This window comes from Bradysia coprophila, chromosome X, assembly GCF_014529535.1.
Source record: "Bradysia coprophila strain Holo2 chromosome X, BU_Bcop_v1, whole genome shotgun sequence".
Classification (NCBI taxonomy): Eukaryota; Metazoa; Arthropoda; class Insecta; order Diptera; family Sciaridae; genus Bradysia; species Bradysia coprophila.
The window spans coordinates 7,837,507-7,909,595 of record NC_050737.1 but is presented as its reverse complement, the minus strand read 5'-3'; the positions used below and the strand labels follow the sequence as shown (position 1 = coordinate 7,909,595).

Genomic DNA, 72,089 nt, shown 5'->3' with positions numbered 1-72,089 from the left:
CTATTACTTCATTTTTGCTTGAAATATTGCCTAATGTTTGTTAGACGTTTACTTTACTTTGTTTAATTTAGAATAACCTGACGGACTGGACAGGTTAACTTAATTCTGTAATTACTATTTTTCAGATCAAAAATTATCGAATTATGTTCAGGACAAACAGACTTTAGGAAAGGATGTAAATTATGCAATTAACTTGTACGATAACACCACTCGCCTTTGGCTTATTTCACAGGGACTGTTCTCGAGATGAAACCAAACATTTTCCAATTACAACACACAGTACGACTTCTAGTTGTTGGTAAAGTGTGTGTATGGACCATACACTGTATGGTGTGAACTTTGCATTGAAGCAATAAATTTACAAATACAACGGAGGACAATATTTACTGATTAAGATTTAATTGAAAATAATCGTTGAATAAATTACTCAGTTACTCTGTAGTCTGTAATACTGCTAGATAGACTCATACAGTCTCTCTCTCTCTCTATATATATAAGGCCTTACAGTGTCCTTTCACAGAGTAATGTGAAAAATGTATTTTTAATTTTATCAAGAGATCCAAGCTTGATCACCATTTCTGTTATAAAAAATATTTTTGGACGTTCGGTTTATCTTCGATGATATGAACAATTTACATGTTCAACCGTCGACGCGGAACAAGGAATTTATTCAATTTGAATGCTCACGACATTCAAAATCAAAGTTATATGGGCAAATGCTGTGTGCAGAATCACAGATGAACGAAGCAACGAAGAAATCTTAACGCCATAAATCATTTCCTGTTATTTTACGATAAAACGGAATTAATGCCAACTCGGTCGTCGATCGATATTATAACAATTTAACACATTCAAGCATTCCCCTCAACATTCCATACAACTGTAAGGATAATGCGAAAAATAAAATTAAAAAACATGGCTGCATACTTAGAGGGGATGTGTATTTATAACGACATGCGTAAATATACATGGTTCTTTACGTTGGGTTTTTTTGCCTTCTTTGTTGATCTAACGTATTATATATACAATATATATGAAGGGTTTTGCTCTCCTCATTAAATGCGGTTCATTTTAGCATTATTTATGTTATGCACAGATTTCGAATATTTAATTCAAAAATTTCTGCCAAAACAATCAGAATGGGAAATTAATTGTACGATTGCAATTGTCATAACGACTAATAAAAAAAATAATAAACTGAAAAAACGATGCCTCGCTGCCATGAATTGACGCATAGACACGTTTAACATTGCGCAGCTTCCTTCATATTGGATTTATTTTACAATTGAATTCAGTGCATCACATGAATCACCATGGCAATGTTCTGTGCACATAAAATCACACACAAGATTATCTATGTACATCTGTTTAGTATCCTTAATTAGTTTCAAGTGAGAGATAGTGAGTGCAATTTTCGTGTGCGTATTTTTTTGGTTGAACCAGAAAATTTTGGTATTTAAAATATTGTGAAAATCGAAAATATGGAAGTTCAAGTGAACAAATTTTGATTATTTAAACGAATTTAAGCTTTGTTGCAAAATAAATATTTTTTTGCGTGAAATTTCGTTCATTCTATAAAATGAACTTTTTGATAGACGAAATTTTTTTTTTTTAAATAGTATACCTCGTCTTCGAGGAGGCACCAATAAATTTCATCTTAAAGTTTCTGCAGTCATTAACAAGTGATCTCCTGAGATTCAGTTCACGAGATTAATTAACTGTGACTTTAGCGACGGTAATCTTTTGGTCGGCATCCAGTACCCAGTAGATTTAATCTGTGAGCTTTGAAATAAACTATTATTTTGCCGGACTCATTCCATGATTCCATTTCACAAATTTTGATATTGAATAAATTCAGTCATTGTTCGGGTCATTGACCCCGATGCAATCAATGTCTTCTTCTGCTGTGGTGATTTGATGAAAACCACAAACGTTTTATGTTAAAACTTCTCTATACATGAGGTTGTTGAGGATGATGAATGTCAATTTATCTAAAACTAATTTAATTCATTTAATCATTTAATTTTTAATCATCAGCAGTCTGTTCACCTGTGACACCTATAATATCTGCTACTTCTTTTGTTGAGTGTCTATGAAATTTTTAAGAAAAAATCTTTTACTTCATTAGTTTTAATATAGATTCTACTCTATTTAGGGCAGCCCAAGCCGAGCCACTTCACCTACTATTGTTTCCGTAGTCGATAACAGATGAAGCCATTTTATTCCGTCCTCCATTCCTTCAAATTTACTAATTTTTCAATTCATCCTTGTCCTTCGTGAACTAATTTGTAATTTATAGTATTCATATCGATAGGTAATGTTTCGCATCAAACCTATCGTCTTAGTAAATTCGGTGGAGCAATACAGATTTCTGGAAAATTGTGTTTAATGCATAGAGCTGAGATTACTTCATTAGAATTGGGGATACAGTTTTATAGAGATCGCCAGTTTAAAATTTTGGCTGCTCACCAAAACCAAGGATCCAGATTTGACTTAAAAGCATGACAACTTCCCTCATAAATATCAAGTTATACCTCTACCAAGCGTCTTTCGTACACAGGCGCATTATCGCACTAGATGTCAGATTGAGCTTGAAAACTCGCCAGTGCTTTTTTGTTAACAAAAAGTAATTACTTCATATAAACCTTGAAATATTCGATTACTATATAATCATTAACGTCTGCTACTTCTTTTGTTAGATACTTGTTAGTCTTAGATACTCTTAAATACTTAGAGGTGAGCGCCGCAGAGTTTTTAGCGAGAGAGTCTTATTTGTGGAGCTAGAAAATACTTTTCGCATTCCATAAGAAATTTTAATTCATATTCCAATTGAACCATGGAGAGGATTACGTTCCGTTATAGCGAAAGAAATATTTATTTTTTTGGCAGCGATTTTTTAAACTGCTGAATTTGAAGTTTTTATGGGTCAGAAATTAAAAATTTAAGAAAGATTTATTTTTGACCAAATTTTGTCATCTATACAAGCTTTGTATTTTGAAGTCTCTTTATCTCGAATGTTTACATCACTTTTGTCCCATAAGTATAGATTTTATGTGCTGAAGGTTCCCTAAAAGTTCTTTGATAGGTAATCTACTATTTCGAGCCAATTTCATTGGCTGTCACGTTTCGGTGCGACAACAGTAAACGTATTCATGATTTATATCTAAACAGGTGAACTTCAGGTTGACCAGTCAGGGTTGATCCTGAATTTGATCTATTTAGATATTAAAGTTTACTGTTAGTTGCGAATGAACAACAATCATATCGAGTTCGATCTAATTCCACTGTATAAAATGATACCGTTAATTTTTCATGACCTGAATTTGATCTGTTACGAGCCTAATTTATAGACAGTTTTCACAAGTTGATACTCAAATTATCCTGTTGCCTGTTACATCGTAGTTCTCATAAATTTGATTTAAATCAGTACTATCCATCGCAATTGGGTGGAAAGCGTTACAGTAGTATGGTGTATTTGGCAGACATATTGATAAACAAAAACAAATTTCAATCCATTTATCGTATCATAGTCATTCGGTGCTTCATAGATTGTGGAAATTGTTATCTTCACTACCACAAATATCAACGATGGAAAGAAATCATTTGTCCGTGAAAATATTGCTCGTGTCAGTGACAGAAATGACCGAGTTGCCGACAGCGTCAATCATTGAGAGTCCTGTGAAATAGTCCTCAAGTCCACAATCTATTGCATTTCATGTATTCTTTGGAGTACTAGACTCACATATTGTTCAATAATCTTGTAAGAATTCTGCTAATATAAAGTTATTTAATTTAAGCCGTGAATAAATAATTTGTAAAAAAAAAATCGTCAAACAAATGGGGTTGACAGCGTTTTTACTCGCTGCATCCCATTTCCGTACACTAGCGTTAAAACTTTTTTAATGCAGTCTTTGCCAATTATACTTACTAAGTACTGGTTCGTAGATCGTTATTTTCCCTTGTGTGATTGCATCCCTCGTGTTCGGCTCGAGCTGCAAACACCACTCTTGTCAAAATAAAAATCTCCAAACCAATGCGGAATGTACTATTCCGCAACGAATGAAGGTTTTTTCCATGGAGAAATCAATTGGGTTCTTTCTTAACTGTGCGGGTACCATTTAATTGACATGGTCGATTCCCACTCAATCAGTGCTAATTCATTCGCTGAAAATCTGATTGCTATTCAGATTCAGTGTAAGAAAAAGTAAATAAATTTCCCGATTTTCAAAAGCAAAAAACATGCAAAACAAAATGCAAAACTCAAATTAAATATTTTTGCGAATTCCCTTTTTTTTGTCAGAATCAAATCATTTGCATTTACACTGATACGATGCGATTGGAAGAGGAGAAAATTTTAGTTTGTATATGCTTACAGCATAGGGTATATTTTGCTGCGACGCTTATATAGTCAATTCCTTCCCTTGCACACTCATACTTCTCTTGTTCCTATTAGTTTAGAGATGCGTCGAGAACCGCACCCCATCACACAGAATCATGGCGTTGTTTGGTTGGACCCATAGCCAGACAAGTTGTATATTTTCCGTTCGAAATTGGATAAAGTTTTTTGCTGGCTACAAATTTCAGTCGATTTGATTAAATAAACGGGAAAGTTGTAAATTAATAATTTATTGTGTAGCACAATGTGATTGTTGTGTTTTAGCGTTTTGATGAGTGTGATATTATATTCGAGGAAGATTGAAATTCAATTTGCAAGTTTTTTTTTGTTTGTGAAAAATTGATTTAAGTGGAACCGTTTCCGAATTTCAAATACATTTTTTCGATTTAATTTTGTGTCATATTTCGAATCACTTTTAAATATCATGAAATGCAAAAATCCTCCCGCATACCGTAGTAAAAAAAGAAAAATATTTGGCAAACGAAAAAAAAATTCCAGTCTCATAGTCATCCTCATCTCAAGATCAATATAACGCCATTTAATTTTCTGAAATTGTCACGACATGTATCGCTTAAAATATGTCTTCATACACTTTGTGCGAATCATTTTTTGGTGTGTGTATGTTTGAGTGCAGTGTATTGTGAGTGTTGAGATTTTTTCTTTGATTTTCTCGTTGGGGTGTTTGATATATTTGGTTGTGTATCCGCAAAAAAATGGAATTATTTTCACTGTGTGCTGTCTGCTAGTTTTATTTCATTTTATTTTGTAAGTTTAGTTTATAAAACAGTCACGTGCTTGTGATAGTAAGAACGAAACACTTTTGTGTGAAGTTGGAAGTGCGAAATATTTTTATTTTCTTACAATGAAAATCAGTTTTTCGTTTTTTTTTTTGTGAAGAATCGGAATCAGAAGAACATAAATTTCATTTCTTTTTTGCGCTAAATTTGCAATGAAAAAAAATTACGGAAACGCTAAGGGAAATGATTTTCTTCTGGCTTTCCGTCTATGACAGTAACATAGAAATTCATTTCCGCGTACCATCGCGAAGAAGATTTAGTGCTTTACGAGTCGCATTAAAAAATGTTCAACTTTTTTGCATTAATTTCGACGCCAATCCCAATTTTATATTTTTTTTTGTAGCAGTAGCAGAGTCAACTTCATATCAAAATGATTTGCATTTGAATTTTCTTATTAAATTTCCATCCATGCATCAGTTGCATCACTGGCACCCTGTACACTTATCGACTCTTTTACTTCTTTTGATCAATGTATTTTGAACAGACTTTATGTCAAACTGTGATACACTAATGACGGATCTAGATGAATAGTATTTTGCGTTATTGATCATTCAAAAATGTCCCGAGTGGCTTTTCAATAAGTTAAGCCAAGTCAAAGGCTCAATTCCCATCCATTACTCATGCATAATGAGTTTCGTTCCAATTGACTCACTTTGTCTAACGAAATATATTCGGTTTGAAAGATATAAAGTAATTAACTAGACAGCCTGATTAATTTCAAATTGAAAAGGTGCCGATGGCATTGACATATGATAACATCACAGGTATAAATATAGAAAAAGCAACAACTTTTCATCGGATTATTTCAATAAATTGACCTACAATCTATTACTTCATTCGATTTAGCAAATATTTTCGTATAAAAGACCGTATTAGCCAAAAATTTATTTTCTGAACATATCTGTATTTTCATCTAGACCTACAATCTACATTCCAGCAATGAACTGCAGAGAATTCATTTTCGGATGAATTGTCGTGTGGCCAGCAGAAAATGTACTAGATTTCTGGCAGTTTATTGCTGTAATCCCTAGCCGACTTGGATGGCCATATATCATAAAGAAATGATAAGTTGGTATGCCTGTGGTGAGATATTGTGTACGGTATGGGAGAGAATTATATACGAATTCTCTCAAGAGATGTGCCAATTTTTTCGACATGCTACTTCTATCTCGTCACAGGCGTACCAACTTTTCATTTCGTTGATCACCGCCTTTATTCAATTAGGTTCCAAACAAATTTTTTTTTATTTTTCTTCGATGCAGAACATTATTATATGCCAAAAAAATGTTTACTTTTTTTTATAAAGCATTTTGAAAACCCAAAAAATAACGAAAAAAAACGAATTGACGAAACGAAATACACTCCGGAGTGTATTCCGATTCGAATTTTCATGATTTTTTGCGTGTTCAAAGTGTTCTATAAAAAAAATTAAACATTTTTTTGGCATATAATACGAAGCAAAGTATCTTATAATAATGTTTTGCACCGAAGAAAAAAAAAAAAATTTGTTTGGAACCTAATTGCATGGCATTAGTAAAAAATGGGAAAAACTGAGAGCTTTAAAATTAGTTGCTTTCTCATGTGTTATATCAAAAATCAAAGGAAAGAAACATATGAAATACAACAAAATGGTCAAAACTCTTGAAATTCACCCTCACTAAGAACTATTATCGATAACGAATTCAGTAATAAAAAAGAAAAAAAAAGTTCAATGAAATGAAACAATAGCTTATTACCATTAGTTGAAAATATTTAGATCAAATAAAGTAACTGATCCAAAAGTAAAACTGCTGAAAGGCTAAAACTGACATCTCCCGTCTCGCGTCCGTTTTTTTCCTTGTAGAAATTCAAAATATCCAACCTCCAACTTCATTGCTTTTTTCTCTCCATTTTAACGTAAATCTAACTGCTTAATGCAGTAATAATTTCACCATAAGTTCAAGCCATAAAATGATAACGCTGGATAAATATTATGAAAGCAGCTGCAAAAACCTGCAAAAACAACTTACAAGAAAAATAAAAACTTAAGGAAACCGCTTCGTTTATCATTTATTATTCATTGAGTTTTAATGTATACAGACTTCCGTTTAAGTACAACAACAATAAACGTTATGCTTTTAAATTGTGAGTTAATATCGGTAGCAACCACAAAACAATAACATAAAACCGGATACATAAACAAACACACAAAAAAACTTTCAAACACTAAAACTCCTTTCGAAACTTTCACTCAAAGAACGGATCTATTTTCACAGCAGAGGAGAATATCCTATGCAACAGAGATAAAAAATCGTTACGCAGTGCAGCTTAGTTCGATATGGTATGTTATCAACCACCAAAGTTTTTCGTAAATGTGCAATGAAACATGAACGTTGGCTGCGGGCTTAAAGGATTTAAAAGTTTTGTGGACATACGACTCGTACGATACGAGTGCTTTAACACTTTGATAAAACTTGAACCGAAGAGACACTTTGAAATAAAAATCGCTCCTCCTGTCGTGACCTACCCTGTAGTTCCGGGCTTTTGTTATTTATGAATCAGAAGCTCGTCTCTACAGGTATCTCACAGGGTAGAAGTTATCAGCAATTTTTTCTTGTTACAAAAACTATACACTGGATTGGAGCAAAGTCCTGAATTAATGATAGCATGGTTGAGGTGGTGCATTTAAGCGCATGAAATAAATAAAATAAATTGAACTGCAATGATTAATTTTAAATTACAAATTGTTTTAGATCAATCTTGGCACAAGATTATTGGAGTTTTACAACCTAACAACAGAACCTCATCGGGGCACCAGAGTTTTAAAGTTATTTGCAAGTTACAACTAAAGCGACTGAGATTCATTTGAGCTTAAACGCATAGGATGAGTTTCTTTCTCTTAAAAATGTTTGGTTATTTAACATATATCTTTGGTTCGCAGTTCGCATTATCAACACTTGAAGCAACAACAACGAGCTGGGTTTACATGTTATTTTAATTTAAAAGATGTTTGAGACTATTAAAATTATGAACATTATAAAGTTTCGATAGTAATTTTGAGTAATTTATTATTGTTGGTTAGAACAAGATGAAAAAAGATGAGTTGATGAACGTAAGAATTTCTAAAACGAACTTACAGTGACTGAAACCAGCCAATGCAAGAAATTTCAGTTTTCCTACTCCTATACGTGAAGGCGAGCGTATGTGCCAAGCACAACCGCATTCAATTAGTGTGCTTTGTAAAACGTCAAAGCGGTTGTCCTTGCGTAGGACAACCCTTAAACAAATCAATGCCACTTGACAATTCCACGCCGTAAATGCGCCTTCTATTTCAAAATATACCGCATAACAAGTCATTTTACCGCTTAGTTTTTGAAATTTATTACATGACGTCAGCATTATTTTGTGCAACTGTCAGTTGAAAACGTTTAAATTGTTGACACAATTGGTGGCGTGAATTCAGTGACTGTTTTTCAATGTTAGTCAATGTACACTAAACTCACTTCTACATGTTGTCAACAAACGAAGCGTAAAGAGTGTCGTTTCACTAACACGTACGTGTGGAATGGAAGAAACGTAAAGACAAACGCTCGGTGGTGGAACGTGTGGAACAAATAAAACGAAAGAAACAAAACGAAAGAAACAAAACGAAAGAAACAAAACGAAACCCACCAAAATTGTATTCTTATGATGAGATCAGTTTACTATACGTCTATTGGCAATTAAATATTTCACTCTAGTTAGAGTCGTTGCTCGTTGCATCCAGAAAGGCACCCTGAATACTGAAAATATAGTAATTGTTTTCTAATCATTTAAAACCGGGAAGTAATGACTCGCTTCCTTGAGGAAAACTACTTTGTTACTATACATTCTAGCCGAAGAAAAAATACACAAAAGATTTTGTTAAGCTTGCAGAAACATATTTAAGTAAAATATCAACGATTTTGACAGACCCGTCGTAAAATTAAAGGCAAGTAACGTTGGAGCAACCAAAAAAAGGCCGAATAAGCAGTGCCATTTTGCTCAGTCCATTACCCTCAAATAAAACCGAAACACAAGAGTTTAAAGTAAGAGTCGAACGAGTAGGATATCTGCGTCAGCTCTACGTATTTATAAAATGAAATAATTTTAATCCCTAAACTTGAAACAATTAATCACCTTTAGATGATAAATAGTTGTTAATGACAATTTTCGTTGCTACAAACATTGGCAGACAATAGATTTGAGACCATGAGATCCTAGACTAGATATTCTAGTTTATTAGCTGCGATTTAGCCTTTGCAATAATATTATTCGTAGGACAAAGATTAATCTTGCAGAAACATTAATTGTCAAATTTCACAACGATTATTCAAAAGGCAAAATTAATAAACTGACACGTCAGAAAATATGATGAGTCACTGTTTTCGATTGTTCTAACGCGTTAAATGTACATTTTTATTGGTACTGTCCAATGAAAATATTTTTAGATTTGCTTGTGGCCCACTGTTGCGTCATCGCTTAGTTTACAGAGATTACAGAGATAGTGAGGAGACAAACCTTTTCATTCGAAACTCGACCCGGCGAATAAGGTAGAAGTTGACACAGAAGTTGACTATCTGAGATAAGGAATTCGGCTTGACCGATCAAAGTTGTGGAAGAAATAGGGAATTAGTCAACTATCTTATGTATAAAGACTGAAGAAGATTTAATTCCGATTCGATGTTTTGTTGTCTTGCGGCCAGAAAATGCAAAAATAATATGGATTTTGTTCACACGGTGATGAGTCGTTTTCTGGCCGCAAGACAACAAAAGTTCTTACGTCCTGTTTCGAGAAACCAGAAAAGTGTCATTAATAGAAGTAGATAAAATGAAATTATACTTCAGAGACCAAAATTGAATGTTTTAGCAATTCTGTTGCTTGCATACTTACATCAAACGAAATAACAGATTCTACATGACTATGAAAAATAAATACTGTAATTACCTAATAGCATTTGGCAAACTCTAAAAAATATCATCTAAACTGGCTCAAGGAATTGAAAACAACTAAAAGGTCCATAAGCAGTGTTGTTATTTCCATATGGACACTTTGGACAAGTGTAAGGGCAAAAATAACAGAAGACTGGCATTATTGGCAAAAAATGTAATAATTTTCCGATCAGTTGATTATAGTCCAAGCCATATTTGTCTTCAATTTCATTAAAACACTCTTTCTAGTATGTCTTTCTAAGTATGTCATCCAGGTGTGAGTCAATGCTGTCCTATTATCCTTTCTCATTACGTATACGTAAAAGGATATCGATATAACGAACCGAAATTATTACTATTCGTTATTTGAAAGAGATGGCGCCGCAAAAGAAGCTTTGGATATAGAGCCATCTCTGATTTCAGTATGATGATGTAAAGATTGTTTATTAGTTTAAAGTTTACTGGGAACTATGTCAAATGCAAAACAAAGAGAAGAAATATATTGGAAAATGATTTTGGGAAAAAATAAAAAAATGACGAACATGTTCTGATGTTCCAGTTATATTTAGATTATCAGCAGAACGAGTAAAAACAATTGATGAGTAAGTAAGATGAGGTGGCTCTACTAATTGAATTAAAAAAATTATTGGTAGACGAATCATGAATTAAAATATTATTTCAATAGTGGAACGAATTTTCCTTGCTTAGAATATTTGCTATGATATTGTGAGCAATCATGGTCGATTTTTGTCTGAATCAATAATTTTCTTATACGTTCGGTGGCAGTATAGGTGTCAGATAGTAAATTAATGTACTTTCTAGGCAAATTTTATTATATAACGTTGCTGGCTAAATTTCTTTCAAATTTTAAGCGCTGTAAAAGGTGTGAAAGCTGCATATTCGTACATGTATGCTCTCGCAATGGAATTAGCGATTTTTATTTAAAGAACATTTTAGTAAACTGTAACTTACGAGAAAAAAATAATATTTCTTTTAGTAGAAGATAGTGAAATTATTTTACTTATCTGGCTAAAGAACTAATTACGATAAGTTCAACTCATTTTAGTGCACCATATACATCTACTACCCAAAAATAACAAAAATCTCAGCATTCATTAAGACTCATATATTTATGTCTGTACCGTCGAAAGTACCTATACGTTGTGCGTAGAGTATTTTCGAAATTTTCCCCAGAAAGCTGAAATACAACATTAATTTTTAATATTTCAGCGACGCTTTATACTTTTAATAATTTCAATCCTTGTCGTTTGTTTGTTCAGATCCAGCTAAAATTATTTTATTTGATTAATTTCAAGGTCAAGGAAAATCTTAGGTTTCGATTTTAAAACTCTGCAGATCTGTTCGGCTTATTTATGCAATTTATTTACCATTCACAAATCGCAAGTACATCACCAGTATAGTTATCGCTTCTAGTACTTCTCAAGATGTAAACATTAAAATATTAATACAAAATCTGTTACTTCACTTGGTTTCACATACAGTAGATGTATAAGAACATATCACCCAGATATCACTGGCTATTCTTTTAATTGTAGTTGTCGATAACAGATGACAAACAGCTGAATTCAGTTCTTGCTTTGAACTCGGTTGGAGAGGTTTTCAAAGCTTAACGTCAGTGTTTGACGAAATAGGAAGGCCTAAAAATATCCCTTTTCTGCTATCCACTTTCAAACCTTTCGATGTAAATGCACCTTGCTTCTGCTTCTGCTTCTAGAGTTAAACTATCATCTGAAAATTTTCAGAATTGATTCTACAGACTACTTTGATTGATGATGAAATTAATTTTTAGAATAGATTTCAGGAAATTTGACCGCAACAACAATCGATGACATGCGGATCATAAGGTTTTTTTATTGTAAACGTTATGCTAATACAAATGAAGTAGAAGATTTGGCATTAAACACTAGACGACACTTCGAACAAGAGGAATAACAGATTTAATGATTATACAGCGAAACTTTTCCCGTTTCTGAAACATTAGAAATTTTAGTCCAAATAAATATTTAAAACAAAGATGAAAATATCAAAGTAAATTTAAAATACGGAGTGCAAATAGTCTTCTTTTACACTTACACTATTTGCCATTTAAGTGTAATTAGTGTTTTAATACAAAATATTTATCAATTCACACGAAAAATGCTGACCACACCACAATCATCAGACTTGACAAACAAAAATCGCAATATTGTCATCTCTAAAATAATTTCTCCAAACTTCAAAACTCACTCACTCTGTGCCGTAATCTGGCAATGATTTTATTAATGATACCAATTCATTACACCTTTACCAATTGCAAAGATATACATTTTTGTCCCCACAACAAATACTTGCACAAATGGAATGAATATTTGATTTAATAAATGCCCGGCTGAGTGCTTAATAATTAAAGGGATTTGCACTAATCTTACACACTGGACATGGGATAGGTGTTGATAACTATGTGGAAATAGTACTTAATAATGTGCTTTGTTTTGTTGGATACGATGTTGATGTGTTGTATGAGAAGACATTTTATGTGGAAAATTAAGTACATCACGAACATAGTACTGACATGGTGTATGTACTTGCATTTGTTTATTGACGTTATATAAGCTTTGGACATACGAACGATGTAGGTGATTAGAACAAAATGTCGATTATAAATACATCATTATGACTACCAACCAATACGAGTTGGAAAGTTTCGACCATTCGAGTTTACACATTCGACGCAGCTTTCTGTGGAAAATCGAATTTGATTATTTAATAATGAGCAGACTCATTCCACATTTTTAAAAGTTTTCGTCATGGTAATGTGAACGTCAGCAATTTAGCTTCGTTCGATGAATTTTATGTCGTCAGGCTTTTCAAAGAAAATGACCGATGACGTGAATGAAAATCGATCAAAGGAATCCAGAATAGAAAAAGCAGATCGTTGCACGCACTCACTCGGCAAGATCATAACCGCAGGGACAACGAAAATAAATAACTATTTCTGGCTATTGTTAAAATGTTAAAATAGATCAGGATAATTAAAAGATTCGATTGATTTTAGATTTTTAGCTTAGACAGAGACGAAAGACTCAATTTGTTCAATTTGCATCGCGGCGAACTTTTTCAGAAATCGAGTCTGTTTATTTGGATGAATTCGACATGACGAGTTTTCACTTAAGTCGCGTGGTAACAACCAACCACTCTGACCACTCTCTTCCAACCCAAGTCTGAATATATTGAGGTTGAGCCGATCGCCGTTTTTTCACAGCAACGCAAGAAATCATTCTTTTCATTTCAAAATATGAAATATCAATCGAACTGAAGTTGCTTCATTTTGTAGTAAAGTAAGCGGAAAACTCGCGAAAAATGAAAAGTGCTTCCTCTTAGTGATTTTAAAACATTGAGCTGACCTGTCTGAATATCAATGGGACGATAACAGCTTCCACCCTTTCACAAAATTCCTCATAAGAACTTTGACGAGACACCATCAGTTCTCGTAGTTCTTTGACGATCAATTTTTTGAGTTCAAAAGCTTCGGGTCAGGCCATAACAATCCACTCGTCAAAATAAAAATGTGGAACCTCGTGCGTACAGTATTTTAGTATAGGATAGGATACAGTGCTTTACGTGAAGAGGCAATGTAAATGCATATTTCATATGAGCGAGGCCCCATTTACATTGCCGTACCACTATAATACCTTCGGAGAAAACATTCATCTAAAAATGGCATTATCGTCTTACCGGTAATATGCAACAAATTCAATTCCACTTGTAGATTGAGAAAAATTCAGTAAACCAGGTACGTTCTCTGAATCGCCAAATGAATGATGAGATGGGCAAATGCCACTAAAAGAATGTTTCAAAATGTGTCCTAGTTTGTATGATACATGTTTCTGGTGGTTTGTCCGGTTCACCCTGGCAATTTTGAAAGGACGAGAAACGAAGATCGACATAAAAAAATCCACTTGTTGGGCTAGCGCAAAGTCAAAATTTTCTAACAAGAAACGATGATTATTTATAACGTTAACGTTGTTTCTCCTTCTCTACGTCTACATTACAAGCAAACGTCAGAATGATATGAAACGACGGAGCTTCCAAAACCAAGACCCAGCTTCTAAAAACGAAAGAAATCAGCCGTCGATTTTCATTCAAAAAAGTTTATTTTCTTGAGAGAGAGAGAGAGAAACATCCAATAACAGTATGTTTGTAATCCAAAATTCATAAAAAAGACATTTGAGGTATTTAAATTGAACAAAACGAGAGACTTCTAAGACCACGCATTGGACATTTATGACACAAAAAACTATCGACTTTGAGCATTCATTCAATGAATTTACGAAAAATGTTTTGTCTCAAAACAAGCAGCTGAATAACGATGTAAGTTTCTGCCGAAAATCTTGCTCAAACAGGTCAACGTTGTGATTCAGACCGTGCTTGTGCACAATGTTCTCCAAGTAGAGATACTTTGAAATTGGTGACGTACTGGATCGTTGCAGAGCCGCAACATACGCTTGCATTACGTACTCCAATGAATATGTCCACTTGTTTCGTCCGAATTTCTTCAAAAGCGTCACACATTTCTCTTCAACCGCTTTTCGGATCGGCTCTTCCGGATAGCTACGATTCGGACTGAAATTCGCTCGAAGATACAAGTAATCGCCGTTGAAACCGAACGCCGGATCGATATGAAAATCGGTGTTGTCGGTCACACCAGATTCGCACCGAAAGCAATCACATTCGAAACCAAAATCGTTCATGCCTCGTCGATCGTCCCACGTTAGACCCAACAAATTTGGAAAATACGAACAGAACAATTGTTCACCATTTTTGACCGGTCGAATAATTTTGCCGATGATGCAACCATTGTCACAGTAGAATGCAATGTTCGGAGCACAGGAATGATTGAAATATGTCTTCAAAATTCCGATTGATTCGTCTTCGTAGACGTAGTCAAGAGCGTTCAGGCCCGCCGGGAGCACGTTTCCAACCAAACGTTCGCTGGTGATCTTGTTCGATTTGACCACAGCTAAGTGATGCATTATCAAATGCATATAAAAGCGCCGATGCTTTTCTTCAGAGAAGTGGGAAGCCAATTCGGTGTTGCCAGCCAAGTATCTGTAGAAAAAATGAATGTGATGCGGCCGAGCATCGGTCAGTTCTTCTTTATGAATTTTGAGGAAGGACCGGTACGTGGATTTGTCATCGACTGTCAACGGTATTTCCATTGGATCGGCGGCTATAGCTTCCTCCACAAAACACATCAAATCGTCAGTATTCGAGAACAATTTCATTGCCATCAAAATTGACCGGATTACTGATATTAGGATGCCGAGTACAAAATCATCTCCATTATTCGGATGTGAGCGGATGCCACACTCAAGTCGATGTAGGTCAGCACAATTACATCCATCATAGCAAAGCATTGCAAATGTGCATGTTGAGCACGGTGCCAAATTTGTATTCGATTTCAAGCAAACGGTACATGTTTCATATTTCCGTACGAACGATTCGCCAACATACATTCGCTCGAGTAGTACTGTTTCACCAACATCAACGTCTTTGGTTGCGAAGACACCACGACCATGCTTAGAACTGTTGACAATAACCAAATGTTCCACCAGTCCTGGATAATTTTGATGTGATTCGTAGCTCAATTTCGCTTCTCCATCAATAGCTTGAAGACCATCGTCGATTGATTTCACACAATCCGCTGCACGTTTGTTCAGTTTCGGTTCCAAATATTCCGGATAGTTGGCCTTCCTCGCCAGATCTATGTCGACTAGACATTTATCGTACATTTTCATGTAAAGATAACAACTCGATCGGTTTGCATAGGCCAGTGCAATTTGTTCAGAACCCTTTTCAGCATAACACAGACTCCGATTGTATTTGTCCATTGCCTGATCCCATTTCTTATTGGTGAACAATGCGTTACCTTCCCGTCGCAATTTCAACGATAAATCGTTATCTTTGGATGCAACGAAATTTTTTTCGACCGAATTCTGCATTCTTTCATCATACAATGAAATGGCCCTTTCAAATTCTTTGATTTCTTTTGGCGATGATGGCGTACATAGATCGATGTAAGTTGCATTTGAAGCGTCTGATTCTTTTTGCCACAACATTTTTCTACAAGTATTCTTAAAAGGCGGGAAACGTTGTAATATTCGCTACGAAAGACTGACACTTCACAATTAAATCACTTACTGGACAACAACTATTTTTCTAAAACCTGCATTCACAAAGAACAGTAGAAAACACACAAATGCACACACACTGACACAATGAACTGGCTAGTATTCGATTGACCAGAAATTTTTCGATTTCGAGTCAAGTTTTCAATTTGTCGCAATTTTGATTCAATTATTCGGTACCAGAGACTAGTTTAGTAAAAAAAACTTCTCTTACAATAGTGCTTTATTCAGTACTGGCGGTTCCTACCCTCCGTCCAAGATTAATCACTCATTGCACATGCATTGGACTGGACAGGGATGTGTTAGCTCAAATATCAAATGTTGAACGAAGGCTTTTTGTATTAATCCTCCTCAAACAGACAATAGTTATTTACGTATTTACGAAGTGAGGGCGACAAACGAACGAGACCGTAGGTATGCAACGTTTCATGCCGAGGACCTAAATTATGAGAAAAATTATGAAATTTATGCCCAAGAAATGTAAAATGAAAAGAGTTATCGATATGCTTTCCTGAGAGACGCAGGAACGTTTGGGATGTTTTATTCTAAAATATTTTCAAATTTTGAAAAAATGTGATAGAAATGGTAGCTCAGATAAAAATTCTATGGATTGATTGATTGTACGTTTTCTCCGAAACAAAATACTTCGACTTTCAGTGGGACGATAAATAAATTGAACCTAACCGATCTAAAAATACATTTCTATGAAGAAGTAAGGTCAAATTAAAACAGTTGTCTTGACAGTCTTACCAAAAGTTATTAATATTTTTCTCGTTATAATTGAGTGGTTTGTCATCGCAACGAAATTTGTTTGAACGATGATGTTCACATGATCATCGTAGTTTTTGTCAACATCATATTTACATACAAAAAAAAATCGAAAAGTAAACAAGATTCATGAGCAGAGGAGGAGATAAATAAATATGTCTCAAACTTACAAGTTCTACTATCCTAATTCTTGTTATTTAGACATGCCCCAATTTTCCTAAAAGTTAAAACTATAAAACGTGGAGAAACGACTTGAATGTCTAAAGAAGTGAAAGCTTTTAAATAGCGAGAAAGGTAGGAAATGAGCAAACCACTTTAATTAGGTTGTAAGGTTTTGCTCGCCATCAAAGCACCTAGTGATACCATCAAATCACCTAGCATAAGAGTAGAATATTGCTTATGTCAATTAATAATGTTTACACCAGCGGCATGGCCTTAAAAATGGTGTAAAAAGGAAAAAATACATTGCAAGTGCGCTGTCGTAACTTATTACTCTATTTGACATAATCAATAACATGCTACTACTACTACTACTAAGCTTATTGTTTGGTTACAAACCCATTTCTCTGGGATATTAAGGAAAAATGAGGACTTTCAACTGTGATGGTGAAAATCTAGCCCACACAAATATTAGTGAAAGGCTTTAGCGAACCGAACTAGCTGCTGGTGAAAAATTGCTGATTGAGCTTAGATTAATGCTTTCTTTCCATTCAGTCGAAAGGACTTTCGGGATGGAAATCATTTTCAGACAACTGTTTTATAATTAAATATAGAGATGAGCGAGGAGTTCTTATTCGAAAATCGAAATCGAAATAGAAAATGAAGCTAAACTGGAACAACACCAGTATACCACAAAAAATTAGATCTAAAATTTCGCAGCAAATGTAATCGATCTGAATGCAGTATACCATCGCATTTTACCGTTTCACCTAATTTACACATCTCCGCATCAGCAACATCTGTAAAATGAACTTTTTTCGCCTTCGACTGGATTTTTGGATATATATTTGCAAAATGGTTTTTATTCAGATCGAAATTCCATTCCACACATTTTCAGATGCATGCTGTTTTTGGCATGATTTGCTCATAAATAAAAAGAATTTGAATTTCATAGAAACCATGCTGCACCTCAACTCTTTTATTTGTCTATTTTACTTTTTGCACATGCGATTCGTGCGACATAAAGGACATAAAGCAATAAAATTCGCATTGAAAAAGCAACATTATAAATATATAGGCAAACAATATGTAGGGCAACCGGTAGGATTTCATGCAAATGAAAGAAAAACCCTTTCAGAAATGAGTTTACTGAAATTTCAGTGTATCGTTTTCATTAATTTCTGCCGAGTCATTCAACAGTGATAATGTATTATGTGTGTATGGTATGGATGGATGTTTTTAAATCTTAGGTAGCCGAAAATTCTTTGTTTGAGATTTTTTCAAGATAATTTTACGAAACATTTTTGGTGTGCGTTGGATATTATACCAGAGGAATTGAGCTGGATATTCGTAAAGAATTTGAGTTATTTGCGTAAATATGTATGATGTGTCAAAGATTTACTATAAAACCAAATTGGAAAGGGTTGACCGACCAAGCAAATTCTTTTGCTGGATAAATTGACAAACGTTGGGAAAACACTGACATCATACCTAAGTCTGTAAACTTTGGAAATGTCACTCAGATACGCGGGTGACACACTACAGTTGGAGATAAAATGGCGGATTTCATACAAAAAATCACCTCTTGTGATGATTCTCGTCGCTGTGATGATACGGTGAATTTTTTATTTGTGGAATTTATCTAAAAAAAATGGCGATCTGAGTCAATGAAACCAGATATGGTCTGTTCATACAAACCGGAGGACATAGCGATTTCATGTAAACAAACTCACCTCTCATGAGAGGTGAGTTTGTTTATGTTAAATCGCTCTGTCCACCGCTCCATACAAAGTTTGACATTCGACCATACCTTGTGTTGACGTTCATTGATCTGTGTGACTTCTGCAAAGTTTACAGCCTTGGTTAAAAAAGAGAGTGGTTAAAAACTGTCGCGAGTCATTATTGAAGAAGTGCGTGAATCTAGATTCTTATGCTTAGTTTCCTCTTACCAAAAAAAGTACTCCGTGTGAGAGACAAAATTGAATTTTTTCAATTTTTCTTTGTTTATTTGACAGCTTGCTCTCTCACGGCGCTCTAACGGCTCTCTCACGGAGTACTTTTTTTAAGTGGAATGGGCACTTTACGGAAATTACTTAGCTGTGTGAAGATGTCAAGATGTTAACTAAAGCAAAAGTTGTAAATTTGACTACAGATAGAGGTTGCCATTCAGACGATGAAATGAACAAAGTGGCTCCCCAAACAACAACACTGTCTTACAGTGTGGACTATTATTGTCGGGCCGATGATTTTCCCTGCTTCTCATGAAAAGGATGATTTGAAAAATTTCATTCGATACAAAAATTCAGAATTTTTAGATTGATAAAAGGAAATGAAAAGCATCCATGGATAATGTTACTTGATTATATGAAAATTTCATGAAATCCACATCCTCTATACATAGTGTTATATACAGTAATGTTTGTCTGTGTGCTGTGTAAAGTCTGTATATATTACGGTGAAATTCCGTTGGGAAAATATTTTCATCTTCAATAATATTTGTCCAAAACATTTCCCACCATGAATTACAGCAATCACCGAGAAATCATATAAAAAGAATAATATTGAATAGAAGAAATGGTCGATAAGTGTTCAGCGAAATATATTATTTCTGTATGAAAAGAAACCCTAAGTAAAAAAAAAATATCTCCCTCGTCTTTTCATCTTAATAACAATTTTCGATTTTTTTTTATACACCACTGTCTGCCATTTGATTAATGATATTCGGGTATTATACAACGTAGAACTAATCTACTTATCTCATTCGTTCTTACATTGAGTATTTGAGCCTAAATTCGTTGTTATGTTCATCGTATAACCAAAAATCTATTCTCTTATTTTATATTTTGCGTTTGTTAGCCCGAAATTGTTTTTTTTAATATATAAAATTGTACCGATGTTTAAATTTTGGGTATTTTTACTTTAAATGGAAATATATAAAACTCTGGCGTGTGTAGCTGCTACACAGACATATATTTATGTGAGTACATAAGTACGTATTTAAATACATCCCATCGAAGTGTTTCTTATACATTCTTTATACATACAGAAAGAAAAGAAAAGAAAAAAACATTTTTTTAATGGAAACAATAAAGAATTCATAACAAAACGAAACAAAAAGATCGAGCTTTACCGACTAAATTGAAATAAACAATTAGGAGATTGTTGCCTAGAGGTTAGAACGAATACGTACGGAACTTAGGATAATTACGTGTGAGAGACACACAAAACAAATCAAACTAAGTGTTCGAGAAAAATTACACTGATTTACTACAACGGGAATGTTATTTTGTTTCAAAATATGCATGTTTTGTGTCCCGCCTTCGAAATTTGAGACCATTGAGTACAAAAAAAGCAGCATATGGTACACGGACGGAAAATGGAGATCTCGTAACGCGGTAGGTATGTTTCGTGCTGTAAACTAGGATACGAGTTGCACATTTTGTCGTTTCTAGTTACGATGAGCACTCAGATTGTACAAAATGGCACCAAAATAACAATTTCGAAAGCTTTTATTGCAAAAATTATTCATTCAGAAAATGAGCGAAATAGAGATGGACATACCAAATTTTTGTGCCAATAGCCTAAAGTTTGCTCATCGTAGAAGAAAAACCACACCAGATGACAAGAATAATAGTATATTTCAACATACCCCAATACACACAAGATGTGTGTGCACGCGCGGGCGAAGCCCAAGCGAAAACACACATCGAGTGTGTATTGGGGTATTTTGAAAGATGTTTTTCTGTAATAGTGAGAGTGTGTTGGTGCATTCCTTCCCAACCGTTACTTTCCTTCTCGACCGTTTGCTTTCCCTACCGACCGATTCATATCATAGCTCACCAATACACTCTCACGTATACAGAAAAATACATATTGCCCAGCACTTTGTTTACAAAAATTGTCTTGTATAGTAAAATGAAAGTTAAAAAAATGAAGTACAAGATTTGAAATCAATCTCTTTTTTAAATACCGGTAAACGATATTACCGAAATTTTCGAGAAAATTTACTGGTAAATTACCGGTAATCTATATTGCATACAAAATAGCCAATTCACGCCGTAAATGTGCCTAAAATTTGAATTTTAAGTGAACGATTCGATGAAAAAGTGAACCGAAAAATACATTTCAACGCTTTATGGTTTACAACGTCATTATATGGAAATGACGCTACGTTGGAAAGGCGTGAATTAAGTTCAATTTTATAATGAAAAAACTCAAAATATTAGCTGTGTTTAAAGTTTAATCAGCTTCATGACAAACTGAACGTATGTTCATCAGTTCTTTTATTGTACCTCAAGCTTTTTTACTTAAATTTTACGGAGAAGATTTTTCTTAAATCTAGAAGTTAAAACTGGTTTCCATTTAAAAATGTTTGCCGTAAGAGAGTACCGTGAAGGATTTCTATTGGTTGAACTTCGTCTCTCTCGTTAAGATGCATTCTTACGATGAAAACTTGAACGACTCAATTTCCGAGTTTCTTCACAAACTCGTAATGTCACATCAAAAATGTCATACGAAATACAAGTGACAAACCACAATTCGATATTTAAACGGTTGATATTCAGTTTGATTCTATGTTGCAATTTGCCTTCTCGGGTTCCATTTCATTGGTGAATCTGGGCAGGCTAGATATCCATCTTAGAATTTGTAAGTTCTCAATATTTTGTAATAAAAGTTAAAGACGATAATGTTGACGGATTTACTCTATCGATATCACGCATAATTATTTCTTTTGAGCAAATTTTGCAATTTCAATTCGCTTATTTTCGAAACTATGATTAAGTTTCCATTCCACTCAACAAAAAGTACTCCGTGAGAGAGCCGTGAGAGAGCGAGCTGTCAAATAAACGAAGACAAAGTTTAAAAAATTCTATTTTGTCACTCACACGTAGTACTTTTTTGGTAAAAGGAAACTAGGCATTATGTCCTGAGGTAAAAACGGTTATCAAAATTTTTTTTACCGGTTTTTGATTACCGGTTGCATTCACTACCCACAAATGATACAAAATTTTTAACTTCGTTTTTCTCAACATACATTTTCTGTACTGTAAGATCACATTAACTTGGGATCATCGTAGTTACTTTTGTCGTTGCTGTCGAGAACAGATGATTTACCGCTTCTAAAAAGTGTATAGTCGAAATATTTAGAGGTCATAGCTTACAGAAAATATAGTAAAATTTAGTGATTCTCTGGCAGAATACAACCATTGATGCATATAAAAACGATGTACACATAAAATATTAACCACTTAATATATCACCCCTGTCTATCCTGTCTTCAGATAAATTCCGAGCGAGAAAAAAAAAGTTATCTTGCTGAAGGGCAGACGGTCGCAGGTGTACCTTAAGCCAGACATTCAGAATAGATGGACTGACACATTTGAGTGGATGTTGAGAAAGTTTTGCGAATACGAAAACTTATTCCTCTTCTTCTTATTCTTCTTCCACGTCTTCCTCTTCACATTGATAAGAAAACTTTAAAATTGATTGAATACACAACGAGATTCGAATTGCTATTACCAAGTTTGATGATATAATTTCGTCGTCATTCATCATTCACCTACTAACCGTATACCTTAGTAAATTAAAAACATTGTTTCGATTGTATAGAAAATACAGCTCAATATAAGTGGATCGATTGATATACGCTTTTAATGCTTTCAGATGCCGAGACAAAATTCTTTCATGTATAAAGGCGGTTCCGATATATCGATAAAACGAGTATTCGAAATGTTTAGTGTAATAATTAAAAAGAAATTCATGTCGATGTCGATAGCAGGAACCACCCTGTAGTTCCCGTTCGACGAAGGAAGAAAAATATTGATAACTCATTTAATAAAAAAGTGTTCGAATCTTTCAATTTTTTAGTTTTCACTTCAATAAATTCCGTTTGATTCAGCGTAATGAAATGAATCAATCGACCGGTCGATTCTAACAATTCGATAACGTCTCTCTACGTCAAATGATCACCGTCTTATTGGGGGTGAACTAATACAGACAATTGATAAATGGTGTTAATGTCGTATTATTTATGTGAATGTCTGAATGGAAATAATTTTTAGATATTTTTTCTTCCTTTATCAAGAAATTTGTATTTGCTCTTAACGAAACTATATATTTTACCATCATAGAGCAACTACTAAATTATTTATGTGATGGGGGTGAAATGAATATTGAAAGACTTTTTCTCACGAAGAAAACTTTGAAAATCGAATTTTCCGGGGGGCTGTTCACATAAGACGCAGGAAAGCATAGCTATCTCGCTACTCTTGGAAGTTTCTTGGCAATTACTAAAGATACGTCGCATTTAGCTTGCATTTAAATATAGAATTTGTTCAATGAATCATAAATGCATGTTTAAAATTATAAGAACTTTAAAAAGACCTTAAATACAGAGTCTGTTACTTCAATTGTTTAAAATTGGCTTTGTAATCTTTTACTTCAATAGTTTACCCACACGTTTTGCTATATGAAAGGGAATTCTACTTGGAGTTGTTAACTCTATCGTCGTTGTAGACAACAGATGAACAGATATGATGGTTAATTTAAACGTTGATGGTAATTTATCTCAGGGACCATAGAAAACACTGTACGAAATACGAATTAAAAATAGTAGACACAAACATGGCGCTGATGTGACAGAAAATAGTATACTTTTAACAGGCAACGTCTTATGGGAACATTCCCTTACTTGGTTAAAGTTCCCTTATATTTAAGTACGTTGTATGTGACTCTTGAGACACATGCTTTTAATTTATGTTTCGTATAGTAATCATGACAGCAACACTTTCCTCACTATCTCGAAGCCTTTGTTACGATAAAGAAAACTTTTTACATGAGAACCAGTAAGTTAATTTATTAAATTTATTTTGTCGTACGGTTCTGTCCTGTCTGTACATAAGCCATGTCTTTAATAAAAACTGTCCTAACGATCTTCTTCTTAAAGTAGTGACAAAAAAACGTGATCCAAATGATGCTTAGAGAATGTAACGAATAGATTTTCCAGTATGTTCAATAAAAAATTCATTAAACTCCCGCTAGGACACCTACTTTTTCATCTTTGTATAACACGCTCCATGGAGCGTCTACATGTCTCCACTCTCCACAGAGACACTGTGTAAACGAAATTTATGAACATATCGATTAAGTTACAAATACATGGTCAAGTAAAAGAATTATGTAAAAAAAACGACAAGTTGTTGTTTTAGCTATGGACATAGGGGTTCGATGTGTTGCTATACAAGCAAAGTCGAAAACAAAACTTCAATTTATTTTATTTCCTGTCATTACTGGAAAACAGTTTTATAATTCACTGTCGTTGACTGTATATGGATAAATATCAGAATTTGAAATGCGTAAGTTCATTTGATTGAATAGCTGAATTATTCCGCTAGGCTGTACGTTCTTTTGGAAAGCCATACCAAAAATTACGTAACCGAAAATCTGTGGAATGATGATTTAACTTGTTGGATGGATATGTTACTTTCCTTTGTTACTTTCACATCAGATGATTATCCTAAATATAAATTTTGCTAATGTGTAATAATGGCTTGTGGTTCCCTTAATGTATTACAGTGGCTGTTCGAATGAAATACCCAGTTTTATAATCACAGAACCAAATCGGCGCCATTGCTTTCAAATCAAAAGAACGTTTTTTTTCTCTGCTGTACAGCAAAAAAAAACTTCAATTCAAAAAGTATACACTTTGTATATCCACAATAATCAATCCATCCCTTTCAACCGAAAATCCCACCCATGTACATATATAAAGATCTTGAATTCATTTATTTACAGAGTATAGTAGGTACTTGCCAACCCTCATCACATATAATATATAACATTCATACAGGGGTTCGTTATACTCGCACATACATTTTCCCTTTCCAAAATGCTTTCTTACTGTTTTATAGCAGCTTATATCACATCATACTCACGTATAATGTGTGGATTTGAACTTTTCGAGACCGATATTGGTTCCAATTCAAATACTTTCAAGTAACATTCACATTCACCCTCTTGTTACATTTCGTTTTGTTGTTTATTTTTGATGGCAACTTCCTTTGTAACTTTATGTACGTGGATTTTGTTGTTGTTGTTCTGTATATATAGAGATTTTTGTGATCGTTATTTATATTTCATTTTATGCAGTGTGAGAAGAGAGAGAGCTAACCACGCTTAGGGTAAACGAGTGTGTGCGAGTAAATATAATTTTAAAATAGTCGGAATCAACGATGAATTATAAATATTTATTAGAAATTAAGCAATTGCGAAATGTTTGGCCGGGGAACGATTTTTGTCAAATGTTTAGGCAATTTAGTATAAGAATGGACTCATTATTTCATCAAATTTTCACTATTTTTCATTGCTGATTGGAAAAAATTGGAATTGTTTTAAATAGCCAAATGTTTTTTTTAAAGTAGGAGATTTAATGTTTTTATTACCTTTTACTTTAGACTAAAATATTACGGTTAGTTGAGAGCCTCCTATTTTTCCACATAATTTTTTTAAACTTCTCAGTAGAATTATTTTGGCGAAAATATCTGGAACCTTTGTCGATACATGGTAAAACTTTTATCGTCTAAAATTCAATGACTTGCGGTATTTTCACAAATTCTACTCCCGCTTATGTTTGAAGGTTTTTTTCTAATGGCTTTATTTCACTTCATGTACATGACCCAAATGAAATCTTGAGGTCAATTTTACTTGTTTTTTTCATGTGTACCTAAAATTTATGTCTTGGCGGCAGGCATGTTCAAAAACCTCGTAAAATCCAGATATTATAACACAACAAACGTTGATCCAATTAATGCACGACGATTTGAATCTTCAACGATTATACCGTGATCTGGTTTCTTCGGACCGTGAAATAAAATCTTGGCCATTTTGAAGGATTAACGCTTATACTGCTAACTTGCCCGCGATCAGATCCTATATTAAACTGAAAAAAGGCATAGATGTCTTGCTGTCGAGCTGGTGAAAGAAATGAATCATTAAATCTGCTACTTCTTTTGTTTCAAATGAAACTAGAGTTTGAGTAGTCCTATCTCACATTTCAGAGCACACTGGTCACTTTTGTCGTATCTGTTATTAACCACAAAGTGAATTCATCTCTGTTCAATAGATGTCTGATGTCTCACACATAGATTCAACATCGCTTGGTAGAATAAGCGTTCGTTCCAAACGTGCTCCTAATGAACAATCATATTTGTTTTTATTCCCATATCATTCAAATACAAATAGAAATGATGGATTTGGTCTAATTATCGTATCATTACCTATCTCATTTTCTTCATGCAAATAATTGCCAATCGAATGCATTCGTAAGGCGATATTATGCTACAAACATCAAAAGAAATGTCCATAAACTGTTACAGTAGTCCTAAAATTAGCATATGAGTGACATTTCTTTGAGATTTTCATAAAAAAAAAAATTATTTAAATGATTGGACAATGGGAAGCTGAAGAAAAAAATATCCCTTTCACAATAGTGCAAAAATATTTACAACATCAACTCACAGAAGCCATGGGCAATAAAATTTGCAAAATACAGAACAACAACACAACAAAGTTAATTTGTTTCGGTAATTTACAAACAGGATTAGAACTGAAATAACGCCTTTAAAATTAACTTATAGATGTACTCTAGGGATTTTCTTGAAATCGTCTGTAATCCTTTTATGTTATTGCCATTTAAAAAAGGTTTATTTAACTTAAACCCCTACTGTACTGTCGTCGTTTTATTTTTTATGTTTTTTTTTCGCCTTCTGTAAGTCAACCATCCAATATAATGGTTCAACAATTTTCCTTTTGCATTATTTTGCAATTTAAGAGAGTTATTTCGGTTTTGATATTTATTTACAATGAAGTCACGAGGGAATTGACGGTTTTCAGAAGTAAATTGTATTCAATTTTAAAATGACTACCGAACTGCTCGATCATTTTGAGCGGATATTTTACAAAGACGGTATGATGCTGTTTTGAATGATTCGGTTGTTTCCTTTTTATGTTGTAGCAAATATTTTACCTTTTAATTAAATAGAAAAATATTTGTGACGGCAAAGTGCAGTGCACACAATTTTATAGACTTTCTTTGTATGCCATTAGCCGAAGTCATACCTTCTTGTAGCAATACACCGTGACGCAAATCCCCAACGATTAAGAATTTGAATAAAATGTACCGTAGACTCAGAAACACAACAAATTTTCAACTCCTGTGTTTAATATTGGTGGATCTTTAAGGAGGTAAATAGGCAGACACCAGTCCTCTCTAACAGTTCTTAGTCCTGCGAAAGTAAGGCTCACTCTCAACAATGCACTTACCTAAAGTCACCTCATTATAACTCCTATAAATTAAATAAAAAGGTTCATCTGGAACCACTCGCTCTACAAACTCGATGACACCAATCAAAATTGAACCGACGACAAACACCAACCAAACAAACACTGATTTGAATCCTTAATAATCATATATTTTCAATCTCTCAGTTCAATTCTTAATAACTACTCGTACTTAATCGTATACTTATATACACAAATCTGTGTCAATAATACCATAATTGTCATCTGGGTTTTTATTTTTCTTCTTCTATAATTATAGTATTCGGTGTAAGATTCTATACAGTAGAACACAAAGAGTGAGTATCACCTTAATGAGTATATCAATAATATTACACACTGGGAAATATCAAAAACTCAATTCTTCAATTAGAAGTCACATATTTAGCACACTGAAGAAATGAAACTGACGTTAGTTTTGACGGTTAGTTTTAAAGGGATTTTAAGATTCGAAGGCAAGGCCTGTAATGACACGCAAATTAAAAATATTTTTGACTATAAAACATTTCGTGCCAAGACCGTCGAAAATAGGCTTTCGAGTTTTTCAGAGTTAGTGTACCTGATGTATGAAAAATAAGTGTTACCACTAACCAAGAACGCTTTTCTGAAGTTTCTTCAACTTATTTGAAGCAATGACAAATTAAAGCACAATTCACGCCGTAAGTGCGGTCGAAATTAAAAAAATTTCTGACGCGGGTCTTCCTAACGCAGCGTCATTTTCATACAAGGAAGCGTTGAAATGTATTTTTCTGTTCAGTTTTTCATTGACTCGTTCACATGAAATTCAAATTTTAGACAGAGTTACGGCGTGAAAAAAGAAAAAATTGGAATCTCATTTCCAAAAGCCGAATCCTTCAAATGAAAATCATCAGCAACTGAAACATTAAACTTTTACCACGTACAATGTCAACAAGATTGCGATACAATTTTGATGGATTATTTTGTAAGTGTATCTAGCTCCGTCGAAGGTATGTTTCAGGACATTTTCAACTTCACAAAGAAAGCTTTGTACATGCACGTAATTTTGAAAACCGACACACTCTCTGTTTGTGGCTTTCTGTTTTTTTTTTTGGGAATTTTGTATGTTTTTGATAATGGGGAAATCAAAAATTAAAGAAAATTTATCGGTTTTCAAAATTCCGTGCGTGTAGCTGTAGCAAACAGTCTCAAACCTATATTTATATGCACTGTTGCGGTAGGTCCATCACTTTAAAATTAATGTTTTTGTTCCAAAAATTTCATAACATTTAGGAGCTGATTTGGCAATGACAACGACGTTTGTAATGTCCATAAACAAATGTTTTGAGTTATTAAAAACAAAAAATAATCAGAATTCTTGGTTTAGTCAATAGTAGCTGTGGAATGAGTCCCTACGCGCAGGGCCTGTTTTCAAGAATAAAAATTCATGAAAATTCTTGAAATCTGTGAAAAATTTCGAAAATAGGCCATACTTACACGTATTCGTAAATTAAATGTTATCTTTGAACTGTTGGACTTACATTGTACCAATGATATTTTTTATGAAAACAATGACAAAGACTATTCACACCAAAGGCCGTTTGTGCAAATCACAAAACACTTTTTACTTTCAAACAAATCCATCTTAACCAATCAAACAGCGATATACGGTGGTGTATCTGATGGATATGGTACACTCTCTTTGCAACTACTGTTCAATTTAATGGGATAGAGGGAATCCACTTTTTTGTGTTATTTTGTGGATTTTCATTATAAACTAAAATTGTAATTGTTCTAACATTATAAATCACATTATCTTAACTTAGCTGGGTTTTGTTGTTGTTGTTGGTTTTTTTATAGAAATATTTTTAGTTCAATATTTTATGGCCATAGAAATATAATTATATTATATACAATGCTATTTTTATTTAATGTAATTCATTATTATAATTGGTATACAATTATTTTATAGTAATAATTTTTTTTTGTTCTTTTTTCTTTTCTTCATTCAACTAACACTATAATGAGGTAATTAAATCAGATGAAATGGTATTTACAAATCATTTATAGAAACATTTTTATTAATAAGTTTTTTTTTCCTTTTTCTTTTAGTTTGGTTGTTCCCACTATAAATGAAAAGTCCTAAATTATTTCTCTGTATATCCGAATTTGGTTGCAAGTAATCATTCGATTTTGTACAAATTATGTGATCTCTAAAATTATATTTAAATAAATTATCATTTCGGTTTCTTCTTCTTTCATTCATTTTATTTAAAACGTTAATTTTTTTGCCATTTATGTAATTGGAATCGAAAAAAAGATTGCTGTTGAAATGTCGATATGAAACAAAAATGAAATTCCCTTCCAAAAAAAAAAATCATAATAAATAAGAATTACATTAACAGTGCTATCCAGCTGTTTGGCATAGCAATTTATTATTTATCGGCATTTTTATTCGATTGTTAGACGATTGCTATAATAATAATAATCGACAATTTAATTGGACTGGTGGCAAAAATATATTCAATTCAAACATTTTGCATTTCAGATCGTTCCTTAGGCTTCAGTTTTTTTATCTCTCATAATTATTATTACCTCGAAAACGTTCGCAATGACCTGATACATCATGCCATTTTATCATGAACGATTGGCGAATGGTGAACCATTAAAAGAAAACATTAATCGCTTCAACCGATGGAAAAATTTGAATGCCGTAAGTATCATCGATGATAAGGATCGAAAACATTTTTTTTTTAAATTACCCACTTTTGGATAATTTAGAAAATGGTCTCGCAGTTTTTAGGAATTGGTAGGTATATGAAGTTGAACGTATGCATTAGCAATACAATATTATACGAGTTACGATTAACCGATTTCGTTGTATACATCAATTGAACGGCTTATTGGGCAATTTCCTGTCGAAATTCGGGGCATATTGTAACCGAGAATACACAGATCAAAAGAAGTTAAATATGATAAATCCTTGAGTTACCCTATGGCGATATATATATTCGTGGTCTGTAGAATCTTAATCAAAAGCATCTGACATCATGCGATGGATGACCTTTTTTTATTTATTCTTTTTCGGTGAAAAAAATAATTATTGCTTTTTATTCGATCGCTTAAATATTTTCAAATTTTTGTACCCAAACTAGAGTGGAAACAACCATAGAGGTCGTACTGTAATTTTGATGATCTATTACAGAACGTTTTTCCTGAAAAATTAAGGACAAAAGAACACGTTAGAGGACAATTCAATTTTATTTCCAGCTCGCCACTAATTATCCTTCCTGAAAATCGAATAGTTCAATCAGTTGAATAAAAAGTCCTTCCGCTGAATGACATGAAATTCAAGTCCCTACTGAAAGTAAATTGATACGACGTTAAAAAGCTGAAGAATTAAATTCTCAAACCAAATCTTGGACATGAACTACACTAGTACTAACTCTGCAAGTGAGAAAGGTTGAAAGAAATCGAGAAAATTAGGAACGACGTTTGCTCAAAAATAATCCTCGCCGTCGAAACATGAAACTCATGTAATAAAAACCTGGTGAAGATTCTTTTGAAAAACAGCCTACCGAAATCGGACGCATTTCCCTGTGAACTTTTTTATATGTATACCTAGAAACGACATCGACCCTAGAAGCCAGAACCACATTCAAAAAAATTAATCGAAGCTAGTGTGGCTAGTGAAAGGTGATCAAAAACCGAACACTTGCACATTTCTTACCAAAATTTATCCAGTTACGCGAGTCGTACAGGGTCGTGTGGGGTGTCATTAGAAAGGTACATGTACTATTGAGCCGAATACTGTTCTTTCAAATGACACCCCAGACGACCATGTACATTTTGTAAGAGAAATTTCTGTAAGAACAGTGTAAGTCTTCGGTTGACAACTTCAACTGCACATATTTCAGTGTGGATGAATTTATAACCCATTAAGTCGCCATTCGGCTCAATAGGACATGTAATTACCTTTCTAATGACACCCCACACGACCCTGTACGGCTCGCGTAACTGGAGAAATAGTAAGAAAAGTGCAAGTGTTTGGTTTCTGATCACCTTTCACCAGCTGCATAAGCTTCGAAGAATTTTTTTGAACGTGGTTTCGGCTTCTAGGCTGTTTTTCAAAAGAATCCCTCGGTATTATTCTAGTGAAAACATTTTTTCATAATTTCATAAAACTTTCCACATTTTTTCGATTTTTCCTAAATTTTTCCAAAAATATTCTTATGGAAAATTAGAATTAAGGAAAGAATCTAAAAATTTAGGAAAATATGAAAAGTTATTTCTCAAAAGAAACTGTATGAAAATGTTCTCCGTTTAATGGTTGCGACAATCAAAATCAAAATGTTTAATATAACCGAATCGGTCCGACCAAAAATCAAATTCTAGCTGAATATTATTCGTACGCACAAAAATAAAACAAAATCAAAGAGATAATTAAACAAGTAATTTGATTTAGAAAAAAAAATGTTTTCAACGCGCCACCCACCGCCAATAATTAATGTCGATAACAAAGTGTGTATCGATTACATCATAATTTATCATTCTGGTCGCACTATGATCAGGCGACAAACAAAACAAAAAATAATTTCTTGATTTAATCTAATCTTTTTTTTTGTGCAATCGAAATGTTTTCAACATACTGCTCGAATGAAGGAAATCGAAAAATGTTATTAGCAACTTACCCAAAAAAAGAAACAAAAAAAAAACAATTCAAATGCTCCAAGTGAAATATGTTTGCTGAAAGACAACAGTCGCATTATACCAGCAAATTTAATCGTGTGATCAGTTCTTCAGCATTGTGATGAGGTAATCAAAATGAAATTGTTTGCCGATGGTTTTGATTTAAAGAAATAAAAATTAAATTAAATTTTGATTCCAATCCAACGATTAAATTTTCCGCTCAAAGTATCGACATATTTGCCGCTGACAACAAAAACATATATATACCGCGCGCCCTATTATAACTCTTCCAAATACAGCAATATGGCACATTCATTCAAATTTGTCTTACAAAAAATTTGTCGAAATTCTTTTTCTAATTTTAAAAATAAATTTAACTTTTACACAATCTATAGTTTACTAACGCAAGATGACACAAAGAAAATTCGGTGTCCTTCCTTGGATATATCCAATCAAATTTCAATATTTTAATTTATAAACTCGTTCGAAATCATCAAAAAATAGTTTTGCGTTCCAGTAGTTGAATTTGTCTAATTTCAATTTTTTTTTTCTTATTTTGTTTGTTCTCCTACATTTTCACGCGCACGATTTTTTTTTTTTTGTTATTTATACAACACACACAAGATTTGAAAATATGCCTTCAAAGCATTTAGTCCAATTGAATTTCGATTGATTCATTTTTTCGAATCAAAGCAAAATATTAGATTTCTTCAAAGATTTCAATTCTTTTACAGAGCTGTCAATCCATAATCCGGTTTTATGTTCATTACAATGGAATTTACATTTTGTTGTTGTTGCTGATGATGCTGGTGTATAGTGGACCCCATGGATAAACCCATCATATCACTATTGTTATTACTTACACTACTAGGTTGCTGCTGTTGATGATTCATCAAATTTTGACCCATCATTTCAGCAACTTCTGATGCTGGTACATACGGTGGATTTGTCGTTATATCGCCTAAACTCTCAAGACTGTCGGAGCACATACGCTGGAAGAATTGTAATGAAATTTTTGTTATTACTTTGTTGTTGTTGTTTTTGTTATGTTTGTTTTTTGTTGTTTTACATTTTTAATTCGATTTTTTTTTCTTGAATATAAGATTAATTGAGTCAATCGCACGACTACCACTGAGAAATAGCTTATTCATCTGACCTCCTCCCCGTGCTCAGACGGTAGCATCCATTTTTTACGACAAAAAAAAATGTTTTTTTTTTAAATATTCGGTTTGTTCATGCAATGGTCGGTCACCCCCATGTATTGCGGAATTCGTACACTACAATTTTTGTAACAGTTTTTTGATTGTTATCAAGGAATCGCACCGCATGAAAGATTTATCTCTACAGCATCGGTTTAATACGTGAGAGATTATGAAAATGCAAAAGTTAAAAACTGATACGACTTTAAGATTTAGGGAGATCGATTTTCAATTTTTGAAAATATCTTAAAGAGGAGGAGTCTACAAAAAAAAACTATGTCTCCCAAGGATTACGAAACACGGCCGAAATCGGTTAAAAAAGTAATTTTTCTGTTGACACAAAATCGAAGAACTAAAATCTTTGAGTTTTGGGTAATATCAGAAATTTTCTTTGACGCTCCACTTCTGGCTCCATCTCCTTTAATCTAATAACTAGTACACACTTAACCTGATAAAAATACATTTTGGATGGAAATGATCGAAAAAATAAATTTTGTTGGTCTTCCAAGTTCCCCAAGTCGAAGAAATGGCTAAGTTTGCAACTTTAAAATTCTGAATTCGATGGATAGAACGTTGAAATTTTAACTGAACTGACTTTACATTAGTCCCGTTCATTTTACAGGAAGAGTCTAAAATTCATCTGGAAAGGAGTGTATCTGGTCCGGAAGGCTAAAATATAGGACCCGTATTTTTTAGAATTTTAAAAAATGGTTCAGATGTGGGGACCTAGACATTTGTTTAAATGTACGGAATCGTTGGTTAGAAGAGAGAAGAATGATATTGTATATCTTTTTACTATACAAAGTTCTACACATACTTGAAGTGCTGAGTTCAGAGAAAATAGGTTTTTGAATCAACAATGTAACGAATTCAAGCCGTCAAACTCTAAATTATAAAGTTTAAAACTTAGCCAACTTTTCGACTTCAGCAACTTGACCAGCAAAATTAATTTATTCGATCACCTTCATCCAAATTGTATTTACATGCGACGACGGACCGAAAATGAGGGCTCTTTTAATGTTTTCGTCCCTTTGTTGCGTGAAAAGCTGTACGTATACCTGTTTAGGAGGGTTGATCTGAGGCACTTTCGCTAGTAACTCGCGCAATTGGCTGATATCAATCGTCCAAATTAAGTTATTAGAGTAAGAGTTGTAGCCAGAAAAAATCTAAAAAATTCTAATTTGGATCGTGATGACCAAAAGCTCGAAGATTGCTTGCTGAATTTCATATGCTACTGACAGTGACAAACAAACTAAACAAGGATCCCTGGCTAGTGGTCTCTTATACAACAAAACCTATGTTAAAGCATATGAAGTAAAAGATTTTGTATCGAATTCAGGTCGATACTTTAAACAAAAGGTGTGACAGATTTAATATGCCCCTTGTCGTTTTAAAACGTTCATATCCTCTTGCTTTCGAGGTAATCTGATCTACATTTTCCATTGTATACTCACTTTTCCAATATATTTTCCATCAACAACGCTTCTCTAACGAAAAACTGACAGAAACAACAGAGCTGAACTGGCTACCGAAGAGAGCATCTATAAAGACATATTAGTCTAAACATCTTTGTCTAAAAGCATACAACTTTTGTGAGCTAGGCGCCAATATAGGAATTTTATACGTAAAACCGAAAGGAGCAATCCATCTGGCCAGTCCAGCTGCAAATACCGTATTAGGCTTAGCGTAGATCGAATCAAGCTTTTGAAGGGAAAAAACCTCAATACGCTCACCTCTAGTGCTAGTGTACTACACAGGACATTACGTCCACATGACTTTGAATTTTTCTTCTTATCGTTAACCATCAATTGGTGTCGTGTATGATTTAAGATTAATAAGCGAATAAATCACTCATTTATCCATGAATGAAATCTACAATCAGTCTTATATCTCTGCTTCTTTCCACACAAAAACAGAACCGAAAGACCGTCGCGCAAGTACATTTTTTCACGACCACTCAATGAACATCGACTTTACCTACTAGTACTACAAAGTGATTCAGGCGATATGCAAATGAGAGCGTGACATTAGCACACAACGAATATTTTAATATATTCCACCTCAAAGTGAAACAACAAACCATTTGGTTAAATAAAAAAAAAAAAATTGTGTTTCGTGCAACAAATGTAAAAGTCATTAATTTCATTACAGTAAAATGTCTCGGGGAACATTTTTCTATCCTTTAGACTACTGATCCTGGGAATAGAAATACCCACGTAATTTGGTATTTATAGACTGTTACCAATAAATCGCGTTGTGATTGTCGATCTGTTTAGAGACCATATCATAGAGCATTTATTAATGCTAATATTTTGGCTATGCAGCTTTATACATAGCGAAATGTATGTCGAAACTAATGAAGTAAAAGATTCAAATGAATTTTGTAAAAATTACATAGTTTCAGGTATTGCAGCTCTGCTGAAAAAGAAATCAAACTTTTTTGCTTTTATTGACCCAATTGACCCTCAAAGTGTCAACTGAGAAATAGGACAAACGCTATTAGTAAGCGAACAGTAATCACCTAACCAGCTGAATGAATTTTGCGTAGTTAATTTATCAAACTTTTATTGTGTGGCGCTTTTTTATTGATTCACAACCATACGGCCTATAAGTAATACCAAAACCTTGTTACGTGTGTCTTTTAGAAAATGTAATTTCGTGCTCAATTCAATGAATGAAAATGTGTTTTTTTTCATACACTCACCTCGTTTTGTACGGACTCCTTTTTACTATTATTGTTATTTCTCTTTGGTTTTTTCCCACCCGAGCCACCGTTTGAATCACCATTTTTCTTTCTCGTATTTTTCGTATTTGGTAATTTATTATCTTTTTTGAACTTCATTCGACGATTTTGAAACCATATTTTAATTTGTCTTTCCGACAGCGTAAGCGTATGTGCAATTTCTATTCGTCTTCGTCTCGTTAAATATTTGTTATAGTGGAATTCCTTTTCTAATTCTAGGATTTGGTGACGAGTATACGCTGTACGCTGTCGTTTCGGTTCCATGCCAGGTTGGTATTGGCCTTTTACTGTAAAATGAAGAAAAAATTAAAATTAAAACTCATTGGAAATTGTACAAGTTCATAAAAATACTTCAAACTAATACTCTGAAGGGTGGAAAAAGGGATGGAGAAATTGATTCCATTCTTGATATAGTACACTCATGGAAATGGAATGCCTAAAGTTATCAAAGAAAAAGACCAAAACGAAATCAGAATATCGTGGTAAACGTCTCGACAGTATACTAAAAACCACTGATAGACACCATTCCAACTCTAGGATATGGAGAGGAGCAGATAGTTGAGAGAACTATTTGACATTATAAATGATGATCTAAATTTTTGTACATTTGTACAAAAATGAGCCAGTGATGAAAAAAAGCTTTCTCCGTTCAAAACCATTTATTATCAGAGAAATGTGCCACACGTCATTTTGAGTTCAGTATAAAGCCTCGGTCGTGCCATATTATTATTCTACATCTGATACCGACGAACATTTGCTCTACGATTTTCATTATTGTGTCCTAAAAGGGATCTGAAGAGCGTGGGCCTAGTGTATATCTTGGTAGTCACACGTCATAGAAATCCAAAATGAAGGTACATCGACGTACGTGATGATAAGCACTATGAGTTAACCAGTTGAAACAAATATTTTTAAAATTTCACTGACTGCATTGATCTTAACAGTGAATTTTTGTATTGAAAAGCCTGCGCGCCAGACAACCCAAATTTTCGAATTTTCTAACACCAACGTACTGCTATATGTAACGGTCGAGATATACTTTAGGCCTACCTTCGTTAGGTCCCTTGTAGGTCTCAGTAAAAGTCGTAGAATAAAATGTTTTTTGTCGAGTAATGCAATTTGGCACAGTTAATACTTTGGCACATATAAAACCGACCCGATTTTTTTAGTCAGAACATGTATATTTATTGAACATAACAGGGTGCCAACTGTATATCTATCAATGACGAAATTTGTGAACTTTTCCCTCGTAACTTAAATTTTCAAGTTTTCTAAAAGTATAGCAAGAATAACATCTACTTATAAACAGGACCATACCAGATGCCCGACCCCATAAAATATTCACATTTTTCCAAAGTATTTGGCAAAAAATGAATTCTTTAACATTGAATCAACTCTTTACCCTTGTTTTTTAGCCGTTAAAACCCGTAAGCGCAATGGTGTGAAGATAACGATAAAAAGAATCCACTAAATCAATACACGGTATACAGAAACGATATGCAACGCAACGCTTTTTTGATTAAAATTAATTACAATGAAAAACCCTCTGAAAATCATCTTAACTCAAATGTATTATTTATGTTGTTGCCTGTAGAGAAAGATATGTGTATACACAAAAATGCACGGCATAACAATATTCAAACTTCAAATATTTGACCTTTCTGTCTCGAAACAAACAACACTAGTCTACGAAATTGTCATGGCTTGGGTTGTGTTGTATGTATATAAATGTTTGAAAAGAAAAACAAAACTCAATTAATTATGTCTGCGAGTCGAAAAATAAATTCGAAAGAAAAACTTTTTGGCAGATGCTTGTCCATGACGAGATAGGAATCGTGAAGTGTATTTACAAAAGAAAAGTAGATTTTAACCAAACGAACTGAAATGAAACAGTTGAAGATTATTAATTGACTTTTCTTTACGGAAAGTATGTACAGTTTGTACATGATACAACACAGTGTATCTATCTATACGTATCTAAAATGTACACCACTCGCTACTATCGCTGATGAATCGTTCCGATGTTTTATTATTCATAATATTTGAATTGCGATAAAATGAGGCCCGTTCGAATAATAATGGTATGCATGAACGAAAGAAAAAGGGTTGTCATTACCGGGGGTATAAGATTGAAGAAAATATTTTCAAAATGTAATTGGGAAAAATTGAAAAAGTAAAGCAATTTGTCACTTTGCATTTAAATACTCAAAATATTTTCCTTTTCTGGTTATTCGGTCCTTAGTCAACGGTCATAGTAGAATAAAAATATTGTAACAAATATTTCATACAGCATTCCAGTTGAAGCTGAACTGCGAGTAAGAATCACCGCTAAATAGATGAACACCTTCAGCTTAATCGATCGAAAATTCAAAAACTTTATACCTAATTAGAAACATGAATATTTCGTGTACAACACCGCAGTCACGACATGATAATGTGATAAGTAATAAGCGAAGAACAAACGAGACTGGGGCAATTTTAATTTATTATTTCTTGTTCGAGTTTTACTTCTTCATAGTGTGTACACATCAATCTATCTACAATTTATGTAAAGGTATAAAGAGGTACATTGCGCACTGATTTTAAGCATACCGAAAAAAATACATTCCCTATTAGAAGGGTGATAAATAGCTTTTTGTGAAACTTCTGTCTACTAAATCTCATGATAAATAAAACAGTTTTCAAATAAACATTAATTTATGTCATTCAGTTATCTTATTCGCCTTTATACAATTTTCACGTTTTTTTATATTACTTTTTGAATAACACCGACATTGAGGGATGCTGACTACAGTAGATATTACAATATGTAATCAATTTCGGGACGTATATTTTACTGTCAACTTCGCTAGGTGTATAAATGCGGGAAAATATTACGGCTGAACGATCGACTATTCACCAACTCTATTAAACATTTTTTGATAAATTTTCAATTTATATCGTCAGCGTTTTATACACACCAAACCATAATTTCAATTCAATTGAGATATCTTGCGGATTTAATTTTATGCCAAACAATTGAGCAGACTGGAAATTTATTTTTAATTTTTTTTATATCATTCGAATGGTGGATTTAAATGGTAAACTTGTTGTAGAGCACTCCTTTATGTTTCGCAGAAAATTTAATACGGTGAAACATAATGAAATTCATTCTTAAGATCCAACCACAATCGTCTGCGTTTTGACAAGCAGGTCGCTTTTGTTTGTGGTATGTTTGTGGAATTATAAGATCCGACAATTTTAATCCAATTGTTCTTATCTATGCCGCAGACGTTACCACATGTCAGTTGAGTGAGACATTACGTCGATATCACATGTGGAGTGAGTAACATGAGTTCGATCGAAATTTACGTCAGCTGTTTTACCAGCACACTGTTGATAGTTGTTTATAAGGTTGTACCACTTTGGGTCTCACAAGAATTTACAGGCCCTCTTCCACTTCTATCACCTTTCTTTTTCATATTTTCTAAAAACTATTTCATGACCACTAAAACAATGGTTCCAGCAATACTCTTTCAAGCAAACAAACTACTTTTGTTAAGGTGGTGAAAAAATCAAGTAGTCTTTGGAATTTACACGCACATTACAGCGTAGTCATTCAAAATATGGAATAGTGTAATGATAAGGTGTGAATTTGACACATAGAGCTGAGAGTTTCTTTGCTAGAGAGAGTATTGGTTCTAGCAATTATTCACTTAAGCGACCCAGACTCTCAAAAAAGTTAGGTATGTGGACGTTCGCCATGCCTCTCTTCCTCTATTCTTAGTATCAAAAATCTTTTGAAGAATTTTGTCATGTACCTGAAAGAAAATTTTCAGAAATAATGTGAAAATTGGCAACCAGGGGCGAATTCGAGTTTTTGAACACATTGTTTGCGCAAAGGCAAAATTCAAGCTTAGGTACAAGATTTTTCGCAGCTAGTTCCCTTGACTGAAAGTCAGGGTCTTACGCCAGAAAATACCGAAAAATGTCTGTAACCATACATGTACACTTTGATTGAAAATGTATGAAATGTTATGAAAAACGTTAATGTCTGTAACCGTTTTTTTCTTGTGGGCAGGATAACTCGAGTAATTCTTAACCAATTTCAACAATTTTTTTTTTAATCGATGTGGAATTAAATTCTCGAGGCTAAGTTCGAAGATGAGCCATGTGGGATTAAGAATCTGGAAGTTATTCCAGAAAAACCTGATTTTACACTGTTGATAACTTCTCTATTAAATACGATACGATTACTTTGATGAAATTTGATTTTTTTTGGATGTGTGTGTAAATCATGTGAATTTGTTTTCGCCAACGATTGATATTAGAATTTATGGTAGACTATCAACTTGATAGTTGACTATCAACTTGTGAAATGTTATGAAAAACGTTAAATGTCTGTAACCGTTTTTTCTTGTGGGCAGGATAACTCGAGTAATTCTTAACCAATTTCAACAAATTTTTTTTTTATCGATGTGGAATTAAATTGTCGAGGCTAAGTTCGAAGATGAGCCATGTGGGATTAAGAATCTGGAAGTTATTCCAGGAAAACCTGATTTTACACTGTTGATAATTTCTCTATTAAATACGATACGATTGCTTTGGTGAAATTTGATTTTTTTAGGGTGTGTGTAAATCATTTGAATTTGTTTTCGCCAACGAATTATATTAGAATTGATGGTATACAATCAACTTGATAATTGACTATCAAATTTGACAGTTGACTATCAACTTGCTTGATAGTTGACTATCAAATTCGACAGTTGACTATCAAATTTGATAGTTGGCTATTTGAATATCAATTATGAATTTATGTATAAAAAGAACGCATTAGCTATGTCTTTTGTCACTCCAGAATCATCTTATAAAGAGTACACATCGATCTAATGATCTATGATCTAATACCATAAAATGTTTGTCGCCTAACAATGTACAATTGTCAAAAATTAAAAAGTATCACATTTTTGTTTTATGTGTGTTTTACCTATTGAAAACGAAAATGTGATACTTTTTAATTTTTGATAATTGTATGAAATGTGAAGAAAAACGTAATTGTTTGTAACCTATTTTTTTTTTGTCACCACGATAACTTGAGTAATTCATAACCGATTTTGATGATTTTTTTTTAATCGACGAGGAATGGGATTCCTGAGGCTAAGTTCGACGATAAGCTATGTGTGATCAACGCTTCGGAAGTTATGCCAAAAAATAGAAATGTAATAAATGAACAATATAGTTGATTTTCGATAATTGGTATTTGATAATTGCTATTTTATATTTTATTAATTAACAAGCAGCATATACCTAAAATTACATATACACTACAGTGAGTATATAGTATTACAAAAGTCAAGCAATTCTAACATTAGACAACTTCGACGAGTTACGGTATCGTAATGCAATATTAGACAGCTCGGACGAGCGATAAGTTTGATATTAGATCAAACCTAATATTGGACAACTCTGACGAGTGTGAAGTTTGCGGCCCGAGCGAAGCGAGGGTCGTAATTCACACGAGTTGCAGTATCGTATTGCAATATTAGACAGCTCGGACGAACGTTAAGTTTGCGGCCAAAGCAAACCAAACATTAGACAACTACGACGACTGAAGTTTGCGGAGCGAAGCCTGGGTTGTAATTCACACGAGTTGCGGTATCGTATTGCAATATTAGACAGCTCGGACGAGCGAGAAGTTTGCGATTAGACTAAAACTTATTATTAGACAACTCTGACGAGTGTGAAGTTTGCGGCCCGAGCGAAGCGAGTGTCGTAATTCACAAGAGTTGCAGTGTCGTATTGCAATATTAGACAGCTCGGACGAGCGATAAGTTTGCGGCCAAAGCAAACCAAACATTAGACAACTACGACGACTAAAGTTTGTGGAGCGAAGCGAGGGTTGTAATTCACACGAGCTGCGGTTATTCCCTTGACTGAAAGTCAGGGTCTTACACCAGAAAATACCGAAATATGTGGGTAACAAAAAAGTTTACTGTGCTTGAAAATGTATGAAATGGCATGAAAAACGTTTAATCTGGGTAACAAAAAATCGTTCAAGGCACGATTTTTTTTTAAATATGTGGAAGTAAAATACCAACGCTAAGTTCGAAGATGGGCTATGTGGGACGAAGGATCTGGAAGCTATGCCATAAAAACAGGATTTTACACTGTTGATTATAGCCTCAATCGAAAAAGATTACTTTGATGAAATTTGAATTTGTTGCGTAGTGTGTGTAAATCGTATAAGTATGTTTTCGATGATGTGCATGAAACAAATAGGAAGAAAAATTTCGTCAGTACATGCCCAGCCTCTAACCGGTAAACATCTCTTGTTAGTGAACTGCTAACAACTTGATAGTTGACTAACAAATTTGATAGTTGACTAACAAATCTGATAGTTGACTAACAAATCTGATAGTTGACTAACAAATCTGATAGTTGACTAACAAAAATCCGTCTACTAAATACCAAAGAATAGTATGTTACATACCAAGGATCGAAAAGGTGTGTTTTAGACCCAGGTGGTGAAAACGTCCAGGGATGGAGCGACGCGAAGCGGAGCGGAGACCAAGGACGTTTTCACCACCGTGGTCTAAAACACACCTTTTCGATCCGTGGTACGTATACTATTTTTCTTCCTGGAGTACCAAAGTCACATTCCGAACAAAACATAACAACAGATTTGCACGCCATATTCAGCTGCGATCTCTATACCACATGCGAGATCGTATGCGATATCACAAAATCTCATGCGATATCACAATATCACATGCGAGATGGCATTCGATATAACAAAATATAATGCGAGATCGCATGCGATATCACAAAATCTGATGCGAGATCGCATTTAATATCACATGTGTAGCATTTTCATTTGTTATAGTACATGACACATCTGGGAAAGAATAAAGATAGGATCGAAAATGACATAAGCGGGAATGAAAATTGAGAGAAAAAAGTGTCGGAGAATGTTGCTCTTTCGGTACTAAATTTGGTGAGTGAATGTGACGGTTTTGGTACTTCAGGAAGAAAAGATGTTTTTACTGTCTTACGGCAGAAAAATGCCTGCTTTCAAATGAAATGTGGTACATGTCGCGAGAAGGCGTTTTGTTCGTTCCTAGGGAATTCATCCTTCTACGAAATGTAATGAGAAGGCGTTTTGTTCGTTCCCAGGGAATTCATCCTTCTACGAAATGGGTTTTTTTTAAATTTTTTACCAAAGTGAAAAGGCCTCTCATCGTTCCATATTCGTTAAACTTCGCATCTACTCTGATTCAATTCGACAAAATGGCAATCAAACAGAATAATACATAGCTCATACGAGTTTGATTGGTTGATTGAAAATCTTGCTGCAAATTTATAAGAAACATAAGAACTCAAAGATCATTCGGTCTTACGTTCAAAGATTTTTTGAAGAATTTTGTTGTAATGTATAGAGTAATCGATATATTAATGTTCTAAATTTGACAATTTTTTTAGGAATACAGCATATGTAAAAATAAATTAGGATCAAATGTAGGCATTTGTATCAGTGATGCTTCGGAAGTTCAACAATGAAAATGATCAAAAAGATATTGAAAAAAATTATCAGTCAAGGGACCTGACCCGCCCAAAAGGTGGGACCTAGTGTTAAAATATCGCGACTTCGTCGGTTATTTCCCTTGTCGGTTATGAAAAATGTTGTTTTTTAACTTATGCTAAAAGTTTTTTTTTTAGCGAATTCGATTCCAGCACTGGCCTCCAGCTCGAGCTGGAAACCTCTCATTCGCTAAAAAAGCATTTTAGCATGCGTTAGGAAAATAACTATTATGTACAGGAGTACGATTCTCATTTTTATAAACGTCACTTTTACGCACTAGTGTGTAAATATATTTATATAGGAAAACCCATTTACGCACTACTTTACGCCCTACTGCGGATAGAAAGTCTTAACGATGAAACTACACCATTTTCCTTTTAAAGTTCCACTTGATATAAAAAATTATTCAAAGTACACCTCTTGCACTGCACCAAATTTTTGTCAGTAATTTTTAAGCTCACATTAGCCACTGACCACATTAAAAAAAATAATTAAATGAAATAAACATCAATGACTTGATCTCTGATAACATTTAAAAATGAAAACGAAATTGGGTCATGCATTTCTTTTTATAATTCAGCCGTATCCGTATACGATCCATAAAAAATTGTTTATGTCAAACCGACTTTTATACTTTCAGACACGCAATAATTTATTTTTATACTCGCAGCGCTTTGAAATGCAAGCGTGATGATGTTGGGATTAAGTAGGATGTAACAACTAAAAAATTATTGCAATGCGTGTTTGTTATAACATTTGGATGTAGTATATTGGTAACATTTCAGGATATTGGAAAGTTAGCAGAAATCCATCGAAAGTCATCCGTTATCGACAATGATTACAAGAATAAAAAATGTAATCAAGCTAGTTTGTCTTATATTGTGAAACATATGTTAAAACAAGTGAAGTAAAAATTTTGTACCATCAACTAGAGAATAATTGTAAGAAGTAAAAGATTCAGTGACTATACTAGAAGTTTGTTCAGTAAAAACTATTTTGTTTCAACTACTGCTAATTACAACTTCGTATGCTGCAACTTAATTAGTGTACTGTAATTAGGCTTTAGGCTGCAATTATGGACTAAATTTCTGTTAACTGTTCGTGTACAATACGTATCATGTAAGACTTTGAGGCTTTACTAAAAATAAGATCGTATGAAATGTGCGAAGCGTTAACAAATAAATATATTTGGAGATCTGAATGACTTGTATATTGTTCAAACATAAAATTATTGTATGAATTTGCTACCACATATAGATTTAGTACAACAATCAAGTCATAATTATGTCTCGTCATAAAAAAGCTTTCCGTTGAAATTCATTGATCGAGATGTTTATATTCATTAGCAGATAACAACACAGTCTATTTTATAAAATAGTGAAATTATCCGTCACAATGTATCGTTCGAATTTGAATGATTAATTACAAAATACTTACAGTAAAAAAAAGAAAACAAAAACAAAATGATAAGATGAAAAGGATTTAAAATGAAAAGGAAATGGGGTACACCAAGCACCAAGCAAAACAAAGTTGAAAGTCTTTGTTGATAGGTCATACGTTTTATCGATAGTCAATCAATTAATCAAATAAATTTGACAATGAATTTCGAATAAGGAAAAACCGATGAAATTGAAACTGATGTGAGTAAAACGTGAAATTTTATGTTACGAACGTTCTTAGAAACATCAAGTCTATTGTGATGTGGTAATGTGGTAATTAAATCTTCTACTTCGTCTGTTCAAAGTGTCGTTTTGTGATTGATATAATAGTTATTTTCCTAGCGCATGCTAAAATGCTTTTTTAGCGAATGAGAGGTTTCTAGGTCGAGCCGGAGGCGAGTGCTGGAATCAAATTCGCTAAAAAAGCCTTGTAGCATAAGTTAGGAAGTCGCGATATTTCAACACTAGTTAGGAAAAATATTTTGTGCAGCCGAGAATTGAAATCCGACAGATTTCTATACCGATAACTAGATTGAAAAGTCGAAAATTTCAACACCAGATAATGGGATATTTCAACACTCAAAGCAGTGTTGTTATGGAATTTGTATGAGTTATTGAAGCATTCGTTTTAGAAAATGCAAAGCAAGGTGATCGATCAAATTTGAAGAGTGATTGTTTACAATGAAAATTATGATTTTTTGGGCATTTGTCTATTTCAATTCTCAGAAACGAAATGTCCCACATAAACGGAAACACAAATGACTTTCCTTTGGCAAAGCTGCATTGTCTTAAAGAGAAATGGTTTGTGTTTCCGTTTGTGTTGGACATTCCGTTTCTGTTAGAACAATCAGACGTTCCCTAATAATTCACCTTTTCTAATCGGTATTACGTCGGTTTTAACTATCTTAAAACTAACAATAAACCAGTTTGCTGAAGCTGGAGTTAAACATCTGGCGAAAGCAACTTGAATCAAAATATTTCCATATAGTAAAACTAGGTCCCACCTGTTGGGTGGGTCCGATCCCTTGACTGTTTGTCTGAGCTTCTCAATAGTATTTGTATTGGCAATGATTTATTGATTTATTTCAATGAAATGTAATTTTGTATGTTGATGGCCAAAAAACGCATTTAGAAGAAGAACTACTAGAACGGTCTAATAAATCTCTCATTGATGATTTAATTCTGTTTAGTTTCACTGAAAATCTTCGAAACTTTGTATATAAAATGCCCCGGTAAAAAATAACGTATGTTTTCAATAAAATTTAAACTCGTGTGAATTGCGGCCCTTGCTTCATCTTTCGAGAACTACTCCTAGATGCTTGAGCCGATACTGCCCATTTTCGAATTTGACCTGAGGATTTCAATACTTCGTCGATTAAAAAAAAAATTTTTTGAAAATCGGTTGAACTTTGCTCCAGTTATCGTGTTATTTGCATTTTTAATCATAGTGAACGTGTTACGTACGGTGTATTTTCTTTTGTAAAACCCATGACTTACAGTCAAGGGAATAATATTGCTTGTATTTAATATGTATTAAAATTTTACAATAAATGCTGCTCAATATTACGATTTAAACACATTGTTTAACATTCACTTGCTTTGTTCAGTTGGATTTGAAAAATTTCTGTTAATCAAATTAAACATAAATTAAGAAAATGTGGAACACAACATTCGATGAAAAAAATAAAGTCTGGAAAGGTAATGACCTACCATCATGTGATCCAAATTTGTCGATAGCAAGCGTCATATTGAATTCATTGAAATCCGGAGGATCAGAAATCGCTCAGGTATTTTTTTCTTATTTTCGTTCAGTATACAAAGTGAAAACAAACTTTAGTGATCGAATGTAAGTTCGAAATTTTGGCAGCTGCCGAAAATGTGGGTAAAAACGTATACAGTCGCGATGAATATAAGTATGTGTGAGGCTTTCGGTTGCATGAACTATCTTTTCGACATTATTGATCGATAAAATATCATAAAATGGTGTTACCAGGCCCGCTAATTTGTTATTTTCTTCGGCTGTTCATCGACAAAGTTCTAAAAAAGTCGGTGCATTTGGAGGCATGTCGTAAAACAATTTTTTGCTTAAAATAATATTTTATATATCTCTGTGTGGTAAGACTGACATTATGCATCAGCTGGGAGAGGAAGTTCGGGTTTATCTTTGCATCGACACATAAAAAATGATATGCACCTGTGTCCAATATACTTATTACAATCACCAACTCGTCAAGATAAATATTTCAATAAGCAATAACTCGTCAAATCTTCCATTCCCCATTACAAGCGACCTCATTTCACTTCGAGTTGCCAACCAGGATTTCTTTAACAGGTCTGTTTGTAGGTTGCGTCTCCGTATTTGTAATAAACTTTGTTTTGATGTTATGGATTTGTTGAGTAAACATTATGTCGATTTAAATGTGTTGTTTTGACGAATTTTAACACCTGTGTCATTTCAAAGATTTACCAACTGTCAATAGTTGGTACTTGGTATAGTTGTTGTGTCCTATCCCCATAGGAATCAAGATAAATTTTGATATTCTCGACGTTAGAAAAAGTTATTTTGCCATTGTCATCTAGTCTGGCTCTCATAACTTTCCCTTCCTCTCTCGAACATTTCAACAAAAATTGATGAATGCTTTCCATTCGATCAAAGCTGTGCGTTTTGTTTCTTCTCCGTTCACGTAAATGTTGGGATCCAAGACATCCCAGAAAATCCCAACATTTGATCGAAACTTGCATCTGGATTCCAGGCATTATTAATTTCCTTTAATTTTTTTATTTGAAATGAAATACAATTTTTCGAAATAATTTAAGATTGGAAATACCTTGTTAATGAAATCTGTAATCTAGAGTACAACTATTAACTTTCAGATCAATGGGACATCTGGAATTTCCGTAACATTTGATGACATTCGAATTCGGACAATTCGAGCAGCCAAGAATTTGCAAAAACGAGGGCTTTCCGCCAAGCAAATATATGGATTCGTTACAAAAAATCACGATGATCTAGCATCACTTGTTTTTGCCTCTTTTTCGCTTGGCTGTACGATCTATCCAATTCATCCAGATTTCACGAAATATGAAATCGTTCAGAAATACCAAAAGATCAGACCGAAAGTGATTTTTTGTGATATAGGGGCTTATGACATTGTCGTTCAAAGCTTAACAGAATTGAAGCATACAGCAACAATTTTCACATTTGACGGGGAAAAAGATGGCTCGGAAAATGTCGAAAATTTATTCGAAGTAGTAGACGATGATACGGATATAACGTAAGATATCAGCGAAGAAGAATCACGAGTCGGAGATTTTTCCTCGTTGTAACTCAAATGATTTTTTTATATCTTTAGACCAGTCGCGGTTGATGGTGTCAACGAACTAGCGGCAATTTATTGTTCTTCTGGGACCACCGGGCCCTCAAAAGGTCAAATAATTTTATTTTCAATTCAGATAAGTTAGTTAGTTATAGTAGAAATAAGCTATGAAAACAGCGAAATGGCCAGTTGATGCAAAAAAATGTAACCTAAATGTTGAATATCACTGTAAATTTCAGGTATTTGCATGTCCCATTCTATGCTCATCAACACCATCGCCGCCAGTTATGATTGGAAGCTGGGAACAAAACGTGTTAGCTTAAACGTTTATCCGTTGCAATGGTTCAGATCGTTGCATTTTCTATTAGCTGGAACTATTTATCATGCAATCAGAGTGATTATATCAGAGGAATATTCTCCGCAACGCACTTTTCACTTAATTGGAAAATACAATGTGTCTCGTTTTATGTCCTCTCCAATCATGTTAAAGACTATGATTCATTCCGATTCAATCAAGGCAGCTAACTTCTCAAGTCTCGAAAATATAATTCTTGGCGGATACAGGCTTCCGTATGAAATAGGCAAAATAATGGATGGCTTCTTGCCCAATGGGACGGTAAACAATCGATATGGGTTGACTGAACTGGGTGGAACAGTTTCGATTGAAGTTCCCAAGTTCAGTAAAGGCTCGGCAGGTAAACTGAAAAGTGGCAATGTTGCGAAAATTGTTGATGAAAACGGAAAGAGACTAGGGGTTAATGAGCAAGGTGAAATATGCGTAAAATCGATGTCAATGACATCTGGATATTATCAAGAAGAATTGTTAACAGCCAAATCATTTGACGAAGAAGGATTCTTTCTTACCGGAGATATCGGTTATTTTGATGAAGAAGGCGATTTACTCATTGTTGATCGAAAGAAGGACACCTTTAAGTACAATGGCTATGTAGTTTCACCATCAGAGATTGAGAGTGTTCTGCTTCAGTCGCCACAGATCTCAATGGCATGTGTATTTAGTACATTCGATATAAATGGGAAAGAAGTACCAGCAGTTGCAATAATTCGAGCCACAAACACAAATATCACAGCTGAAGAAATTAGCCAATTGCTAAGTGGTAATAGAAGTGAACCATTTCGTTGATAAAATGATGAATTCGTTTTTGTTTTATATTTTAGTTCATTTTTACGATCGAAACATATTAGCCGGTGGCATTTATTTTGTCGATTCAATTCCAAAGACACCGTCTGGTAAAAATCTACGGCGTAAGATGAGAGAAATAGTTCTTCAACTGAGTACCGAACAATAGTTTTTGAACATATCTTTGTGTAATGACAAACTGTAATTTTCGTACAAATGCTGAGTAAATAAACCATTCCATCCAAAGTTACCGTTTAATTTCATCTTCATCCCAAAAGTACGTGTGAGTGAAACGACTCACTTTGCAAAGAGCGCAACGAAATCATAGCCTGTTTTAGTGAATTTTAAGAGTTTTCAGGAATTTTGGGAATTGAAACTAGACATTCTAAAAATTTTCCAAAATTGGAAATGTAATTCTTGAAATCATCAAAATTTTTAAATTTAAGTTTAAGAATGGAAAATAATCGATGTGCACAAGAGTGAAGTATATGCTAAAACAAATGAAGTAAAAGATTTAGTATCAAGAACTATAGACAACACTTTGAACAAAAGGTGTACCAGATTTTAATATATAGTCTTAAAATCTGGTACTTCTTTTGTTCAAAGTGTTGTCTGTAGTAATAACTTTTTGTCAGTTATTTAGCCAAATGGAAAGTGAATTAGATTTTTCACGATTTGTTTGTGAGATTAGGTTGGCTATGATGATGTAAATAACGAAAACTTGAAAATTGTCTTCAATTAAACGTATATTTCGGATGTTGTTGTGTCATCCATCTTCAGCTAGAACAACATTAAAATTATCTTTAGGCTAAAACTAGATAACATAAAAATCGCGCAAAACAAATTACCATAAATTGGAAGTGATTCCAATCACATTAACATTCTAATTTGAAAACTTGGAACTAATTTCTCGTGAAATACTAACACGATCGTCAAAATTGAAACTTGTTTCGATGACAGAAACGACATGACGTAAACTGAACGACTAACCAACATGAAGTTGTTTGAACGAATTCATCACATTAGTGTAGGTCGCATGTAGCATGTTCAACGATTTGAAATTTTGAGCCGAATCGCCGTAAAGCCAAATGTAGCATGCTTCTAGCGTTTTTCGCTTGTACCAATCTGATTCGACGTCCAATATCTTCAATTCTTTCTCATCAAAATCTGGTTCGTGAGTCGCGTTGTCTAGACAATGTCGGACTAGAGCAGTTTTCGAGCCAGGGTTGAACCTTGATCTAAAATCATAGTCATGCTCCTTCGTTCGAGTACATAGGCATCTTTTCGTCTCACCTATGTAAAACGTGGAACACTTTTTGCATTTGATTCTGTATACGATTCCTTTCCGAATCATCTTCGGAGTTTTCGTTTTCATGTTCGAATAAATGTTCCGTAGTCTCGTTATCGTTTTCGGTGCTGATCTTAACCGAGTATTGACCTTCTTCAGTTGTCGTTGAATTTTATGTGTCAATTCAGGAACGTACGGAACAGATCTGTAAATAGGTGGTTCAGGCGGTTGAACTGTCGGAATAGTTGATGAGACATTAATAATCGTTAAGATCAGCACCGAAAACGATAACGAGACTACGGAACATTTATTCGAACATGAAAACGAAAACTCCGAAGATGATTCGGAAAGGAATCGTATACAGAATCAAATGCAAAAAGTGTTCCACGTTTTACATAGGTGAGACGAAAAGATGCCTATGTACTCGAACGAAGGAGCATGACTATGATTTTAGATCAAGGTTCAACCCTGGCTCGAAAACTGCTCTAGTCCGACATTGTCTAGACAACGCGACTCACGAACCAGATTTTGATGAGAAAGAATTGAAGATATTGGACGTCGAATCAGATTGGTACAAGCGAAAAACGCTAGAAGCATGCTACATTTGGCTTTACGGCGATTCGGCTCAAAATTTCAAATCGTTGAACATGCTACATGCGACCTACACTAATGTGATGAATTCGTTCAAACAACTTCATGTTGGTTAGTCGTTCAGTTTACGTCATGTCGTTTCTGTCATCGAAACAAGTTTCAATTTTGACGATCGTGTTAGTATTTCACGAGAAATTAGTTCCAAGTTTTCAAATTAGAATGTTAATGTGATTGGAATCACTTCCAATTTATGGTAATTTGTTTTGCGCGATTTTTATGTTATCTAGTTTTAGCCTAAAGATAATTTTAATGTTGTTCTAGCTGAAGATGGATGACACAACAACATCCGAAATATACGTTTAATTGAAGACAATTTTCAAGTTTTCGTTATTTACATCATCATAGCCAACCTAATCTCACAAACAAATCGTGAAAAATCTAGTTGTCTGTAGTGCTTGATACGATAAACTTTCCAATTCTTTCCCCGAGGTACATGCTCACTATGTTTCAAGCGATATGAAAGTTCTCTATCTAATATCTCATTTCATGGTTGTAGCTTTCTTTCATAAATATTCGTAAAGAACGTAACTTGCTATAAATCAGTTCCACTGAGTTTGAAAATATTTTATTTTTCTTAAGAGGTAATCGATATTTTCGTCTTAAAAAAGTTTCGCTGGAAGGCAACGAAAAATCAGGTGAGACCATAAGGGTCAGGCGTCTATGAACAGACATGCTATTAAATGCAGATTCTAACTAAGTCGATAACCTAATCAACGACACTTTTAAATGTATTGTAGCTCACAAGAAGTACCTAAGCTAATTAGGTCGGGCGCAACAAAATTATAGGAATGTGTTTATTTCATACTAGAAGCTAATTCGTTAAATATGAGTTGAAGTATGTTGAAGTAGGTGACAAAATAATATTATTGAAAAATATTGGCCAAAACCAAGATCCATGAATAATTTCAGTTGTTCAGAAATGTATTTTATTCAGTGTATCGTCAAACATTGTAACCTTTTCTATGATTTATTTACACACATTAATCAATACCCCTTAAAAACGTATACATCACCAGGGAATCGATAGAACTCGAAATGGAATATAAATCGATTTTAAGTTAAATTATCGCCACCACAATATGTCATGAACGATGTAAACAAACTATATTGTCTGAAACCTAACAAATCGGTATGTTCTTTAATGACGTCTAATGTAATGAAAATAATGTTAGAAATCAATCAATGTTAGACAGACACTTGTTTGGTTAATTTTTTCTCTTTTTTTTTGAAGAATCGAAACGAAATGTTTATTCGAACATTATGGGACTCTCGTCTTGCAAGGTCGATTGGGTATTATTTTTAAATACGTTTTACATTTATACACCTCTTCGACAAAACCGAACGAAAGATGAAAAAAAGCCTTGTCGGTTTCAAATCTTTTATGTGAAAAAATTTAAATTTGTATTGTTGTGACAATGTGCACTGATGAATGTGAAGAGGTATTTTTCATTTGATTTGTTCATGTGACTGATGGTATATATTTCTCAAGCGTCCATAACGCCATGCAATTTATTTTAGTTTTTGTGTTTAAAGGAATCTTTTGCCAAATTGACCGACAACGCAATATTTATCGTAGATTTAAAATAAATCGAGTGAAATTAATTTCATTGGTTGGGAAAACTATTGAAATCTAATATTTCTAGAACGTACTCAGAACCTTGATAGAAACCGCAAGGCATCTGCTATCAATGACGACGACAAGAATAAACAATGGACTCTGGCTGTTGTTTCCTTACACATAGTTATGACATAAACATTGAAATGATAGATTTTGTATCTAAAACTACAAAATAATTAACAGAAATGAAGTAACAGATTTATTGATTTTGTTCTGATATGCCTGCCGCTTCTAGGAGATGATTATATAAAAATCATAATTTGTGAGACACACCACCTAAACGGTTCCTAAGAAATAGATAGGACTCACTTCGGAGTCAGTAAATCTTGTTTGTAACCATATAACATAAAAATCATAAACCAACACAAACTGACCTAAATTGAGACACTTTTGATTTACCGAGATCTACTGAGATTTACTGGAGATTTACTGGAGATTTACCAAAGATCTACCCCTTGGAAAAAGGTTATATCTTGGTAGAACATTTATAGCTTAGCGTACTCTAAGTAAAAGTAAACTAAGTAAAAGACTCTATGCGATTTCTTAAACAAGAGAAATTCGCCAATGCTCATAATGTTCAAATCAAATAAATTGCGCTGAGGCATTTTTTGGACGGAATAACAAAACGAAAATCTATATCGGCGTTTCGGCATTTACTTGTAAATATCTGTCGCTTCGTTTTTAATCATAGGATTGATTCGGATCTAGTTGATCGACCCACTGTTTTTTATGAGTATAAACGTGAAACATCAAATTATTAGCTTTTACTATAATTACGTACTTTGTCATGCAATTTAGTGGGCTTCTGACAGTATGTGTAATACGCATACATGTGTCTGTATTCAATGTGGAAGAGGTTAATAGAAACGAACTGAACGGTATAAATATAAAGGCGAAATAATATATACATATATAAGCGTATACGCCGCTTCACCCAGCCATCCAGTGTGAATATAAATATTTTTTGTGTTTAATTGGAATGATGAATATTATTTTTCCTTTGTTTCATGTTATGGTATCTCTTCTATATACGCATATCATTTTCATATCTGTATTTACAAACGAAAAAGAAACATGACATGCGTAACTTGAAGCTAAAATTAAAAAAAAAAAAAAAACAAAAAAAAATTACACAAAGTTTAAAAATCCAATCCATTTATATTCGTTGTTACATAACATCAACTTCCCACATTTATTTAACAACCTTCTTCCATTTACTTATCATGAAACGAAATAAAAACACTAAACACATTCCATTCATTAATATTCCTTGTCACTTCATTTCGATTTTTGTTTAACCGACACTTAAAAAATATTGGTAGTCGCAGCCAATATCACCACTTTTGATCAGAAATATCCATGTATATTCAAATTATAATTCGAATAACAACAACCTCACAAACAATGAGTGTGGTCCATTAAATGAGTGGCTGCAATATTTTATTGTGCTATGTTATATTATGGGCTATAATTGAGGTTGATTATTTTTCAGACAGTTTATTATTTATATGTTTGAAAGAAGGAAAAAAAAACAATAATTTGTAATACGGTAGGGCGACGCAATTTTTATTCAATTTAAAACTTTTTTTTTTAAATTTTTCAGTAAGTAGCTAGTAAGCACTTACGAACACAATTTGACGGTGCCGTTAAATGATCACGTATCGGTAGCATGAAACGAAATATTATTTCGATTCATTTACGAATGATCGTCTTTTGATTGTAATCACTAAACAGAGCAGTTTTCAATTCATTTATTGTATGGACACATATTCTGTATTTCTCGTGATATATACAGAACGAGCGGAATTACCCAAACATACCTGCAACAAAGTAATAATACAAAAAAATCATGACGTCACTCGAATTTAGATAATTATACTCTTCACTGCACTAATCCGACCGTTGTTATCATGAATCAAAAACCGAAATTGTCATCAATGTAAATAACATTGCTCTTCATTTAGGTGGTCGGTATAGTCGGAACAACAATCATTAGGGGTAAACCATTATGGTTCATCAAGTTCGTAAGTAAGTCAATTTCGTAAACTTTTGACATTTCTCCCATAGATTTAATGTCAAAAGTTTGCGGAATTAATTTACTTAAGAACCATAATGATTTGCACCTATTTATACAGTAAGGAATAGTAAGGAAGAGGTACACTGAGTTCAGCAAGCGGAATCCACGCGTTCAGTTCAGTGTCAGCTTATACAAGAGAGCTTGGTGCAAAAAAAAAGTGGAATTCGATAAAAAACGAAAAACGTTCAATGGCATATTTGATACAACACGTAGGTATAGCTATCCAAAAGGGAAATGCTGCATCTATCATGGGAACGGTACCTCCGACGAAAAACGTAAGTGAAATATTCTAATTGTAAACTAAATGTAGTTGAGTACTAATTTCAATAAAAAGTCAGATCGCTCCCCCAATCATTTGTTATCGACACCACCGATACTAATGAGGCGATGAGTTTAACCTCTTGTTCGTTACAACAAATCAAGCAAATGGTTTTGAGAACCGATAGCCCAATGAACTAGTATACGTTTATAAACATTAGACAACCGAAGTAATAGATTTGATGAGGTTTTTTGTTAGGAGTTTACAACCCTAAAATAATAGTTTGTGGCAGATAGGCGTCTGTTGGAGATTTCCAAATTATTTAATATTTACGCATTTAACCTTTGAAACATTTTGTGTTTCCAATAATATCAAATTTTACCAAATCAACTATTAAAACTGCTTAGGAGAAAGTTATGTACCAAATACAAGACATTGCGTTAAACAAGAGAAGTAACAGATTTAACGATTACATTTCGATGCGTTTACATATTGTAAATGTTGCACAAAGACTGTACATGAAGATACTCCAAGATATCCTCCAAAGAATGTAGACCATTCAAAGAAAATTGAGGATTTAAATAATTTTCTGAAAATATGAGGATACATTTCCAAATTTATAAGGCAACGGAAATAATAACAAAATTCTACATTCTCTGTGGGTATGAGCTCGATTCAGTAAATTTTAGAATAACACTTCTCGATAATAACATTTTAAAAATTAATAAAGAATTCACTTACCAACTCCAGCCACATGTATCTTTTTCATCCACGGATAAATGGTTCGTTCACCTTCTATCGTTGTTTCCATATCTTCATCCAAATCCGAATCCGACTCACAATCATCATCATTGCAATTGGATCCTAATTCATCGATTGCCGGCGATCGATCCATCATAAGTCTATCCTCTTCCAACATATCGTCCTGCAGATGAAACAAAAAAATTTGTAATTCTTAATTTGAATGTTGATTTCATCGAATAATTTAATTTACATTATCTGAGCAGGCGTCATCGTATCTTAATTTCATTCCTAATTCTTGCAGTTGTTGACCAGCCGGAACAGCTTCTTCTATCCGTCTTTCCAGCTTTAATCCTGAAGAAAAATGTTTTCGTTATTTAAACCAAATTAAACCAAATGTTACGGAAATGAAACTATTTTTCATTTTATTGTTGTTTCATTGTTGATGAACTTATTGCGCACGCAAAACAAATTTCCGCATATTTATGTTACAAAGACAAAGAGTGTATGTAAAGCCAAGACTATAATATTTAAGGGTTGAAAATAGTGGTAATAGGTGGCAGGAAATAAATAATTATCAAGAAAAACTCTTTCACAGCAAAATATATATATTTAGAACGAAATAAGCCTTTTGTAATTGCCATTTACTGAAAATATATAAAATATTTGAATGGTGTGGATACTGTTTGCAGTTAGAAAATCATTACTAAAGGAATGACGATGATTGTTTTTCACATTAAATACCGTAAAATCTGATGATCGGTGTTTTAAGGATGGCGTCAAAATAAGAATTGTTCGTTGAGTGATAGATTTCCAAGACATATGGTTACTCTGAAAATTAGACTGCAATAAAGAACACTACGATTTGCGGACGAATTATGAAAAATCACGATCTATTTGTAGGACACTTTCCAACTTTCCAATAGTCACCCGCCAGACACGTCGACATAAAATATATGTGAATAGCATGGATAGTGTCACACCCGTGCCAATAGTGCAGTTGATAAGGACCAAAAGATCGTCGAACGTTTACACTTTGGGTAAAGAAATAAATCAATTCGTTTCTCCAATAGGAACATTTTTTCAGCACGCTAAGGAGGGAGTTTTTCTTGTTAATACTATAGGGAAAAAAGCTCCATCCCTAGCATTTATGAAAAACGTTTATTTGGGAGATATGAACCGATTTGTCTCTACCCAAAGTCCTTATCAAATGCACTACAATGACATCGCAAAACGTCGTTTTTGTTTGTCTGTTTCCTCATCCGTATGAAAATAACGTTAGGTTTCTGGTTTTTCAAGCGACATGCATATTGATAATACATTAGAACCGAATACCATCAAGAAACTTAGGAGGAAATTTTCCATACTCCAACACAACATTTCACATTGCATAATGTGTGGTTGTTTACTGAACGCAAGTGCTAAGCACAAGAACAAAAACCACGAAGACACGTTAGTAAACCACCCTACTTGGAAAACATACTTTTGCTTCTATCTTTTATAGCAAGAACGATTACGCTTCTGTATAACATTCAAGGCAAATTATTCTCAGATCTCAAGGAATATTAGGAAGCATCATTCAATGAAAATTCAATATAAATATTTGACTTTTAGAACCAATAAGCTCAAAAACTCTTTTTCTTCGAAAGTTCCAAAATTAATGCTAAATTGATCTTTATTAGATAAAAGGATGCGTGAGTGTAGAGATAAACATTTAATGAACGAAAAAAGCCCACACTGAAAATCGTATTAATAAATCATAACCAATTGTTGTTGTTGGTTTTTTAAATGTATGGTGATAAATTACAATCAATGTAGTTACTTCTCTCCATGCAATTGTGGAGACAACAAAATGCAATACGAAACGATTTTAAGCAACGTTGAGTCGATTGACTAGATCATTGGATTATACCATTTAATTGAAGATGTTGTAGGGCCATTTGATCATATGATCATTAGATGTTAAAATTGCCTGATCTTTGACTACTAAATAGTTTAGTGTTTTGGGTTTGGGTGGCTTAATTGCATTCATTTTATTAGAAACAAGAAATTTCTTACTCTAAAACAGATGCATTTTGTATAGTCAGTGGCGCAGTGGCGCACATTTTTCACGGTGGACGTTGCACTTGATGTCTAGCTGACATTTAGTACTACCATCCCAAATTCTCTTTTTTTTTGGTTTGGGCCTTGGTGGCTCCATTGAATTCATTATTAGAAACAAGAAATTTCCTACTCTAAATCAGATAGATTTTGTCAGTTATGTCAGTGCCATTTTTGAATGCAAGGTGTTTCCGATTTAACTCGAAAGAGAGCTTTTTCCTTTATACTGCTCTTTGACCGAGATCTTACACAACTCTTTAAATACACTGCTCTGACAATAAAAAAGCAATTAATTACTCTTCCATATCAAAAAGCAACAAACTGATAAAAAGTAGATAGTGTCGAATAAAAACTCTTAAGGTTAGCTGATGCTAAGATACATCAAAACGGATAAACACAATTTTTCGGTTCCGAGGCATTGAGTTATTATGGCTACGACACGTACTCTTCAGCTGTTTCCAAAACTCGCCTTGATGTTTCTTAGCATCGCTTAGACTTTTGATTCTAAGCTATCTGGTTTTTATCAGTTTGTTGTCTTTTGATGTGGTAATTATGATTTATTCAAACGGTTCCCGACAGTGGGATCGTTAAAAGCGCTAGACTATGAGTTTTGTAAGTTTATAAACCTTTCATAGACAGTTTGTCACAAAGGAATTCACGTGAAAAGAACCGAAAATATTCTTCATGTAATGGATCAATGGTTTACTTACACATAGAGTAGGCAGTAATAGTACATTACTGCTACAAGGCTGTATATAAGAGACGTGTACGTATACGAGCGCTTGCGCTATAGCTGAAAGTTTGTATGGATTGTTATCATACACAAAAATAGTTATCCGAATCAGCTGATGCTTGAATTGATAAGAAATATCGTTACTCACTAAGCCCACGGGAAATGAGTCATTACTTCATTGACATGAACGTGGCAAAATAAAAAGTTTCAAACAAGGACCATAAATTCTCAATTGAAATAGAAGGTCTTCATTCTGTGAAAATTGTATTGCTGCTAAACTGTAAACAAACTTATGATTGCCAAGATTACCGTCCCATTTACGATAACATATCATTGTATCAGGTTGTACTAATTCAACCGATTTTTACGTTTAAATTCAAACAATTAGCGTAGTAACTGTTGAAAATTATTTAATCAAAGCATGGATGGGGCATTACTCACAAATTTCTGAGGATCGCAACAAATCAATTTCAGATCCTGCAAAATTAACTTAATGATTGTTTGAGAGAACTGTGTAATGGTGATGGTGTGAAAGCAGTATGATTTATATCCAGTGTCAGAGCTTTGACCAGGTCTTACTTGAAGTTGACCTGTTGCGAGATTTAACCTTGAATTCGTTCCTTACCGTAGAAACAACATGTCCTATGAAAACACAACTGACCCAGGATAGAAATTATTTCACTTCTGCCCAGGTCAATGAAAGACGATGATGACTTGAAGTTCGTTTCACCCTTAAATGTTAAACTTAGTATTCGTCTTTGGTAGAAACCAACAAACTGATAAAGGTGTGGAAATTAGAAGAACGCTTTATGCGTGCAATTCTAAACAAAACCGACTTCGACGGGTCAATATAGTTTGTAAATAACTAAAGTTCTATCCATATGATCATACCAATAAATGCAAATCATTTGCATGTATCAATAAATAAAAAAATATCCTTCACGGTTCACGGTATTTATAGAAATGCAATTTTAACCGACTCGAACAAGCAATATCTTCTAGCATATCAACTGTTTAAACACTTGCAACATTTTCTTTGGCATATCATTCCCATGTAATAAATATCAATATTATTTCTCCCATGTCATTATGATTTCGAATTTATTGATGAAGGTACACACACAGAACAACCACCGAAACGTAGATATTGCTATAAAAGAGAAAAAGAAAAACGTAGAGACGAGAAGAAAAAAAAACATGAACATGAATAATTCGTCACTCAACAGAAATTTTTAATGAATCAGCATTTTTAAGTTGATTGTTTGAGACCGTCTGGATACGGTTTTCTGACGACGACGGTTTGGAAATGTATATAAATAAATAATAAAAAGGATTTTTTTGCTATTCGTGCTGGGTGTGCATATCTTTTGTTGTTTATTCTTGCAATGCAGGTCACGTGTGTGTATAAATGCCAAAGGAAAACATTACAAAAATATAAATGTGTCTCTAAATGCAGCCAATAAATAGTTGTATAAATGCCACACTGCTTAATATTGATTGTATTGCCTTTACTATTTCTTTTCTTGTGAAACCCCGTTGCATCGATTTTATTTACTGGACAAATGCTATTTATTGACAATGAACATCAACATTTTCCTTTCAATCAATGCAAGCAAAATAATAACGTTTCCAGAAGATGTTAATAAAAAAAAGCTCTGTGCTTTGCTAGACGTTGATGCTCGACGAGTTTGCACATACTTTTATAGGTGTTGCAAAAGGAAAAGGATGCCATTGGCATTTTGATGTTATACCATCAGGGCAATAAATTGCACCAGCAAGCAACAAATAAGAATCTGCACTATTCAGTCAAATTCTCAGTTCTTTACAAAGTTCTAGACGATTTTCATGGGATTTCCTTGGAATCAGACGACTTATTTTGGTTGAGCATTTTCCACATCTCTCAAGGACTTTTCGGGATTTCGGGTAAAACGGATTCATCCATCCCATTATATCTAAAGATACCGAATCCAAAAGGACGCCTTTTTATCACGTAGAGCTTTTGTATATATTTTACGGACCATATTACGCAGACATTTCATTTATAAGTTACACTTATAGACTTATCGTACTAGATTTTCGGTACGCATAATATCTACGGGTTCCTCTACGCAGCTGGTTTCTATGTATTAGAAAACCGAGCTTTAAGAAACTTAGAAAACATTTAAAGTTTAATCAAGCTTAAGAGCGCTCACCCCTTGGCAAAATTCTAGCCTACATTTGTGCGCAAAAATATTCGTTTTTTGATGATTTCTCTGAACGAAAATCTTTTTTTGAAAAAATAAAACCATTAAAGCATGCAAAAAAGTGTTACTTTTAAAGCAAAAATGTGTTACTTTTAAAGCAAAAATTGGTTTGTAATTCACATTTTGCAATGGTTTCTCCAAGTGGGATAACTTTTCACCCACAAACCAATTTTTCAATAAATAATAGATAAAGTGTACAGACGAGGGTTGTAAGTGATGGCTACAGAGAATGTTACGAAGACTTATGAAGAAACGAGACGAATGTGAAAATTGTGTGTTACGTAATTTTGTACAGCCCCGTAAGTACAAAGATTTTTTTTTTATTAAATGAATAAATGGGAAGTCAAATAAAATACACTCAATGCCACAATTGGTTGTTATCTTTCTTGTCACATATTCGGTTGAAGAACTTCGTAAATTAACCAATTAATATTCATAAATAAGAATAAATAAACAACGAGAATGCAAAAGAAGAACAAAACACAAAGCACAGACATGCGCAAACATATGAAGGTGGAACAGACAACGAAGCGAATCTTTAAACGAAAAAGAATAACATCGACCTGAGACTTGGCATTGATGTTATAACAAACTGAGCCAACTGTGAAATCATTAATTTTTTATTTCTGAAAATATATTTTACAAAATAAAATAAACATTAATGCAGCTCATACCATAAAATTACCGAATAAAAAGAAATGAGTTCCCAACTACCTATCGTACGTAATTACGGAATTACAATCAATTGTCTGTGCAACTATGTTATCAAGTTAGAAGATCTTATTTCTGTAATTGCATTTTATAGAAGTGATTTGAAAAAAAAGTTGTCTGCCTGCCTAACTTGATGACGACACGCTACCGACTAGAACCCGCTGAACGGTTGATTGAGGTTATGAAATTAAAACTGTGAATTGTAGAGCATCAAACATCTATCTTTCCAATACGGTACGAGTTTGTGGTTCGAAACATTAATGACGTAATCTTTTCAGAAACGGCTAGTCAGAGACAATGGTGACAAAAATAAGAGGATGTCCCTGGACGGTATTTCTGTATTTATAAAATAAATTAAAATTGGCAATTCTGTTCTCAACGAAAAGATATAAAAAACTACCGAGACCAAATTGGCTAACAATTTTGTAATTTTCCGCTACCAAATCAGAACATTTGTTTTCCAAATAAAGTTTGAGCTTTTTGTATTCGGTTGTAAAACTTTTAATTGCGTTGAAGACGAAGCAATAGAATGGGTCATGATTGTGACGTCATAATATGCATCACAACTCTTTACCCATTTTGAAAACCATTAAGAATTCACAAACGTGTCAAATAGACTTCTGTTCTTTTACCAGCCAGTAATTTCAGAATTAAAACGAGCCATCAGAACAGTCGGAGCGTTTACTGCGACTGAGCCCCGTACAAACCCGTATATCTATTGCGTACGTGACCCTAGTGCGTCTATCACCCTACTTTGACCGTAAGCCTATTGCGCCGGTTAATGTAGTTAAAGTAAATATATTATGTAATGTGTACATCTTATAAATTGCGCATAGCGTACGACGTTCCTTTCAAATGAAACAAAAATTTCAAATCGTCCTAAAAATTTTATTTTTTTGAAGGGCCTAGTATCGGCCTCAGTCCGAGGACCCAAATTTAAAATTTTTTTCAACTATATTCTATTCGGCCTTTGATTACCTTCCAAATGAAACAAAAATTACGAAAAACGGATGAAATTTGCTCGAGTTATATGTAAAATACACATAGGGCCCTAGTAGTGGCCTTAGTCCAGGGACCCAAATTTAATTTTTTTTCAACAACATTCTATTCGGCCTTTGATTACCTTCCAAATGAAACAAAAATTACGAAAAACGGATGAAATTTGCTCGAGTTATATGTAAAATACACATAGGGCCCTAGTAGTGGCCTTAGTCCAGGGACCCAAATTTAATTTTTTTTCAACAACATTCTATTCGGCCTTTGATTACCTTCCAAATGAAACAAAAATTACGAAAAACGGATGAAATTTACTCGAGTTATATGTGAAATACACATAGGGCCCTAGTAGCGGCCTTAGGCCAAGGACCCAAATTTAATTTTTTTTCAACAACATTCTATTCGGCCTTCGATTACCTTCCAAATCAAACAAAAATTACGAAAAACGAATGAAACTTACTCGAGTTCTATGTAAAATACACATAGGGCCCTAGTAGCATTTCACTTCTAAGGCCCTAACTCACGGTCCACTCACCTGATTTTCCTGGAATGGTATTGACAATACCTATCATTTGCCGTGTCATTTACATTTCCATCGTTTATTTTGCCATAAATATCACCAAAAGACCTTAAATCACTTAGGTGGCCCTAACTCACGAAGGGCCGACCCGAATATGCCCATCTTCGAACTTAGCCTCACTATTTCGACTATCTTTCAGGGGAAAAAAAAATTTTGAAATCGGATTTGATTTACTCAAGATATCGACGTGACAGACAGACAGACGGACAGACAAAATTTTTATTGCAGATTCGTCATCTATGAACATAGGCAAACACTTTGCCCTTACCGTCTGCTTCGAATTCCATCAATTACACACGGCATCGTAATCCTATAAGCCCCTTTGTACTTCGTACGGGGCTAAAAAGGAATTGCCGGCGGCACAATTATAGCCAGAAGAAGTTTGTAGAGAAAGTTAAGGGTTGAGTTTTGATATGAACGCAATAGATACACCATTTTGTTTTATTTTTTTTAAATAATACATTTGGTCAACTATATTGTCTCTACAATGCAGGCTAAAAGTCTAAATATCAAAAATATTTCAAAAAATTTCGAAAAATCAAATTTTTTAAATGTAGATCTTTTTTGTGCTACGAGATGGCCAAAGGGAAATTATACTCGAGGAACAATTTTTTCCCGGTCTACCAATATGATTTTCCTTTTGCATATATTTTAAATCAGTTTAACATTATATATATAGACGAAATTGGCACCAAATTGATGAAAATATTGGTAAAATGAATTATGTTTAACGCTCAACAAAAAACTAATAACGTTCATTAATCACCTTCCGATGGCCAAATCTATCGAAATGTATGCAAATTAGTGAAATTTTCCTCCTGCTACAGTGCACCGATCTTAATAACAGCTCGTTCAACTTGTACTGTAGCCATGTTCCTTTTTTAAATAGTGAAGGTGGTTCCTAATCAATGGGGAAAATATTAAACGGTCACCCATAGGTTCATTGCGTTGGTTAGATTCTTTTTCAGGGAGTAGGAACTGCGTCACAAGCTCTGCTACTAGGGTTAATGTTAAAACTAAACATAATTTGAAATGAGAAGTGTGCACGGCAAGGTTAAAATTGTGGATTCGGGTCCCACTTCTGCGCCAACTTTTCATTTCAAATGGCATGTCCACTACTTCTACTCCAATGGTACGTTGCAACACTAAAAATATCGACAATCCTCAAAAACGCTAACACAAGAGGGTCAAACGCGCCGCAGTAATAAGGTACGACATGAAAGAGACCCATAATAAGTTACCGGGCATTGGTGAGCTTCTTCAGTTTTATATCAATATATTTTGTAAGATGGAGCCTTTCTAACTAATTTTTGCACACAACGCCCAGTGGGCTTTTTAGTAGTGCAGCCCTTTTTATATGCAAAATGTTCTTAAAGTCTAATATTTTCCATTAAGTAAAAGAATAAAGAATGATAATTAACGGCCACCATTTTGGTCGGAATTCGTGTTTTTTTTTTTTTCATTTCATCAATATTTTTATCAGGGCGATACCCATTTTGACTATGAAATTATAGTGAATTTACTCAGAATATTGGAAAAAATATTCCCTCTAGTATGATCTCTCAAAAAATAACTAATTAGATATGAATTTATCAGTACTTGTGTATTGGTAATAGCGACTACGGTCACACTGTCCCACACACACAAACACTAGTTTCACTAAACATGTAGATTTTTATCGGAGTGTAAAGGAAAGCTAGATGCATAAACTTAAAGCTTTAGTGTACAAAACATGCAATCAATAATTTTATTTGTGTGGAAATTCAACAGACCAAGGGCTAACAATGTGGAAAAATGCTGACTAGTACAACGGTAATTAGAAAATTAACTATTCGCGTGTCTCATTGCTATTTGAAATCGTAATTTCTTTTTGTAGATTCATGGAAACATAACCGACCATTATTGATTTGAAGTTGATTCTTTTTGAACAAATTCAGAAAGGTTTAGTAAAACTTGTTGATAAACAAAGATTTTTTTAGGATTTCATCTGCATAGAATTTGCGCAGAAAGAGTTTCTGTCTGAAATTGTGGCATCCAAGTCCGATAATGACAGTGTTAAGGTTACACATGCACAACATATTTGTAGGGTAAACACGGACGAAGAGCAATATTTAAGAGAATAACATGCGTTTAGGTCCTCTTAAGTTAAGCCCTGTGTATATCGTACAACGAAATATTGGTGTCTTATGGGTTTGATACGATTTAAAATCCCTATTTCCGCTCAAAGAAGGTTCGTTTCGAAGATGGTCGTAAACTTAATGGTAAAATGAAGGATATTCATCAATCCGGAAACAAGTCCAGTATCGGTTCAGCGCATCATGAGAATAGCTGAGTCAGCCTTAAAACAAGAATTCTTTAAAAGAGCACACAAGTCGAGTAAATTTTATCGCTTTTAAATCAAAAGAATATAAATGTAAAAATTGTCGATTTACTAGAAGTGTTTCAATTTTATTATGGACCTAGTAGGTCTCGTAAGACTCTGCAGAAAAAAATTGGTCCCGAAATATAAGTCATAAGACTTTACGAGTAGAACACGTTTCTATGACACACAAAATTTGAAAATATTAGTTTAAAAGGCACCGGTACTTAGCTAAAATTGTAGCCTACATTTGTGTGCCTCATATTTCATTTTTGATGATATCTTTCCATCAGAATCCTTTTTCAAAAATGTACGACCGCAATTCCGGCCACGAATGTGTTAGTGTTCAACAGAAACTAGATTTGGTTGTAGTCGTTTGACCAGCTCTGAGAAAAGTGAGCAGTTTAACGGAATTTTCATAAACTGCTCACATTTCTCAGAGCCGGTCAAACTGCTGCAACCAAAAATGTTTTCTGTTGAAAGATACCACATTCGTGGTCGAAATTGCGGTCGTATATTTTTCAAAAAGGATTCTAATGGAAAGATATCATCAAAAGTAAGCTAAAATTCAGTATTTAATAATCGCCTTAATGTATTCTTTTCAGCAAAGCACCGATGCCTCTTAAACTGCTTACTTTTCTCAGAGCTGACTACAACGACAACAACCAAATGTATTCGTGATCGGAATTGCGGTCGTACATTTTTCAAAAAGGATTCTGATGGAAAGATATCATGAAAAATAAGATATGAAGCACACAAATGTAGGCTACTGTTTTAGCTAAGTACTGGTGCCTCTTAAGGACATTTAATTAAAAAAAACTCAGGAGAATATTTTGCTACAAATTTTGATGGAGTAGTTTTGTAAGTCATATAAACTAATTGGAACATTGAAAATTTCAAACGTCAATATAAAATCAGTCCTTGTGACTTCATTTTTAAAATATATATTAGGGGCGACGCGTTTTGTATGTCCTTCCTCTCATGTTGGTCATATATTTTACTTGCCACACCCTGCGAAAATGAAATTTTCGCAAGGGACACACCGTTGACTTGCGACAATTTTCATTTTCGCAGGGCTTCGCAAGTAAAATACCCTACGTAATTGTTAGGAGATTGTTGTTTTGCCACGCGGGATTATGGTTCGCCTTCGGCTCTGGCTACAAAGCTCCCACTCGGCAAAATACAAATCTCCAAACAATGACGTAATGTATTTTTCTTAACATATAGCGTAACGTGTCCTTTCCACTAGTTTAGGATGTCATGACGTAAATAACAGGACTTAGAACTTCAGTTTTATTGAGTTTTCATTAGATCTTAGCACCCAGAATAGGCTTTGTATTGCGTTGCTTAAGGCAGGACCCATTCTTTCTTGGCGTGAGTTAAAACACACAACACACGCACTTGTATAAAAATGTGGAAGCTTTTGACGTCTGACATGAGAGTGTTAATGCTAGAATCAGTGATATGGCCTAACTAATTTTGAGAAGTAAAAAGTGAATCGAAGTAACATGCTTAATCAATATAAGACTTATGAAAAATAGTTGTTACCGTCGGAATAGTTTCCTTATGAGAATAGCTTAAAAACCTAGCTTCTTTATAAATTTACATGTGGAATTTTGAAAACCGACACATTTTCTGCTTTGTGGTTTACCAATTTTTTGTGAAATTTGCATGTATTGTTATATGGAGAAATCAAAAAGTCAAGTAAAACAGAAGCCGAAAATGGGCTGGCTTTCAAAGTTCTGTGTGTGTAAGATGTTTAACCAAAAGCTTTTCTGATAGCTTTATAGACTGTAACGATTAAGAATCACATTTTTATTCTACGCCAGATTTCTTCTTCACTTTTGCATTAACTAATTCTAAACCGACCTATATTTTGAACCAAACAATCCAACATTTTAGCAGAAAAATAATTTTGTTTTTCAAATTCAACCACATATCATTGCAGAACTAATTTCGTTTCGTATAAATAATTGGAATTCGTAGGAGACTGATGTTTATTCAATTCAATTGAAAATTATTTAACAGATCTACCGTGACGGTGATTTCTTTGAAGAATATTTTTTTTACAATTTTTTTTTCTTATGGGTTAGCGTCATTGCTTAGTAATTCAGATGTTTTTATTCTCTCTTGGTAACCATTCAATTGAAATTTAATTTGTAGACAAATGTGCAGAATTAATTTTTTTGAAATGTAAATCGTGAGTGCACCGCTGGTGGTAAAAATCAGAATAAAAATGTAAAAATGAATCTTCGATTCTAACTCACATATCGACAGCAGGTTTTTCTTGTTATGCTAATCTTTAATTTAATTTAATGTTCACAATAATCAGTACGAACCAAATGTCTATTGTGGAACGGTTACTCATTCGTTATCGACCGACCACGATGGCTATAGCTCTTATAATAATTAAAAGAATCAAGCGAAAAAGTTGTACACCTAACTCTTCATGATATTTTAAACAAAAGAAGTAACAGATTTAATGTGTACATCGCGATTATTCTGATATTTGCTTGTTGTTAGTGAAAGGTTATAACGAACATTGATGGCACTCAAAAGTTATCAGACAGATTTAAGCATTAAGTTTGATCGTGGTGTGCTTGTTGATTCTAAAAAGTTAATTAATATAATGTTGTCACTTCAGTTTAGTTTACATTCAACGTTCAGTTATGTGCTTAAAAAGGTGAAGAAATAACCTGGTGCTAAACAGCTAATAAATTAGGCAGTCATCATTTGTGTTCAAATCATTATGGTAAATGAGGATCAAAATAATTGGTTGAATACTATGGATGGACGAACTGCAAATGTTTCATGTTTATAGCATGTTTATAAGCACATTAGCACTTTTCCTAGTTATTAAAACAATCGATGAACCTAATATACAAGTTCAGTATTCTCGCTACGAGGGACCCGAGTAAAAATGAAAGTCTCAAAGGTTCGAAAAGAGACGTCTCACGGTCTCAAATCCTTTGTATTGTCAGACGTCTCTTTTCGAACCTTTGAGACTTTCATTTTACTCGGGGAGCTACTAACTGTATTTAATTACCAGTCCTATTCGCTCATATTTAAAAAAATCAAAAGTCTGTTCAATTAAAAAGTAGCTAAGGTTACTCGAAAGCATCTCAGAGGTAAACATGGTCATGTTGCTACGAAAAATTGTTGAGTTGTCTGAGTGTTTACCGTTATTAACTAATATGGTTCATATGATACTTATGACCAGGTCGGGTCTGTTGGTAAAACGAATTGTGTTATACAACTTGCAATATCTTTCACTTCATCTGTTGTTGTCGAAAAGGACGTCATGAATAAATGACTGGCTCTGACGAATGCGGTCTTATATAGCAAAGAACATTTTTGAAAAAATAGGTAATAGATTTGAAATCAATCCCTTCAGAATTCTTAGATCAAATGAAGTAATAGATCCATTAGTTAAAAATCCGTCTGTGAAGGTTAAAACAAAACTTTAAATCGAAATTATAAACTAATGGGCTTTTACTGTATCCACAAGGCCACCGCAAGACCCATTGTGCTACATCATTCAATTGGGTAAACTTAAAAACAAAGTAAATGAAATTACCCAATTCATGTAATCCTAATGCTGTGTTTATTGGCTCTGCTGCTGAACATTGCAGTGGCAGATCCATAATCTGATGTCCAGCCGACGACGCATAATAACCGCCGTAATAGCCTCCACCCGGATATCCATTGTTCGACGATGAATGTACTTGTGAATTATATCCATGATGGTGGTAAAAATGTCCGCTAATCCCTTGTGAATAATTAAAATTGTTCGCACTTTGGTGCAAACCGTTCGATTGATGGTGAATAAAGTCCGAATTATTTTGCGTTATGCCCGACGAAAACCCATATCCATTATGACTGTGATAGTCATCGTTCGGTTGATATTTTGGTTCATTTGTTGGACCACCCATTGGGGTTTGTACGTGGTGTGTATATCCCATTAGAAATGAACTCATTTTTTTCCTTAAAACTTTTCAATTAATTCACAACCTAAATAGCACTTCATCGTACTATAATTTCGTTTTGTTTATCTGTTTCTTCTTCTTCTCTTTTATTTTTCGTTATTCCATAAAATTCACTAAATTGTTAAACACCATCACGAATTTTCCTCATTCATTTATTCAATTTATTAATTGTGCTCTCATTCGGTTCACTTCACTGACCATCACAATGATGCGCTTTTACTTAAATAAATACAATTAATTCAAAGTCACACTATGATGCAACAGGAATCGTTACAATACAACATTTTGCTTACTTCATTCTAATACCGAAAAACCCGCGGCTACGACGAATCTTTTTCAAACATTTATAATTTTGGGAATTGATATTTCCTACTTAATTATATTGATTAAATGTGTACACATATACATTCATATGTTGGAAATAAAAAAAAAAGTTTACGTTGTTAATAACAAAACACGTCCGAACGTGACTAGATTTTCTTTTGTTATGAACAAGCAAAAATGTGATAAACCTGAAAAGAACGAATCGACTCCAGAGCATTCTAGCCCCAATTCCTACATACAGTAGCTTCGTTACGGATGGCTCCGCCCAATTGTGAGTTTCTTCTTTCGTTTCGTTATTCGGATTCCATGTTCGCAAAGTGTTCTGACGCATGGTCATCATTTGAAAATTATATTCGAAAAATATGGTAGAAAGGCAATATATAAATGAACAATCGTTTGAAAGAGAGGAATTTTTTATGGAGAATCGAGAATGGGTACGCCTACAAATTGGTTTGCAATCTCTCGAAAGTAGTCCGGTCATACTTGGGTCATACTGAATGATATGGAAGTGTATATTCGACCGATCAATTTCTCGACAAAAAATGTATTGGAGGATCTGATCTATTAATTGAATTATTCATGCAATCATTGGAATCATTTTGGAATGAATTACTTTGATTAATGAACAAAGTATCGAGAACCAAAAATCATACGTATTAGCACTTGGTGTGTTTTTAGGTCGTAAATACAGAAATGAGTACCGTTCGTTAGTAACAGATAACTAGCAGACTATAATGAGGAGTGAGGGTTGAACTTACTCTCTTGATTTAATAATAACAACTGTTAAGATAATAAACTTCCGTTGGCCTGAAGAGGCGCCACAATTGATTTAGTGCTTCATTCTCTGAGCTCTATTTTCTGGTGAAACATTACTACTTTTCTTACAAATTGTACCAGACATGTAAAAGAATTTTACAAAAATCTATTACATTTAGGCTTCAGTTTCCAAACAGCATTTCCCTATATTGAGCGTTGACATATTGCACGTAAACTTACAGGGACCCCAGGCACGGCTAGAACAATAGACAACGTAACTTAAACCCACACATTTAAGTACTTAAGTAAATACTAGGCCCCACCTTTTAAGCGGGTCAGGTCCCTTGACTGACAATTTTTTCAATATATTTTTAATCAATTTCATTTTATTTTCCGTTGTTAATCTTCCGAAATATCACAAATAACGGATATAAAACATTCGCTTAGTACAAGTTCTTTCTGTTCTCTATTTGCTTGTAAATTTGCGGCCAGATTTTTAATCAACAATACAAAAATAGACAAAGACTCGTGTGAATTACGGCCCTCGCTGCGCTCTGCCCGCAAACGTCCCACTCGTATAAGTCGTCTATTATTCAGTTTTATAGTCTTATTGTTAACGTTAAACAAAAGTAAAAGATGCGAATTTGGAACGATTAGAGGACTCTTTCACTTTGGTACAATATAAAATAGTACGATAGACGTTCTTCCCTTACACTTATGTACAAAAAGGAAGCCCCCCGGTACTTTCTACATTTACAAAACCTTTAATCATGAAACAAAATAGCACGACTCGCTTCGCTCTGGCCGCAAACTTCACACTCGTGGGAGTTTTAAAGTTTTCTGTATGATTGTTTTTTAATGTCATTCCATACATTTGAATAACGATTCAGAAATTTGTTTTTCATAAAATTTTATAAATATTTTATGTCATGGCTGCCTATCACCGTGATAGCTGACTATCCCTGACTATAGCCAACTATCACCGTGATAGCTGACTATCACGCATGCGTGATAGCTGGATATAACTAACCGACAAAATCAAATTCCATCAAAG

At 33.8% G+C, this 72,089-nt stretch overlaps 3 protein-coding genes and 1 long non-coding RNA gene across 5 annotated transcripts; 2 read left to right on the top strand and 2 right to left on the bottom strand.

Annotated features, from left to right (window-relative positions):
• Positions 1–14,263: 14,263 nt before the first annotated feature.
• Positions 14,264–32,124, bottom strand: LOC119085756. Its single transcript, XM_037196240.1, has 2 exons — positions 32,104–32,124; positions 14,264–16,245 (listed from the first exon to the last, which is right to left on the bottom strand). The coding sequence occupies exon 2, from the start codon at positions 16,239–16,241 to the stop codon at positions 14,469–14,471; it is 1,773 nt and encodes a 590-aa protein (XP_037052135.1). The 5' UTR covers positions 16,242–16,245; positions 32,104–32,124; the 3' UTR covers positions 14,264–14,468.
• Positions 32,125–32,159: 35 nt separating this feature from the next.
• Positions 32,160–70,442, bottom strand: LOC119085759 (homeotic protein deformed). Its single transcript, XM_037196243.1, has 5 exons — positions 69,547–70,442; positions 56,501–56,601; positions 56,248–56,431; positions 36,123–36,448; positions 32,160–33,211 (listed from the first exon to the last, which is right to left on the bottom strand). Exons 1-5 carry the CDS (start codon positions 69,944–69,946, stop codon positions 32,948–32,950), a joined length of 1,275 nt encoding a protein of 424 aa, XP_037052138.1. The 5' UTR covers positions 69,947–70,442; the 3' UTR covers positions 32,160–32,947.
• Positions 46,741–49,852, top strand: LOC119085757 (4-coumarate--CoA ligase 1-like). Of its 2 annotated transcripts, none has more exons than XM_037196241.1 (5): positions 46,741–46,945; positions 48,012–48,433; positions 48,512–48,585; positions 48,715–49,590; positions 49,652–49,851. In XM_037196241.1, exons 1-5 carry the CDS (start codon positions 46,814–46,816, stop codon positions 49,780–49,782), a joined length of 1,635 nt encoding a protein of 544 aa, XP_037052136.1. In that variant the 5' UTR covers positions 46,741–46,813; the 3' UTR covers positions 49,783–49,851. The 2 variants fall into 2 exon arrangements, with proteins under 2 accessions (XP_037052136.1, XP_037052137.1); XM_037196242.1 differs by having other exon boundaries at positions 46,758–46,945; positions 48,033–48,433; positions 49,652–49,852.
• On the top strand, positions 50,257–51,922 carry LOC119085762. The gene is made up of 2 exons (XR_005089346.1): positions 50,257–51,093; positions 51,820–51,922. It is a non-coding gene; the product is annotated as an uncharacterized LOC119085762 (long non-coding RNA).
• Positions 70,443–72,089: the final 1,647 nt, after the last annotated feature.

Excerpts from the sequence above, each read along its gene's own strand:
- LOC119085756 (XM_037196240.1), bottom strand. The coding sequence starts at position 16,241 with ATGTTGTGGCAAAAAGAATCAGACGCTTCAAATGCAACTTACATCGAT.
- LOC119085757 (XM_037196241.1), top strand. The coding sequence starts at position 46,814 with ATGTGGAACACAACATTCGATGAAAAAAATAAAGTCTGGAAAGGTAAT. Across the intron at positions 48,434-48,511 it reads GACGATGATACGGATATAAC|ACCAGTCGCGGTTGATGGTG; the intron begins GTAAGATATCAG and ends TTATATCTTTAG. Across the intron at positions 49,591-49,651 it reads AATTAGCCAATTGCTAAGTG|TTCATTTTTACGATCGAAAC; the intron begins GTAATAGAAGTG and ends TTTATATTTTAG.
- LOC119085759 (XM_037196243.1), bottom strand. The coding sequence starts at position 69,946 with ATGAGTTCATTTCTAATGGGATATACACACCACGTACAAACCCCAATG. Across the intron at positions 56,602-69,546 it reads ATTAGGATTACATGAATTGG|GATTAAAGCTGGAAAGACGG; the intron begins GTAATTTCATTT and ends ATTTTTCTTCAG. Across the intron at positions 33,212-36,122 it reads AGGAGTCCGTACAAAACGAG|CGTATGTGCTCCGACAGTCT; the intron begins GTGAGTGTATGA and ends CAATTCTTCCAG.